Source organism: Catharus ustulatus, chromosome 28 (assembly GCF_009819885.2).
Source record: "Catharus ustulatus isolate bCatUst1 chromosome 28, bCatUst1.pri.v2, whole genome shotgun sequence".
NCBI classification, from domain to species: Eukaryota; Metazoa; Chordata; class Aves; order Passeriformes; family Turdidae; genus Catharus; species Catharus ustulatus.
In genome coordinates, this window is record NC_046248.1 from 4,746,199 (window position 1) to 4,817,752 (window position 71,554).

Genomic DNA, 71,554 nt, shown 5'->3' on the forward strand with positions numbered 1-71,554 from the left:
CACCAATTCAGCTCATCCCTGGGGGAAATACACAGTGGATAGAGATTAAAAAATAGGTTTAAAAGAGGAAAAAAAGCAAGCTTAAATGAAGGTTTCTCTCTAATCCTCATTTTCTTCTATCCTGGGCACTTTCCTGCTCTCTCAGGACCTTCTTCTCTCATTTATCTTCCTCACCTCCTGGGGTTTGCTCTTCTTGGCAGCAATTAGTGCTGTCTGCTCTGACACCTCCCTGCCTGGACCCTGCAAAGCCGTGCCCAGCACCTGGGCTGGCTCCGAGTGTCCTGGGCCAGGAGAGCTGCAGGGCAGGGCAGGGCAGGGCTGGTGTCACAGGGCAGGGCAGGGCTGCTGTCACAGGGCAGGGCAGGGCTGCTGTCACAGGGCTGTGTCGTGGTTTGGAGCCCTGGGATGGGCTCTGACACCGGGATGTTCATACAGAGAGCCTGGGAAGGAGGAGGGACTCTCATAAACACCCCAAATATCTGCAATTCTCATAAACACCCCAAATATCTGCAATTCTCCCTGTGCTCCTTCATTCTGTCACTCCCCTCATCCCTCACTCACTGCCCTGTCTTCACCTCTCCCTCTCCTGCCAAATCTAAATTTTCTCAGCCCCTTCCTGCTATTACCCAGCCTCACCTGAGCTCCTGGAGATCCATTTTATTTATTTATTTCCTTTCCCTCTTTCTCCTGATTTACAGCGGCAGCAGGAGGATGATGTTGTCTGCTCTGTCCCTGCCATCCCCAGAGCCATCAGGGGCCAATCCATCACAGAAATGCCCCAGCCAAAGTGACTGGGACATTCTTTACAGCCACAATCCCCAATGCTGGGCTGGGGGGTGGGTTTGGATGGCAGAGATGTCAGCTGGGAGAGAGCTGTCTGGAGGCACAAATATTATTTACAAGGTGCTGTGGCTTATGGAGGAGGGAAGAGGAAGAAAAGTGGCTGCCACTGTGAGTTCTGATGATTCCAGCATCCTGCCACCACACACAGAGCTCAGAGCTCTTCATCAGGGAGCAGGGGAAGGCTGGGTGTGACCAGAGTGTCAAAGTTTGGCAGCAGAAAAGCAGGATTTTGTCAGAAAGAGAAAGGGCCATGGGTGTCAGAGCAATTGCCAGGGTGAATTCCTCAGCGTGGGGCTGGCAGCTCGAGTGCTTTGTGCAATTTGGGATCTGCCAGAGCGGGGAGGGGCTCCCAGGGAGATGTTTGCACACCTCAGTTCACTCCTGGATGACAGCAGCAAATCTGAGAGCTGGGGAAGGCTGCCTGGGAGGGGAGATTTGGGATTTCTCTCCTGGAAATGATCCAGCACAGCCCGTTTGTGACTGCACCTGGCACGTGGGGCTGCAGCAAAAGCAAGTGCAGCATCCATGGAGGTGAAGTGGGAGTAAAAAGCAGGTTTTTCACCCTGAAAAGTCCTGGATTCGTCGTCCTGTGTGGTTTGGGAATGTGTGCAGATGTTTTATAGGCACATCCATTTCGTTTTATTGCTTCGCACATGGAAATTGGGCCTAATTGTGAGGCCTTGGGGATGGGTAGTTTAGGGGAGATACTGGTACCCAGAGCCAAAATGGTGCAGAATGAGATCCATTAGCTCAGTCTGGTCTCCAAGAGCAGCCAGTAGCCAGGAAAACACTGTGCTATTTAGAAAAGTACAAAAATTGGATGTGACAGACAAATTCTACAAAGCCCCTTGTTCCTCCATCCCTGTCTTGCTCCCCTCCCCTGAATATCTTTTCTTCCTCCTCCTCCTCCTCCTTCTTCCTCCATCCCAATTATCTCCTCCTTTCATCACTGCCAGAGTTGTAAGTACAAAGTACCAATTAGCTAGTTTTCAAGTTTAATTAGGTTGGAAGGTAGAGCAAATTAAATCCTTTTATCACAGGTTTCAAAGCACTTTCCCATCGGGATGGGTTTCCTTTGGCTCAGGCCCGTGTTTGTCACCAAGGAGCTGGCCCAGGTCACAGAGCAGGGGATGAAATGCAAGACTGGGTCTGTGTCCCTCCTAAATCCTGCCCCTAAATCCTGCACTCAGCACTTTTGGGTTTTTGGGATGGTTTTTTGGGATGGTTTGGGGTGCACAAACCTCTGCTCCACCTCCACTGCTCCTCAGCTCGTTGTAAGAACATTCCAGCAGCAGGAATTTGGTGACAAATTTTGTGACAAAGCCCAGCAGAAGCTTTCAAAACACTTCAACAGTATCAAGCAGCTGGTCCACATGAATGCTTGGAAGCACCTTTATTCCCTAAACCCTTCTTCCTTTGAGGCCTGAACAAAGGCAGCAAAGCGGATCCAGGAATAAACACCTGGAGATGAAATTGCAGAGAGGAGTGAGGGAGTGTTTAACTCTTGGAGACACACTTGTAGCCACAATTTCTGTTCCTCTTGAGCTCTGAGTGGCGCATTTCAATGGGATCTGGCTCCTTCCACGGAGCTGCTGGGCAGGGAAAGCTTCAGAATTCACCCTCACCCTTTTCTCCTGGTGGTACCAGCGCCTCCCCAGCTGCATTTTTGCTGTTCTAACCCTCTCCCCTGTGCCTCCCTGTGTGTTGCAGACAAGCCACTACCTCAGAGTGCCCCGGGAGGGATCATTGGGATCGTGGGAGGCGTCATCGCCGCCGTGTTCATCATCGGCGTGGCCGTCACCGTCATCGTCGTCTACCGGCGGCAGCAGAAGAGCCGCTCCGACACCACCAGCGACCTGTGAGTGACAAAACCACTGCCCAGCCAGGGGACAGCGGCTGTGCCCATGGGGACAGCACCTCTGGCCCTCCCTGCACCTGCACAATGGGGAGATTTGGCAGTGAAATGTTTTCCTGCTGTTTCTGTCGCGTTTCTCTGACCGGTGCTTCCCATCCTGCTCTCTCCTGATTCTGAGCTCTCAGCACGAGGCTGCAGTGGAAGATGGAGCTCAGGATGCTCCCCCAGGTGCTGGGTTTGCTGGGGCATGTCCCCGGGGCAGAGGCTCAGTGCCACTGTCCCCATCTGTGGGTAGAGGAGGATCCTATTCCTCTTTTCTCAATCGTTTCAGGCTCCTGAGTGATTCTGAATCACATCCTGCCATCAGAGAGGGGGTTCTGATAGACCCTGAGCACATCCCAAAGAGTCTGGAATGGGTTCATTTCCACCAGCATTGCAGTTTTGGACCTATGGGTGACATAAATCCAGCAGGGACAGGGGCTCCTCTTGGGCAGGACTCGCTTTGCTCTGCCCAGCACAGGGCAGCAGAGATCCCAGGCAGGGAACTGAGTGGTGTGGAGATCACTTTATCCAGCAGGAACCTCTTGAGGAGCATTTAGCCTGGGCTGTGCTGAGCAGCTCTGTCTTGAACAGCTCTTCATCCCCATCCCTCCCTCCCTCCCCAGCTCACAGAGGAGGCACGAAAAGCCCAGCACCCAGAGGTTGCTTTTCTATTCACCCACCCCCACCTCATTGTTGTTACACCTTGGGCACATTTTGTGCTCCATTTAATCCCATTTGAGAGAGGGCACTGGAGGATAGCGGGAGAGGCAGGGGAGAGGAGCGGGGGGAGCAGCAGGAGAGGCAGAAAGGCACACAAACAACAACAACAACAACAAAAAAACCCAGCACCACAAGGTGAAATTGCATCAACAGCAGCGGGCCTGTGATGGAGATGCATTCTGACAATCCACTTCCCACAATGGCCCTCCACCAGGCTCGGGGAAGAGCCACTTTAGCTGAGAATAGAAACACAACCGTGCCCAGCTCTGCAGAGGTGCTGCCTCTATTGTGGAGGCTGATCCCCGAGGTAATAGCGTTTCTTTTCCACAGAGCCATGAAGTCAATGTTTTACAGAGCCCCGGGGACCTGCTCTGCCCTCCCTGCCACCAGCACATTCCAGTCCCACGCTGGAATCCAAGGGAAGGCGCCCATCTCCATCAGATCTGCTGGAGTCTGCACGCAGAGGAGGGAGGGGGCAGCCAGCTAATTAGTGGATCAGAGTTTTAATAAGTTTTGTAAAAGGATTAGACACATCTGTGCATGTGAACAGAATGTGCAGAGACAGTCTCTAGGCTGGGATTATCGTGGCTGCCAGTCCCTGTGCTCTGGGGGAAAAGCTGATCCTTGGGGAGGGTCAGGGATAAATGGCCCTGCCTGGCAGAGCAGGTCCATGGGGAGGATTCAGATTCCTCCTGGGAAGTTGTGGCAGGGCTGCAATCCCAGAGGAGCTGCCAGGCTGGGGATAACCTGGTTATCACTTTGTGGAACCTCAGAGCCAAGGCACAGAGCTCCTCCCAAGGGATGATTTGCAGGTATCCCTCGGGATCTGCAGGCTGACACGGGGATCAGGGCAGAATGCTAGCAGGGAGTTTATTTCCATTAACAATTCTAATTGGGGTGAGACAAAGGGCACCGGGGAGTTCCTGAGGATAATCTATGTGATTGTATTGGCAGTCTGGTGACAAACACAATCAAATCCTCGGGCACATCAAAGCAGCAGAATATTCTCTCCTGCTTTCCACTCAGCAGCCTCTTCTTTCCCTGCAGGATTGACCTCCCTCCATCCCACAAACCTGCCCCTCCACCAAAGAGGAAACAGGACATGAAAAGCCACCTGACTCCAGAAGACATCCAGGTAAAAACCTGCAAATTCTCTGGCATGGAAAACTGATTCCAAGCAGTGCCCACAGTGCCTGGATTTTGGGAAACGGGGGTTGCAAGAGCAAAGGAGTCCCTGGTATTGAGTTTAAGGAGCAGAATGTAAGGATTTTTCAAGGCCAGGTTGGATGTGGCTCTGAGCAATTTGGTCTAGTGGGAGGTTCAAAGCAAATTATCTTTAAGGTTCCTTCCAACCCCAACTGTTCTATGACTCTGTGATTCTATGGCTCTGTGACTTGTCCCCTCAGAATTCCCAGAGTCTGGCACTAATTAAAAGCTGTAATTTGGATTCTGCACTATGCCTTTGGTGGATATTGAAAGGAAGGAGCTGGCTTTGGTTGTGGTGTCACCTGAAGCAGAGGATAACCCTTGCTCTTCTCACCCCTCTTCTCTCCCCTCTGCTCCAGGTTGTTCACTTGGACAACATGAAACACGAGGAGGAGATCCAGAAATTCCCTCTGCAGACTCCCTACTATGACCTGGCAGCCCCTGAGCCCTCTCCCTACAGTGACAAACTGGTAAGGAGCACAGTGGCAGTGGCACTGCCTGGCACCTCAGCCCAGCCTCACCTGCCTCACAGGACTGAACAAAGCGAGATCCCACCATCCACAGCCCGGGATTATCCCATCCTGGAGGACAGCAGCCCCCACACTCTGATCTCAGCTCGCTGTCACAGGTCCCAGAGCTGTGCCTTTATGGGTAGAATGCCCTGCCCACCCCAAATTCTGTACCTGCAGTCCCCCTAGCCCACCCTGGCCACTCCTCACCTCCTGCAAGAGCCCCTGTTAGAGTTTTCAGCTGAGGGAAGCAGCAGTGAGAGCTTCACAAAGCAATTATCTGCAGGGCAGAGCATGCCAGCGTTTGACTCTCACTTGACAACAACAAGTTCTTTAAACCCTTCTTTTTTTCTTTTTTTTTTTTCTGGTGTGTGGATTTGTTCAGCCTCAGATGGGGAGATGTTAATGTGAGGCAGCAGCAGCAGGGAGAGATTAAGGGTCAGGAGAGATGCTGGCAGTCACATGGGAAAGGCTGGTTTGCAAGGAGTGAGGAATGTTAGATGTGAAGGTGTAGGGAACAGAAAACAGGTGAGATTAGAGTGGGGTTTTGATGAGAAAACAGAAAACCAGCCTTGGACAGCATCCTTTCCCTCCCTCACCCCATGGCATGGGGATGCTGTGGTTTTTTACCCATAGGAGACAAAATATCCCAAAATAAATCATTCAGATCTCTCCAAACTCCTCCTCACGTGGAGTTCAGAGCACTGCACACCCAGCCCGGTGCTCAGCAGGGTGAACTCCCTGGCTGCAGAAAGGTGCATAAATACCAGCCCAGACTGCAGTAATTTTTTATGAACACCACTAATTATAACCCAGTCCATCCCAGTGTGACCCTGCCACGTGTGCTCCTGTGCAGATAATGGAGGGACAGGGCCCAGTGACCTTTGGCTGGCACAAGTCTGAAGCGAGGCACACGCCAAGGGCGCTGGAAATCAAAAGCCACAGTTCTGTGCTGAGCTGGATGGATGTGATCCTATTTACTCCATCCCTAAAGGAAAACTTCCCCTTGGAGCCCTCCCTCAGCCCTGGGGCTGGTCCCCAGCTCTTTCTAATCCTTGCTGAGTTTTAAATGAAACACAGGATGTTGGAGCGAGACCACTGCTTGAAAAGCATCTGAAAGCTGAATTTCAGGCAAGCGGGAGGATGGAGGAGCTCATTTTGGGAAATAACGAGCAGTCAGTTAATTAAGTGGCAGAGTTAGTGATGTGAGATGGGGCCTGATGGGTTGCTGCTCTGTAACCATGGGAACAGAGTTTGCTGCTCTCAATCCTGGCCGGAGGAGAGAAGATGCATTTCCATGTCCCACGCCTGGCACCGCCTGTGCCAGGAGCTGACGGACTGTGCAGCTCTCCTTTCACCTGGCCCACCAAGAGCTGCCTCTGCAGCAAGGACGAGGTGTCTGGGGGACTCCAGCTGCTGCCACAGCTCTTGGCACGGGTCTGGCACAGCCCAGTGCCTGGCCAGCCTGCCTGGCAGCCCCAGAGCAGCGCCAGGCTCACCCAGCACGTACCTGCGCCGTGCTCTGGCTCCCTGCCCCAGCAGCAGGATGCAGCCTGCTCCCATTCCCTGCTAAATCGCTGCATCCTTCGGGCAGGCAGCTGGCTGCTCGAGTTTGGGACTGGCAAGGACAAGGAGTGCTGATTTTGCTGGATTCTGCCCAAATCACACAGGCAGGACGTGCTGCCACAGCCAGGCCAGGGCTGGGTTGTGCTGTCCGGCCACGCTTTGCAAAGGAACAAGCTTTGCCTTCCTCCCTGCAGGGAAAAAAAAAAAGTGGCTTGCATCACTTTTTTTTTCCACCCTGAAAGCACTGCAGATTCCTCCTTTTCATGTCCCAGTGGGATTCTGAGGAGTGGGAACCCCCAGGGAACAGCAGTTACCAAAACCACTGTGGGATGGAGCAAGACCTGCCCAGTCCTTCAGCTGAGGGAGGATGAGGAGGGAAACACATCCCTGGTCCCTGAGAGCCGCCTTTGGTACAGCCCTGCTCCCACCGTGCTCAAAATGCAGATGCAGGCGGCTGCTCCGGGGTATCCATGCTTCTGGGATCCTGGAGAGGGAAAGGCACAGCAGAAAGGCACAGCAGAAAGGCTGGATATTCCTGTTCTGCCTGTGCTTCATCTGCAGATTGGGCTTGGGAGGGGAGTGAAGGAGATGAGAGTGCAAGGGAACGGATTGTGCAGGAAAACGGGGCGGGTGCGCTCGGCTTTAAATGAATTGTGCAAAACCTCGTAATTTGGGATAAACCAGATTTATCACAAGGCAGCATGAAAGCCACTGCCTGGGGTTGGCAATTTCACAGCACTAGAATGGGGAGTCAGGGAGTGATTAGAGATGGCAAAGAGTGAGGGAGGGGGGAAATAAAATAAAAGAGAAAATAGAAGAGGCAGGTGGAGGAGGATCCTCCAAGAGGACGTGTGTGTGGACGTGTGCTGGCAGGGGACCAGGACAAGGGGAGAGGCTGGGGCATGTCTGCAGGGTCAGGATACCTGCAACAGGATGAATGAATATGTATTTTTAGGTGTTGAAGGCTGTGGGAAAACCAACAGAGAGCTGACAGCCCCGAAATGCCCAAGCACAGCGGTGTGGACACTTGAGGCTGCAGGGGTGGGCGTGGGGGCTGCCTGCAGTGACCTCCTCTGAGCAATTCTGGGGTGACAGTGAGGATATCAAAGCAGGAAGGGGATGCAGAGTGTGTCTCAGGTGTGTGGGTGAAGGCAGGCGTGCTCTGGCACTGCTTTTGTGCCAGGTGGATGCTCCGTGCGTGTGCGAGAGGCTGCAGGAGCCCGAGAGAGGAGGAGGCAGGGTGCAGGAGCAGAGCTGTGATTAGTGCCCCTGTCAGCAGGGCCCATTTGCACAGGTAGAAGGGGAAGTTTCATTGCTGCAGACAGCAAAATAATTTCTCTGGGTTTGCAGGGCAATTACCGGGGTGCCGATGGTGATGATTTACACCGAGCGCTTGCGTGAGGCAGTGCTGGGCCTTGTATACAAGGCACATTATTGATATTGTAATAAATTCTGCTCCAAACAGGCAGCAAGGAGCAGGAGCCAGCCCAGGAGTGGGAGAAAGCAAAGGAAATCCATGGAGAAAACACCTCCTGTGGGAAGGAAGCAGGAGAGGAGTGAGGTGAAGCAGACAGGACAGGAATGAGGAGGTGAAACTTTGTCCGGCTTCCTCCTGGAGCAGGGGAGGCACTGAACACAAAATTCAGGGGGAAAGAGCTCTGCAAGGCCTAGATTTAGGTCTGAGCCTGGAGTTGGCATGGCTAATTTTCCTAAATGTCCAAACTCTGGGTATAGACACGAAGCAGGGGCTCCATAGGATGTGCAGCTTTCGTGCCAGCAACTCGCCGCTGCCATCTGGCCACCAAGGGCAGGACAGAGGTGACCTCCAGCCTCTGCTCCTCCAGCCCCAGCTTTGCTGAGCACTGGAAATGCTTCTGCAGCCCCGTTCCCCATCATTCCCCTCATCCCTGTGGCTGAGGGGCAGCACCAGGGAGCCAAGCCCTGGCACAGGCAGAGATAATCACTGAGTGAACAGCCCCTTCCAGCAACAGGCACTCGACCAGCTCGTTCCAGGGCTATAAACTCCTAAAAACGGCTCAGCCACAGCTGGTAGGTGGCTGAGGACACTTCCAAACAGAGAGGAGAGGAACACTTTCAAATTAAACACCTTTTGCATCATTGCCATGCAGTGCAGCCATTTTGGAAAGGGGAGAGAGAGACTGGGAAGCTGTTTTGTTTGGAAGAGACAACTCTCTCCTCTAATGCTGGCACTGAAACCAGCCCCAAAAGTGAGGATTAAAGAAACTCCACGGGGCAAGAAGCCAGGATCCCACTCACAGGGTGCTGGCTGGCACCAAGGCTCCTCCTGGTGATCCATATTCCCCACAAGCTCTCATCCTGCCTCCCAGGCTTCTCCCATTGTTATCTGCATGAAAGATGTCTGGGTAGGAATGATCAGACAAATTGGATGATACTCCATTCATGCAGTCCTTGCAGATAAGCCTGCTTAGTGAAGGAATACCCATAAATATTTCCATGCCAAAGGAGGGGGCTTTTAGCATCTCTCAGACAGTGTTACAATGACAGAAGTTAATCTGCAGAGCCAAGCTGTGCAGCCAAGCCTTGAGTTAAACGAGGCACTCAGAACTGCACAGTCCCCACTGGGGCAGAACAGCAGCCTGGCCAAGCACTGTCATCCCTCTGGAGTTTTGGCTTTAAAGCCATTCCCTCTGGGGATCTCCTTCCCAAAACCCACATTTCAAACCGATGATTTTCACTCATGCTCCCCAAACCCGAGTTTGCAATGAATCCCAAATTCTTGGGTTAAAACAGACAGCTCAGGTGCACGATAAGGTTTGGATTCAGTGATGCAGCCCCAGCTGAGGAAAAGGCAGATCCCAGAGGGCTGAGTGGAGGATCAGAGCAGTGAGATGCTGCTGGGAGCAGCCCCAGTGGAAGGGGCAGTGCTGCCAGCCAGGCTCCCCCAGCATTTGGGGGAGCAGCACCTTTGGAATTTTGCTTTGATTTGGGATTTTACCTGACTGATTATTCATCACCTCCCTACCTCCCTCTTTTTAACTGTTTTTTCTTCCTCCTCCCCTCCCTCCTCACCCTTTTCTTCTTTCACCCCCTTCACCCCCCGTGTCCTGTCTCACCCCTCACCATCCGCACGCCCCCTCTGTCCTCACCCCCCACTCCTCCCCACTCCTCCCTCGTGTCCCTTCACCGCCTTGCTGCTCTCTTCTCTCCAGAACCCTGGCAACAAGGACTGTGATGTCCAGTATGCAGAGCTGGACACGTCGGCTCTGGCCGCGTCACCCAGCCCTCGGAGCTCCATCCATGCTGGCGGAGACCTAGTCGAGTATGCAACCATCCAGCCCAACTTACGCTAGCGCATGTCACTCTAGGCCCTTTCCCCTCAGATTCTGGCCTCAAGGTACACATGGCACTCTGATCCCCTCCCTGATCCTCCCTCCCTGCGTCTGTCTGTCCCTCCCAGCCTGCTCTCTGTCTGTCTTTCCGCTGCCCTGCTTTTTGGGGATGCTTTGCCTTGCCTCTCTGCATGCTCTTCTTGCTGGTTTTTTCCCTTTGCTTCCTGCAGCCAGGCATGTGGGAGATGGGGAGAGGGGTCTTCGTGGCACAGCAGGGGTTTGGCTCCTGCTCCAGGTGGGTTTGAAGTTCCTGCTCTGGTTCAGGGGATTTCTGCAGCGCTTTCAGAGATGTTAAAGGGCTTTTCCAGGCCAGGATGAGGAGTGGGGGGAAAGGAAAAGGGAATGATTGAAAGGAAAATTAAAAAAAGAAGGGCTTGTGTGCATGTGGAAGTAACTCTAGAGAGGATGGAGCATATGTGCATGTGTGAAAGAACAAGGTGGGAGAGGCTGTGAGAGAATATGGGAACACCTAAAGGTTCCTGCAGCTGAAAGGCTCCGTGGATAAGGGACAGGCAGAGAGGGACTGTGCATGTGACAATGACAGGGCTGGCGTGGCATGAGCTCGGTGCAGGTGGCAAGTTTGGATGAGAGAGGGAGAGATTATTTTCCTTGGTGTCCTTCTCAAAACCAGACACAGACTGAGCCCTGCTCTCCTGACCTTTTCAAGTGTCACCAAACCCTTTCTAGCTCGGGTCCTGTGGCAAGGAGTGATTTGGACTCGGTTGTTCTGGACCATCTCCAGTAACCCTTTGAATGATGATTTTTTTAGTAGAAAAACACTAAAACTGGGGTGATTTCAGCTCTTCCATAATCACAGTTTTCTCTGTTATTAAAGCCACCAGCTCTGAAAGGGAGAGATCTCTCCTTTCCCACCTTTGCTGGATTATTCCAAGAGTTTTTGGCCAAGGAAATGCCACTGGTGCCCCTCTCCTTGGCTGCAGCTCTCCCTCACTCCTGTGTATTCCTGATGTTTTGGTGACTCCAGGTTCTGCCTTGCTCCTTCCCCTTTATTTTGCTGCCTTTCCAGCAGCAGGGTTTAAAGGAAGGGAAGGGAGAGGAGAAAAGGCAGAGAGCAAATGGAGAGGGGCTTTGCAGGTCCTTGAATCCCTCCTGGTCACCCCAGGTAGATCAGAGCAGGGGAACTTGGGGATGGAAAGGGACAGCTTGGAGAGGATGAAGGACATTGGATCATGGGGAAGGAAGGGAAGATAAGCAGGAGGAAAATGGCATTATTCTAAAGCCCCCTGGACAAGGCTGCTCAGTGCCTCCCTGAACGAGGAGCTCTGTGCAGCACACACACCTGGGTGCAAGCTGTGCTCCAGTTTGCCTCTACCCTGTTCTCCCTGGTTTTCCCGTGCTGGAAGCAGCCCTGTAGCTCCCCTGCTGTAGTAAAAGCCCTCCTAGGTGAGTGTGTGCAGGGCTGGAGCAGAGCCATAACCTCTCTCTCTTGCGGTGTCTCACTGCTCCAGAATGAGGATCAAGGTCTTCGTAGACGTAACGAGCGAGAGTGGACAGTAAGTTTGGGATGGGTTTGGTTTTTCCTTTTCTCCGTTTGCTTGTTTGTCTCTGGACTCCCAGGCACTTGCAGCCTCCTGCATCCTCGCTGGGATGAGAATTCCAGCCCTGAGGAAGGGGTGCAGTCGCTCTCCCTCGTGTCTTCACCTCCCATTCCCAAGAGATTCTTGGGCTGCTCCCACTGTTCCAAACAAGGCAAGAGCTCCCTAATCCATCTTGGGAGGTCTCGCCTCGTCCTCCCCTGGGTGGGGAATTTTATTGTCAGCAAAAGGACAGTAATCCTCCAAATCCAAATTTGGAAATCCTCCCAGTCTCTCTGAAGTAAAAATAAAGCCAGTCATATGGTGCTTTGAAGGTGTAATCTCTCTGCTAAGACACACCACAGATCAGGGCAATTTAATTTTTTTTTTTATGCTTTTAAAATTATTTCCTCCCCCTTCACCTCCCCACACTCCAGCTCTTGGTTTTGCTTGGGAATTTCTTGTCCCTGTTGCAGCAAGAATAGCTGGAAACCATCAGACCTGGATGAAGAACACAACAAATCAGTGACCAGGGTTCAGATTCCCACTTCCAAATTGCAGGAGAAATACAGCAAAGAGGTGGCTTCCCATTTTTAAATGATGATATCAGCCCTGCCTTGACTCCAGAAGGGTGGAGAGCAGGATTTGGGAGAGAAGCAGCAAGGAGGGAAATGTTGGGATGATTGATGGTGTGAGGTGCTGTAGGAGCATGGAGCAGGTAGGTACCAGAGGCAGCAGGGGAAGAGAAAAGCATGCTGTGAGAAGGAATGCAACGTTCTCAGCAAGTCTTCTGCATAATTGATACTTGCATGTGTCTGAATGCATCCCTCACCACAGGTCCTTGCTCTGTATTTTGGGAATTTCAGCTCAATCTTTTTATTTCCTGAACCCAGGGGTCAGTCTCTGTCCCACTTGCCCTCAGCTAAGAATCAGGATCACTGGTTCTGCTCATCCCTGACACATCAGTGCTTGTTCTTTACTCAGGGCAGGGATAATCCAACAACTCCCTGGCAGATAAAGCATCAAGCAGAGCAGGAACTTGCCCAGGGATACTTGAAATCATCAAACATACTTGGAAGGGGAAAAACAGCTCAAATACCCTGAGCAGAGAGTTCAGAGAGGATGTGGGGTTCCCAACAGCATGAGGAATTATTTTTGTTTGTTCCCAACACCCTCTGCACTGGCTGGTCCCCAGTGACAGTAACTTTGTGATGCTGTCACTCAACAGAGATGCTTCATCCTGGCCATCAGCCTGCACTGCAGCACAAAATCCAAAACTGACAGATGAGCAGGGTTAGGGTAATAGCAGCCCAAAATTTCATGAGTTTTGAGCAGCAGGAGCTTTTCCCAGCCAGGAAAACACAGGTGAACATATTCCATAAGTGAAAAATGTGTTTGCCCTGAGCTTGGCCAAGCAGAGAAAACATTTCCTGTCCAACTCTCACCTGTAAAATCTTTAGATTTCCCAAAAACCATCACAGAGAAATCCTCAGGTCACCAAGAAGGAGTTTTTCACTTTCAGACCAGTAAGAACTCATTATTCCAAGATGATTAAAAGTACTGCACATGGTCAGCTGCCTCACACCTCCTGCTACCCAGAGAGATGTTCTGCAAATAGAAGAAAAGATGGAATTGGGTGTGGAGGGATGGAGAAGGGTTGAGTTGAAGTCATGGCAGAAATGAAAGCTGCCTAATTCAATCAAATAAAGCCTGTTTAAAGGTAATCTGCCAGGCTGTCTGAAATGGATAGATTGCTGACATCCCCTTTAATCAAGCTCTTGGAAGGGAAACTGAGAGGGGAGGATGTAACCCAGATAATGAAGAATTGCATGGAGTCATGCTGGAGACAAAGGCAAGTGGGAGAAGTCAGGTGGGGGAAGGTGGTAGAATGGTGTGCCAGTTCAATTTAATTAGTTCATTATCCCTAATTTAATTTCAAACTTCGTTAAAGATAAATTAGATTGGGGAAAAGTCACAGTGGGACTGGGGAAGGAAGTCAAAGGGCACTGGCTGCTAAATTTGTTAAAAAACACCAGGCTGGTTTTGTTCTCCTCCCTTTTGCCACTCTCTAAATGAGTTCAGGGAACAAAGCAGGAGCAAAGCAACTCCTGGCTCAGGTGCTGAGGAAAGGTAAAAGGAGACAGGGAATTCTCTTCCTTTGGCCCTGACATTCTCCAGCTGCCCTGCCCTGACCCCACCTTTGAGGAGTGAGCACAAAACAAGAAGAGAAGGATTTGTTTGCACTCACCTGTGCCAACAGAAGTGCTGACAGAACTGCACTTGGTGTCTGGCAATGCCCCATGGGTGCCTGGCTCGTGGCCACACACACTGGGAGATAAGCAGGAAGAAAAATGCTTTCCTGACCCTGTATATTGTCACAGCAGCCCATAAAAGTGTGTCTTACAGCCCCTTGTGCTGCCACCTGATCACACCCAGCTCAACTTCCACCAATGTTAACTGAGATCCCTCCTAGGAAACCTTTCTGCCCCTCAGACCTGGACACAGCACGAGCAAATCCCCAAAAAGCACAGAAACTTCAAATCCCCAAAAAGCACACAAACTTCAAATCCCCAAAAAGCACAGAAACTTCAAATCCCCAAAAAGCACAGAAACTTCAAATCCCCAAAAAGCACACAAACTTCAAATCCCCAAAAAGCACACAAACTTCCCCTCCCACTTCATGGATAACAAATACAAGAAACCCCCTTGCCTGCTTTGTCTCACTAAATTTCTGTAATTAAGACAACTTCCCTTTCAGGTTAGCTTAGCCCAGAGAATTAATGATCTCTATAATGCAGGAGGAGAGCATGGCTAAGCACAGTTTTTTTTGCAGGTGTGGAAAGGGGTTCTGTTGAGTGTGACAGTTCTTCAGAGCAGATTGTACAGGGAGAGGACTTTGCAATCCCATTTTTCCCTATCTGTGAGCCCCTTTTTGCCTCTTTTTATCAGCTGGGGCCATAGAAGAACAGCAAACATTTATTTAAGGTGCAGGTAGAGTTAGTGAGGCTTTGTCATGGCCCTGGTTTGGGTTCCTCTGATTAAAGAGCTCCAATGCTGCATTTGTCCACATTTTCACTTGGCAATTAAAAGGCTAAAGTGGACAAAACTGGGGGAATGGCCCACTCAAATTTAGGATCCCAGCACAGCAGCTCCACTACTGACTTTTAAAAGCTTAATCTGTAAGATAAACAGTTTTTCCAGAGGAAGGGAAATGGAAATGAGGTTGACCTCAGCACTGCTGCTGTTTTTCTGGGGCTCAGGCAAACCTTCCCTCACTGGGCTCAGCCAGGCTCTTCCAAAATTGCCTCTGTGTCTCTCCCAGCGGTCTGAGCCATCAATAAATTATTGTTGACACCTTGTTTTCTATAGGATTTTTTTTTTAAAAGCATCCTGGTGAAATATTCATCCAGGAGCTGGCAGCAGATGAGCCGAGTGGACTGTTCTGTTCCTTCAGGCATTTTCTCCTGAGGGTCAAACCCTTGTCCTTTCCACTAAACTGACTCTTCCTGGGATTTTGAAAGGGAACAAGGAAGGACTCAAGGACAAGTTGCTTGCTCCAAACCACAAATATCAAAGCATTTTCCAGAGCTCTTTGCTCCCTCTTGGAGCAGAAATCATCTCCTGGTTTGCTCCCCTGAGCACAGGTTGGATTTAAAACCATCCCGGCTGAATGTCCGTCCTGCTCGGGTCATCCTGCAGGGTTTCCAGAGCAGGAAAGGCTCTGGGAGCAGGGAGGAATCCTTCCCATCTGCTGCCACCCTCTGGGGAGCCACAGCCTGGCTGTGGCAGAGATGCTCCCTCAAGCCCAGGTCAGGAAAGCGTGCAGAGGAAAAACCACAGCACCGACAGCAGCCTCGGCTCTGAGAGCGGTGTTATGTTTTCTGTAGATGATTTGACTCACAAAACCAGCCCCGAGGAGCTGTTGGCACAGGCAGAGCCCAGCACTCCTGTCCCCAGTAAACATCAGGCACAGTGAGCTTATTTTGCATCCCAAGCCCTGGTAGGACCCAGATACCCTTTAAATGGAAGAGCACGGGCCAGGCTGAGATTAATGATGCCTCCAAGCCCTGCTTTTCCAAAACTCAGGTGTGGAAAGAGTTAGAGAGCATGAAAACAAACTGCCCTTCCTCTGGCTGCCTGCTTGTTCTGTGCAGAGAGCAGGGTATTTACAGACAAGGGACAAACCGTGCCCAAGCCATGCATATTCATCCACGAGCTGCTATTTCAGGGAGTCAGACAAAACCTTTGCAGTGAGGATTTATCACCTGGGGTTCCGTTTTCCTGAAGTGAGCTGGTTAATATTCCACCCTGCTTGCTGTCTGTGTGTCTCAGCGAGGAGCTGAAGAGCTGTGTGTGTGTTTTCTGGCCGGCAGATCCCGGAGTTTTCACCCGTTGACTTTTGTCTCTACTTGCAGAACTTTGGAAAGTGTCACTCAGAGATATCGAATGCGAGTGATTACCTGACGCGCTGTTACTCACATGAAGATCGATATCTGGAGAAGATCCCTCATGTCTATGCCCCCTTGTCAGACCTCCCACAAGATCTTTATCCTCACCACCCCGACATCTCCTTCTGCTGCCCACCTCCCGGCTCCCGGGCTCCTTACATCTGTCCTAAGGAACAGTATGTTTAAAGTGTCAACACGGCAAAAAAACAAAAAAAAAAAAAACAAAAAAAAAGGAAGAAACTCATGGTTTTCACCTCTCCTGTCGCTCAACAAGGCCTTCCAGCCCTCCCTCCCTCTGCCATCGCTCATTTTATTGATTGGATTTTAAATCCGGGCGCAATTGCCATGATTAGTTCCAAGTGTCTGCCTGGCTTTGCTAACGCTCAAGGGAACACTCTGCCTTCTCCCACATCTCCTGCATCTTTCTTTTCTCCTCCTGGCTCTGTGTGTGCATGTGTCTGTGGGTGACAGCTGCCCTGTGGTGGATGGGATGTGCCCAGCCCAGTCCAGTGTCCGTAGCTCTCCCCTGTGTCAATCCCTTTGCACCGGGTGTGGATTGTTCACAGCCCTCGCTGCAGCTTGTGTGAGGTTTTACAGCACAGATCTGAGGCTGTGCTTTTGGTTTTTTTTTTTTTTCCCCCTGCTCCTTTTCCCCATTGGAAGTGGGGATAGCAAATCCCCCTTTGTGAAGAGCTGAACAGCCAAGATTGCTGAACCAAATCATAAGATGCTTATAACGAAAGATGCTCCAAACCAACCCAAAAATAGAGATCAGGACATGGTTTAGGCGGTTTGTTTTTGTCCTTTTCCCTTCCTGCTCCCACTCCCAATCTCTTGGGATTGACTCTTTTAAAAGGGACATATTTTGGAGAAAGCATCCTTTAAATAACAGGTCTGATAACCTGAAACCCAAAGGAGAAAATTAGAAAGGAAAACATTTTCTCTAATTTTCCTTTCAAAGCCTAACCTGGCCCCCCACGAGCTTTTCCCCCCTCTCTTCCTCACATCTGTTGATTGGAATTTTAAAATTAACTCAGGCAGAATATGAAGAATAAATTAGGATTTCAGGTAATCTCCTTGCTCTTAATGAAGGATAAAAGCCAATAGAGGAATCTGGCCTTTTAACTTTTATAAAAGCATCTTAGTTTTGGGACTACACCTTTTTTTGATATTGGAATGTGTGTGGGTGTGTAAATCCAAACGTGTACATTCCTGTGACCACAAAGTGTTTTAGAGAAGGGAATTTATCTCCACATTACATTTGTGTTCACTTGTATTAGAGCAAAAAAAAAATCGATATACACTTCAATGTATATAAAAGCAAAGAAGAGGAAGAGGAGGACAAGGAATGAACATCCTGCCTAAGAGCTTGGTTTCAGGGATAACTTCCTTCTGTTTCACCCATGGCTGGAATGGTTCTGAACACGGGGATAAAGCTTTGTGGCCAGAGGGCATTTCCTTTGCTTGGGCTCAGCTTGGGAATTCGGCATTTTGCAGACACTAAAATCCCTCTGGAAAAAAAGTGAGGACGCTTGAGCTGAGGGCTGTGGGAGGGAGAGGTGAGCACCACACCTTCACCCTGCTGCCCAGGCACCCAAAACCTCCAGGTGAGAACTGGAACTCGCAGCAGTGACAGCTCCTGCCAGGGCAGGTGTGACCACCCTGATGTCCCAGCCCGGTGCCACCTGCACTGACACACTCATTGTTCATTTTTGTCCACCTGGATCTCAGCAGCTCTGCTCGTTCTGTGTCCTGTCACCTCATCCTGGGTCACTGCCTGGTGGATTCCCTGCAGGCTGGCAAACACATCTGGATGGGGGAGAGGAGTTTATGCCCTGCTCAGTCGTGCATGGATCCCCCTGAATGGCAAAAAAAAACCCCAGCCCTTCCCCAGTGCACGTTGTGTGCTCATGGCTGGTCACCAGGACAAGGCTTGTGGGGGGAATTCTGCACCTGCAGAGGTGTTTTCCTCACACTGAATGCCAGGTGAGTGCAGCAGCTGAGAGACCTGGGGGTGCCTGGCTGAATGAGCAGTGGATGAAGAGCAATTTTTGATGCATTTTTTGGCCAAGCTGGAACAGGCAGCAGCAGCTCTGCCATGTGCTGGTGCATGGAGCACCCTCATTCCCAAAGGATCAGGGGAGCACCACCAGGACTCAGCTTAGAGCACTCCACACAACTTTTCAACCCCATCCTGACTGATGCAAACCTTTCTGGAATCATTTGTATTCACATTTCCTCAGAGGATTGAGCTGGTCGTTGCCTCACACCAAAGGACTCCAGTGCTCCATGTCTCCATTCAGAAAATGCATTTTTCTCTCTGGTTTTCTCCCCAACACACCTTGGGTATCTCTGATTACCACAGAGCTGGAAACTGGGTGTGCTCTGAACTGAAGGCACAGCCACCACATTCACTCACACTGAATCTGCCAAATCTGCCTTTGCTCCCTCTCTTTGGAAAGGTGAGGAGGTGCTGGAAGCCCCAGGGGTCTCTGGAATCAACCCAGCACCACTGACCATGAGGAAAAAGCAAGAAAAATCCATTGCAAACTTCCCTACCTGCATGCCTGGAACAGCAGAGCGCTGCCTGTTCTGTGGTTTGATTTGGAGCCTTCACCTGATGTGGTTTCAGACAGATCCAGGAATTTAAATGAGAAGTGGAATATGTTCAGGTCTTCAGATACAAGAGGAAAGAAGCCAGACAAAATGATTGCTTGCCAGAGGAGGCAGAGAACACGTTGCAGGTGCTTTTCTCTGCTGCCCATGTCTGGGATGAAGATCCTTTGATGAGGAAGGGGAAGGCAGGGATACAAACTGCAGCATTACAGAAAAACTCTGCTTGCCTTGTGCACCTTTGAATCTGAGCTGCCCACAGAAGTCTGCCACAAAGGGTTTTACAGGGCTTGCAGCAAAGCAAAAGGATTTCAATCCTCCTGGAAAAGGTAAAAGGCAGGAGAAGCCTCAGTTCAAAGCAGTAGTTTGACTTATGCCAGCACAGGTATTTAGCCCAGGAATGTCTTGGCTCTCTTTGCCTCTCCTGAAGAGCTGGGCTGAGCTCAAAAAAATGGCAAGAGGGACTCACAGGCCACCAAATTCCTTTGCACCCTGAGAAAAGGGGGAAAACCCTGCAGGAAAACCCTGAAGTAAGAAACAGTGAGTCCACTGTTTTGGTTTTACAAATCTGTTGTTGGAAATGGTTCTGATTCAGGGCTCTCACTCCCTTTCCCTGCTGTGACACAGACTTTGCCCAATGGCTCTTTCCAAACCTCCCTGCACCTGCTGCCACGGGTTTAATCCTCACTTTGCTCCAGGATAAGGCTGCCCATGCTGGGGGGAGCTTGCAGGTGCTGAAATCAGGGCCAAGGGGAGGTGTTCTCCTGCTGACACGGTGCCAATTGACTTCCAAAGATCCCTGCTCTGCAGACTGAGCCACCCAGCAGCGTGGCTGGGCGTGGATTGCTGAACCAGTCCAACTGGAAACTGGTGGAGTGGGATCCAGTGGGCTGGCAGTGCATGGGAGGAGCTGGTGTTGTAGGGCAGAGAGTCCTTTAGGTTGAAAAGACCTCGAAGATGGAGCTGCTCTTCCTGTCAGCAGGGTGAAATGTCACGGGTTCTGTTCCTTGTGTTGGTGGCACTGACACCAGAGCTCTTGCAGATGGAAAAGACTGACCACAGAACTTCAATAAAAGTGAGCTGAAGAGTTACAGCAACTTCTGTCCTGCCTGTGGGACCTGTGTGGGGTGTTTGATGTCTGCTCCCAGGGCTGCCTTCTTGCTGAGATGTTCCCCACACCCCTCATTCCTTACACTGCACCCCACACACACTCCTGCCCTCTCCCAGCAGTTCCAGAAGCTCCCCAGGAATGGAATCCCCCCCTTTTACTGTTGCATCCCTCCCTGCCTGCAGCTCAGGGGATGCAGGACTCCCAGGTAAGCAGAGCTCAGTCCCCCCAAGGCCAGGTCTGCTCACTGCCCTGCCCTGGCTCTGCCCCCAGGGCAGTGATGATGCTCAGAGATGCCAGACCCACTTCACTTTGTTTGGGAATCCTCCTCCCAGCCTCCCCCTGCACGTGGGTGGGACAGAATCAGGCACAAACAGCCAGTCCTGGGGCCAGCAGCTATTTAGGGAAAGAAAAGGGGGGTTCCTCCTCCTCTCCAGCCCACTTCTCCTGCCAGTGGCCTGATTTCCTTGTGCAGTCCTGGCTCCAGAGGCAGGGAAACGCTGGATCTGCACTGCTGGGGGAGCAGGGTGTGAGCCCAGTCCAGCTGAACACTCTCAACTTCCTCAGGAGATTCCCTATCAGACACAATTGATCAATAAACCATTTATTGATGGCATTTTTTAGCACTAACTCTGGGAATGGAACAGCCCCAGGATATTTCTTAACAGCAAAGCTGCACTGCACAAGGATGGAGCCTCTGCCCCAGGATAAAGGACTTTTGGAATAATTCAGCCATAAATTTGGGGCAGAGGGATGGGGCAGGAGGTTCATGGAGGGAGGGTGGAGGCTCTGAATGCAGCTGCACCAGCTGCTCATTTCTGGGAAGGGTTTATTGGGCTGTGGGACACAAGCTGACACAATTCTGCTGAGAGCTCCAGCGTTTCTCTGGGCTGTTTCTCACAAATATCAAGGAGAGACACAATTCTCCCCAGGATATCACACAGAGGGTGGGAGCAGAGCTGGCAATGCCCTCCTCATTCTGCACAGACAGGTTTATCCTGCATTTCTGGATCCTGCCATCTCCCCCCAGGATGGGGTTTACTTCCCAGAAAGGGGAAAAGAACCTGGATTTACCTCCTGCATGGCAGTTTTTAAAACATTTACCCACAAACTGCTGCCAATGCCCACCTAAACATGGTCCATGTGAGCTGAAATTTCCACAAACACCCAGTGTGGCATCAGAAACACCTGCACAGGTGAGAGCTGCCACTCCAACAGAGGTGCAGGGAAACACATCCATTCCAGCTCCTTTTTTATCTCCTCCTCCTGTCAGGGTCAGCACTGAGTTTTGTGGTCCCTTTCTCCAGTGCTGAAAGTCTGATCAGTGCCACAGTCAGAACAGAAAACTTCCTGCTGGGTGGTTTTATGGTTGTGTAGAAATTTATGCATCCATTCATATGTATAAAACTAAAATACAGCTCTTGGACTGCATTAAATATATCAAACCTATCAAAACACTTACATGGGATAAGTAAATTGATACTTAGGCAGTGCAAGGTGAAAAGCTGTTGTTTTACCATCTAATTAACTTTATAAAGATATTTTCTCCTAGAACTGAAAAAAATGGGCCCCATGGAGGGTGGAGGATGATCAGAGTGGGGTGGGGAGCTGCAAATCCAAGCCCAGCACAGGAAAGGGCTGCACTGAACATTTCACATCCTGCAAACAGGGCAGGCTGAGCTTCTTTTTTTATTTTTTTTTCCCTCTACTGTCATGCTCTATTTTCTTCCCCTTTATGGCAGATGGGAGGTGAGGTTTTAAAGGCTGCCAAGAATGCATCCAGCCCTGCTCCTCTGGCGGAACAGCACCATAGAGGGAATGAACTTTCTCCAGCTCCCACCCCCAGCCTCCCCTCCCCCTCGCAATCCAGGCTCGAGTGCCATCATTTTCATATCACTACTAATTACATTAATTATTCTCCTCAGCATAAAACTCATTAAGCTGGAATTTACGGTTCATTAAGTCAGAGGCAGGGTTCTTCCTCGGTGCAGTGTTGTGGGGTCAGGATTATTTCTGTCCTGGCTGGGGGCAGGTTCTAATCCTTGCCTCCCTTTAGCGCCTGCTAAAGTGTGACCAAAGTGGTGTGTGCCACCACAGGGCTGTGACAGCAGGCTCTGAACAGGGGGAGGACTGGAAAGGTCAGCACTGCTGGTGGAAATGTGGTTTGTTCCAGCTCAGGGGAGATGAGGTGTGAGGAGCAGAGCAGCAGTGCTCCAGGCACAGTGATACAGGGATGTGCTGGTGCTGTGGGGAAAGGTTTGTTCACCAGGAAATGCAGCTCCACACCTGGTGCAGAGCTGCCCTGAGCCTCTGGAAGCTGCTCCCAGCACAGGACACCGAGGATTTTCTGTCTGAGCTCAGGCAATGTGCTCAGGGGGCTGGAATAGCAGGGAGATGTTCCCAGAGAGGCTTTGAGGGTGTGCAGGTATTCCCTGGGTGCCAGGGGCTGGAAAAGCCATCCTGGCCATGCCTTTGGGGTGCCAGCTCTCTCCTTGCCAGGCTGGAGGGTTTATCCAGCTGAGGAACCTGGAGGTGATGAACATTTCCACTCTGCTGGGGTGATGGTGTCACCAAATCCCCTCCCAGGGACACCTCTGGATTGACCAGCACCTTCCCTGCTCCTGAAGAGCAGCCTGGAGAAATCTTTGATTTTGGAGAGTAAAACCTGAGCTGGGAGTGAAAAGAGGAGCAGCAGAAGCTGCCCATGTCCTGCTTAGAGAAACCTTTCACTGATTTTGGAGAGTAAAACCTGAGCTGAGAGTGGGAGAAGGAGCAGGTTAAGCTGCTCATGCCCTGCCTGGAGAAATCTGTGATTTTGGACAGTAAAACCTGAGCTGGGAGTGGAAAGAGGAACAGGATAAGCTGCCCATGCCCTGCCTGGGGCTCCTCAGCAGCTCCCCAGCCCTGACCCAGGAGCTGGAAGGGATGGCAGCATCAATTCCCAGTGGAGCTGACCCACAGGGAATGAATTTCCTGAGTGCTCCCATCCCTCCTGCTCGCACTGCACAGGTTCCTACCACGCTCCCTAATTACTGTAATTAAGCAGTCACGCTGAGTGATGTTAGACACAGGGTTCAGAGTCGTTGCAGCCCTGCAGAAGATTAAACCAGCCCCATCTCCAGGCTCTGAGCTCCTCTCCATCGCGCTGAGGATGGCTCAGAGCAGCAGTGACACGGGGCTGTGTCATTTGTCACCGCTCTGGGGTCACAGCATCCTGTCACTGCCCGTGACCTCCACATCCCCGCAGCTCCCAGAGCTGCAGCACTGCCTGCAGCAGTAGATTTGAAGCTCTGGAAGGGTAAGCTCCTTGTGAGTGGCACGGAGATGATGCCTGCATGTCTATTTTGTCATCTGTCAAGCACAGGGATATAAATATGCAGCTGGATTTGTGCAAAGTCCTGTGGAGCAGAGAGCCCATTTTCACTTTATTCACTCAGTACCCACATTTCCTCTCCCTTCTGGTCCCCTTTAGGAAGGAATTCTGAGATGAGGCCATGGAGTTTAAACCCATTTCCTCATGGTTTAACATCAGCCTGCTGAGCTGGGAAATGCCCTTTGCTAAGGCTGACAATAGCAGGGGACTAAACTGGAGACAACCTTTTTAATCCCACACCTGCCCTCCCTCCCTCCCTCCTTCCCTGCCCAGCCTTTCCTTCCCTCGGGGGCACCCAATGTTTTGCAGTTCTGTTCTCGCAGGGGCTCAGTTCATACACAATTGGCACCTAATTCATTTCTCGGCGAATGTGAAAATCAATAGTGTTTACAGAGCCCACAAAGGCCCTCCCATCGCTCACTGTCCTCGTTAGGTTCCTTTCTGGCTGCCAAAAGATCCTTTCAGGAGGTGACTCCACGAGCTGAAGAAGGAAAATAATGATCCCCATGTCTTTAATGAAGCCTCAGAAGTCTCCAGGCTTCTGCTCTTGCCCAGAGCAGAGGCAAAGAGTTTCTTTGTGATTTTATGGGATGGACTGGCTTTTCTCAGAATTTTGCCTGGATAGTCAAATTCTGGTGCTTGGTTTAGCTCCAATTAAGCTCAAAGTGCCTTCTTCCACATGCAAGGACATGATTTCTTCAGCAGATGTTCACTGATCTCAGCTCTACTTGTGCTTGCAGATTTTGTGGGCACAACACTGAAAGCCAAGTTCGGGCTGTCCCACAGCACCAGAGCTCCACATCTTTCTTTTATTCCAATTATTAATTTATATTTCAAATTGTTTTTTTTTCTTCTGTTTCCTGTGCCTCTAATTTTATCTCTAGGAAGTATCCTCAAGCCAGTGTTGGATGTCTGTGTCCTGCCTGTGCTAGGAACAATTCCAGCCCCGTGGTCAGCTGCTCCATCTGGGGATGTTCCAGGGGTTTGTACAGATGTTGACTGCTCCCCTTGCCCATCTGTTTCTCTCCTCCCTGACTCATCTGTCCACTCCACCATTCCCAGCCTGGCAGCACCACCTGGAGCTCTTGGAGGAGGGAATTTAGCAGAGCAGGGAAACCAGGCTGAGCTCTCCAGTTTGCAACTGTTCTTTTTTTATTTTTCCCCCATTTTTTTTTTTCAGTGTTTGCCTTACGAATCCCACGGAATAGTTACTAATATTCCATCCCTGCTTATTGATGGGAAACCAGCTGGAGTGTGATTGCTTGTTATATCTCAGGGCCTGCTGATAAATGGTGCTGCTGAGCTGGCCATTTCCCAGCTGCCCGGGCCTCACATCCAGAAAATTTCATTTTTCTTTTCCCTAAAACACCGAAATGGATGGACAGCACATTCCTCTGGATTTACACCTATCCCAAACTGGCTCCTGTTCTGGAAAAAAGGGCTCAGCTGCACTTGCTGGCTGCTCCAGGGCTTTTTTTTCTGGGTATTTTCAGCTCTTCCACAGCTCCATCCCTCTCCTGGAGGGGCAGGTTGGGATAACCCTGGGGCAAGGAGCCCAAAAATGGAATCACATTCCCTGGAAAAGGGGAGCTGATCCTCCCCTGGGCTGGTTTAAAGATCTAACTTGGTTTTTCAGCAGCAGCCTCAGAGCCCCAGGACCATCGGGTTCCCCACCTGCAGATCCTCAGGGACCAGCACAAGATGTGAGCAATGCTCCAAGGGTAGGAAAAATCCCCCAGGAATCAGGCTCTGTGCCATTCTCCCTCATGGGGAAGAATTTATAAAGACAGCAAAAAAACCTTCAGAGTTCAAATTCATTCCTTTTCTTTCCTTTTTTTTTTTTTTTTTTTGCTTCCCTTTTTGGATTTTTTTCCCAACATGATACAAATACAGTCACAGAGCTCCTCTGAATATTTAGGTTTTTTTTGTTTGAGCACCGGATTCCTCTGTTCCCATTCGCTCAGCTAATTACCCTTTTAGCTTGCTTTTGCTTTATTTTCACAGATCTCCTGGTTTATTTATATCTACCTATCTATAATGATTTCAGAGCCATTGCTCACAGCAGCACCAGGAAACATTACATTTCCCAATTTACAATTGCAATTATGATATCCGTCAGAAACAAATGCAGCTGCCTTTAATTTTAAGCAATATTTTGATCATTGTAATTAAAAAAAGAACTTATGGCACTGCACACATTAGAGAAATTAATGTAATTTCCTGGCTGCCTTAAAAGGCATGCAAATAGTGGTGGCTGGATGAGAGATTTAGGGGAGAATTAACCCTTTTTGGTTGCTTTTCCCACTCTTCAAGGCACGTTGAAAGCCTTAATGATACGCTTTTCAAGACTTAACTTCAATGTAGGATTTAATATGTGAGTTCTTTGTCCTTCAACTTCTTCTTTCTCCTACTATTCTCTTACTGAAATTGCTGGTTATTAAAGGATTTATGTGCAAACAAGACCATTTTCCTGTCACTGCTCATTTCAGCTCGCCTGTTTCAATGTGTGGGGACAGATGAAATCCAGTTGCTGATATTATAATCATCACCACAATTGCACATTACAAACTCAATAACAAACTCTGGGGCTGTCTCGCTGTGCTTTGCAACAAGGAGAATTTACAGCCCCAAATTTGGATTCATGACACCAAAAAAAATTTTTTTAAAAGGCATCTCTGAGGGAAGCAAAGATTCAGATGAACAGAACATCCTTTTCATGGATGTTGAGGATCATTTAATTAATTTTAACGTGCTGCTTTAGCCATGGAAGGTGGGAGTTTGACTTGTTGTTGTCTTAGCAGCAGGAGGTTCATCAGTGCATGGTTTTTTTCCTTGTGTTGTTTGCTGGTTTCTCTCATCCTTTGGCCACTGGATGCCTTTCCCAGCTTGGGGCTTGTTCTGCAGCAGTGAAATGTTGATAAAAGGCACATGGAAATTGCCAGATGTGGGCAAATCTGGGGTCCCCCCAACTTTCTGTCCTTTCTGAGAACCTAAAATAAACAAGGAGGAGAGGTGGCCACAGCTCTTGTAGTGGACAGAATTTCATTGTTGCTCTTATCACTGTTTGTGTTGTGATTTTCCCTGCAGATCCTGTCTGGCTGGTGGGAAATGTCCCTGTTTTGAAGCTCCTAATGACAAAAATGTTGGGAAAAGGGACATTCTGTGGGATCAGAAACACACACACACAGCCTGGCAAAGTGTGGGTGCTCCAGGATCACGTTGGATGAGCTGGGGGAGAGCAAAATGACTCCAAACTAAATGATCTCATCACAATTCCCTCCGTTCTGCTGCCTATTTCTGCAATCTGGTAACTGGTCTGACCACACATTTCTATCAGGCTCAAGATGATCTTGAGATAATTTGATGTCTGTCAGTAACAGGTCAGGAAGACAAAAAGCCATTTTTTCCTCTCTTTAAGCACCCAGAGCTACAGGAAACAGACAATCCCATTGCAAACAGAAAATTTAAGCGAGACAGAGGAAGGACTGGCTCCTTTTAGGAATTTTCCTTCAGGTCAACACCTCATCAGCTTGATCACATTCTTAATTTCAGCCTGGAAAGATCAATCCAGCTGAAGGAAATCAAGCTGCAGTCAGTTGTCTGCACATCAGTGCTGGGAGCATGGAGCAATAATCACTCCCTGATCAGAACTGGCTTTGCCATTATCTGCCTGGTGCTGGGCTGTGATATATGAAGCAATTTTGGCTGAGACAGTTTCTGTTCTGTGTGCAAGCAGATCCTGACTGGTAAAAACTATACAGAATTGTTTTGTTGGGTTTTTTTTTTCACCCCTTTGTGCTTTCTTTTTTTCCTTACAAAGGAGTAATATTTTAAACTAAAAGGAGTTTTCAAGGCACAGTCACCATCATTCATCTTTACAGTCCTGGGGTAGGAACAATCTCTTCATTAGACACTGAATTTTTCTCCATTACAGCACTATCTGAATGCATTTATTTGGTCATTTATTAGAAGTTACTTGATGGGGTGCAGGGAAGGAGAGGACTAAATTAAAGCAAAAGGGCTGTGTGTGTAAACACGCCTGTATATTCTAAGTGGAGAAGTCTATAAAAATATTCCAACTTAATAACAGCCATAACTCTGGGACTCACAGTGAAAACACCTCACTTGCTGCAGAGATAAGGAGGGGGTGAAGGGAAAAAAGGGGGTTGGCCCAAGCCCCATCCACCAGTGGATTTTTACCCAGCTGGGGCTGAGGAAAAGTGATTTCTCTTTAAATGTTGCATCAGCATCCAAGTCTTTGTTCAGGGACAGCCTCGTGTGTCTCAGGCCATGATTGCCTTGCTGGCTGCACTTTGTTTTGGGAGATGTGCAGGCAGCCAGGATTGAAGTGGAACAGGGTTTGATCAAGCCAGGCTTTTGCTGTTGGGATTCCCCAGGCCTGGCCTGTGCTTTGTGTTCCAGCAGTGCCTCAGGGCTGGCGGATCTGAGGCTGGATGTGCAAATTCAAGGGGCACCACCGCATCAGCACTGCCCCTCCTGAACCCCAGGCAGCACAGGGGGCTCACTAATGGAAGAGAATAAACCACAGGAGATCCTGAATGGAAATGTGAGGCACCAACAAATTAATGCTGGGAAATGCAGGCTCTGTGGACAGCTCTTGGTGTTCAGAAAAGCTCAGAATGCAAACCAGAATGTGCTGGAGATGGAGAACCTTGTTCTCCCACAACAAAACCTCATTTCTGCACCCTGCTCATCTCCTCCAAGCCTGCTTTTCACCCACACTCCCCCTCCTGCTCCTTGGATTTCTTCTCTTCTTGGCTGAAGCTCTGTGCCAGCAGTGCCCATTTCCCCAGGCTGCAGGAGCTCCTCCAGGGAGGGGTGCAGGTTGTACTCCAAGGAGATCACACCTTTGACTCCAGTCAGAACATTGCTTTCCCACCCAGCATCGTGCCTGGAGCTTGGCTGAGGAGATCAAAAAGCCTCTCCCCCATTTCTGTGCATGTCACACCATCATTCCCAAGTTAGTTCTCCTAGGATGCCTGTGAGGCTGCTAATTTTAGAGGATCTATCACTGTTTCTGGGTTTATTTTGATTCCCCTTCTCACTTTTATTAAAACAGACAAGTCTTCCCTGCTTATTCCAGAAGGCTGCTATGGTTTCTCAGAGGAGATTTGTAAAAACCAAACCAAAAAGAGGGACCATTTCCATCCAAATACTCTTAAAAATTTAACAAAGCAACGCAACAGCTCACAGCTCAACAGGAGCATTTAGTCTTTTATGCTTAATTTCCACTGTGAATCTCTCCCTCAGAAGTGTGCTCATGTAGCCAATTGCACAGTGAAAATGCCAGACTGAAAAACAAATGCAGAGCAGGCATTTGGCCTCTCCAAAAGATAGCAGGACATAAAGCAGGATGATGATCCCAGGACGCAATAAAAAGAGATAAAAAATTCAGAAGAGATCAAAGTAATTTCGGAAGCAAATGAAACATTTACATGGGAATCAGACCTTATAAATGGGAAGAGAGCAAATGGCATCAGGCTGGATTAGTGTCAAGGGGGTCTCAGGAACTTATTTAGGTGTTAGGTGCATCCTCAGAAAAAAATCTGGGCCAGGAGGAGGAGGAGGAAAACTGAGATGTGGAGTTCAACTGAGCTCCCAGGGAATGGGAATGGGGATGGGGATGGGAATGGGAATGGGAAATGGAGAATGGGAATGGGAAGGGGAAGGGGAATGGGAATGGGAATGGGAATGGGCTGGGAATGGTTGAATTGTTGGGGAAGGTCAGGTCGGTGGGAATAGCAGGTATTGATCTGCAGTCACTTGTTTGTAGATAAACAGCCATGAGATTGCCTTTTGCAGCCTGAAACTTGACAGACACCCAGAGCAGGGAGATTTTGAGCTCTTCTTGGCTGGAAATCCTTTGTAACCCCACCCCAGCCAGGGAATCAAAAACTTCCCTGCTCCAACTCACACTGGAGAGGGGACCCCCAGCCTGGACTGGGAGAAAACAACAGGATTTCATGGTGTAAATTAAGGAAACAGCTGTTCAAGTGACACTGGTGAGCAAAGCAGAGCAGTTGGAGATGAAAATATTATTATAATCATCTTTCAGCCTTTGCTTTAGGAGCCCCAAGCAGATGGAAGGGTCAGAATTCCCTGTTTTAGAGGAGAGGGAAGGGAAGGGAAGGGAAGGGAAGGGAAGGGAAGGGAAGGGAAGGGAAGGGAAGGGAAGGGAAGGGAAGGGAAGGGAAGGGAAGGGAAGGGAAGGGAAGGGAAGGAAAGGAAAGGAAAGGAAAGGAAAGGAAAGGAAAGGAAAGGAAAGGAAAGGAAAGGAAAGGAAAGGAAAGGAAAGGAAAGGAAAGGAAAGGAAAGGAAAGGAAAGGAAAGGAAAGGAATTCTGTGTGGAGAGAGGAAATGAACACAAAGGAGAGAAAGCAGGCACCAAAGTGAGAAGAAATCCAAGTGTTTGGAGGAAGAGCAGCTCTGTCTGAGGGGGTGGTGGTCCAGCAGCAGGGCTGGGGTCCAGCAGCAGGGCTGGGGTCCAGCAGCTCCTCAGCACTGCTCACTATCTGTGCATAGATAGCATTGATGGATGGGGGTGCTGGCAGAGGCAGCTGAGCCTCTGAAACAAAGCCCTTTGACAAAGTTGTTAATTAGATCCAGCTCCTTATCACCAGCATGGACTCTCCATCTATTTCCCTGCATGAATTGGGATCATTCCCAGAAGAGACACAAAGGGAAGAGGAGAATCTCGCCCCCAAACCTGGCTGTGATCAATTCTAATTTGCCTGGGACATGTCACATTTTTTTGTCTCACCTGACAGGGGCTCGGAGAAGCAATTTTTAAATGTCACAGCTCATGACCTCCATCTCCTGCCTTCTCTGAGGATTCATCCCTGCTCAGGGGAATGAGGAAGGTGCAGCAGCCCTTGGGAGAAGGTTTCAGTTTAATGCCCAGCATGTTCAGCTTTGGATCTTCTATTGAAATCAGGGAATTTGTTAAGCTGATGAGGGAAGGCTGCAGTAGAGAAACACAATAGCAGAGTGGGATTAGGCCTGGAGTAAGTGTCTGTACTTTGGAGGATTAATGAGAAAACTGCAATGGATTTTACATGGTGAAAAGGATTCTCTGAATGCTTTAGGTGAAATGAAATTAGTCCCACTCAAGCTCTCTGAGCCTCCAAGCAGGAGAGGAGACTGGCACCCTCCCATCACGTGTCACAACCAGATCCCCTCCAGCTGCTCCTCTTTATGGAAAATTCCAGTGCAACACTGCTGGCCATTCATTTCCATTCAGGATGGCAACCCAGGCTCCATCTCTGGGCACAGAGAAATCCCAACGAAGCCAACTCTGTGTCCAGGGACCCTGAGGCTCCCTGAGGTTGAAAGTGAGGAGAAACACTTGCCTCAGACATTCCAGATGCTCAAAATCCTTGCCAGGAGATCAGGCTCAGAAGGACAAGCCCTGATATGGAGAGGAGAAGGAACATGGGTTCTTCAACACATGGATATCTCAGGGGAAAAGCAGATGGACTAAACAAACATGTGGATGGATGAAATGGTCCCAGGGTCATGCTGGCACATGAGAGGTACCAGGGAGGGGCTTCCCAGATCCCTGATGGAGGGGACAGATGGGAAAAAGGGACTTGCTGATGCTGGGGCACTTACACTGCCCAGAGCTGTGCAGAAGGAAACAGAGGAGGCCACCGAGAGCAGCCTGGGCTGGCTCGTGCCTCCTGTGTGTTGCCTTCCAGTCCATCATTCTTTCTAATTAGGCACCTCTGACACACAATTAATCCTATTTGCCTGCTGGCTTTTTTATCTTTCCTTCTGCTTTTATCAGGCAGAGAATTAGACTCTGCTCGCATGCAAAGTGCACTGCACAGACCTGGCTTTTCAGGGGGATTTGGAGACTGTTCAGAAGCCAGAACCCATGATCTTAAAAGTTTGTTAGGAGTAATTAATTTCTTTCTCTTCTCTTCTTTTTCTAATCATGAGTGTTGATTTCAGCTATGCTCAGACAGGCAGAAAAGCAAAGATGTGAGGGTGGGTCAGAACTCAATTCAATGCTGCAAATTCCAGTAAATCCCAGTTTCCAGCCTGCTCTTCTCAACTTGCCCACTGTCCCCATCCCAGGCTTCACCTGGAAAAGCTGCACTTTCAGGCCACAATTCCTCTTACCAGGAGAGGTGGTGGGGACTGAGACTTCCAGGTCCCTTTTTCACCCCCTGAAAGGATTGGTCTCACCAACCTCCAAGAAAGAGGAGGAAGAAAGAAGTTAAAACTCTTGAACTCACAGCATGATCACTTTGGCAATGAGACAGCTTAAATCTGGAGTTTTCCCCAGGAAGTGCCTTCCCCTGAAGTGGGAAAGAAGGAAAATGTCTGCACTCAGGCAAGGTGAAGAGGGACTGCAGACAAGGTTTAGTCACCACTGAATCCAATTCTGGTTCTCAGGTGAGAGGCAGAACAAAGCTTCCAGGGAATAGGGATACATTCCATTTTCACAGATATTAAACTCCCTCCCAAATCCATCCTTCCAGGCCCCTCTCTCTCCCAGCTCCATACATCTCCAAACATATTTACAGCTCCACCCTCAGCCATGTTTTTGTTCTTGCTGGGAACAAGCATGAGAGGATTGTTATAATAAGAGTTCTACACTTGTTTAGGAAATGAAGAGGCAGGAAAAGGTCACACTGCTCCCCCTCTCTGTTACCTGTTCAGCAGGAGCTGTCTTCCCCAATCAGCCCTAATTCCAGCCCTAATTCCAGCCCTCCTCACAGCCACCCTGGGGATCAGCCCTGTTAGTCCCTCTTTGTTCCAGCTGCTTTTGTGATTCCTGTAAAACAATGATTAACAAGACACTTCTGACTGAGCAGGTACTGCAGAGAGCTGCACCTTCCCCACCAGCTTCCTCTGCTGCCTTTTATATATTACACTGAAATGTAATTATCTCCACGGTGCAGGGTGTAAATCAGGGGTGTGTGTCAGAACGATTTCCCTCAGGGTTTTATTTTATTGCGTAATAATATTTGACACAGGGCTTAGAGGTGCTGTTACCTGCCTAATCGTGTGAAACAATTTCATGTGCAAACAGCTGGTAAGTGTGAAAACTACCATAAACCAGCTCCAGGAAATGCTCTGCTTCCCTTATCTATTCTTGGAAAATACCCCCTGGCAGTGGTGTTTCCCCATCAGGCTGGGAGGAGCTGCTGTGCCCTCACACAGGGAGAATCCAGCTCCATCCTCCCTCCCAGCCCCTTGGAGTCCAGAGGGGAGCAGGGAATCAGGGTCTCCATCTGTGTCAAACCCCTCAGGCCAGAAGGGATGAAGTTAATTTGGAATAATTAATTGGTTTGGTGTGTTATCTAAGAGAGGAAATCCTCTCTCTCAGGGATGATGTGCCAGCCTAATCTCTCACAAATAACCTGCGAGGGAGAGGTTTGGCTGTCACCCTGCTCAGGTACAGAGTTTTACATTCAGTTTCTCTCAACATTCACCATTTGGGGTTGGTGTTTCACTGCACTTTGCCCTAAAAGGGGACAGGAATGTCCTGAGGGCTGCAGGGACGAATCAGGCACAGGGAGGCACCTGGAAAACCTCTGGGAGTCCAGAGTGGAGCTGAGGCTCTCAGTCCTTATTTACAAACCCTGCTCAGGAACGTGTTTTCCTGAATGGTAAAATCCCCCTTCACTCGGGAGTGTTCAGGAACAGAGAGATGAACCCAGCCCAGGTGTGAAATCAGCATGGAAAAATTAATAAAGGTGACAATTCATGCAGGAGGGGAGATACCCAAATGTGAGCCCCCCTCTCTGTGCTGCAGAAAACCCCAGTGGGCAGGGAGAAAAGCTCAGAGCAGAGAGCAGAGCTCAGAGCAGCCCTGCCCTGCTCCTCCTCAGCCCAAATGGGAGCCTCCAACTCTGCCTGAGGAGAGGGCGACAAAGGAGAGGCAGAGATGGCAATCTCGGGACAATGGTGGTTATTTATAAGGCTTTTTTTGTGCATTGGAGATCTTAGCCACAAGGCATCTGCCTGAGGTCTGAATTAGTCAGAGTGGGGCTGGGAGGGGAGGTGGGCAGCTGCTTGAAATCACCAGCCTCCAAGTCACTGTTTTTTTTTTTTTCTCCTCAGGGTAGCTGGCATTGTCAATGAAGGTTTAACCTACTTAGGATAATAATCCCTGTAATAAAGGCATTTTTAAAAAACCCCTCAGCCCGAATGGCTGTGTGCAGGGGAATGGGAGCTGCTGTGCAGGGAGGTTCTGTGTGTGGCTTGCCACAGCAGAGTGGTGAGCCAGCTATGTTCTGTCATTTTTTAATACACTCCCAGACCACCACCCCCTGCCAGGCAAGAGAATTCCTTTCCAGGAAGGCATTTGGCAGGGGCTGTCACTTCCCCCCCAAAATAAAGACCTCCTCCCTGTGGATTAAGGCATCTCACATCTGGAGCAATATTAGATCATCGAGGTTTCTGGAGCATCCTGAAAAACCCCTAATCCTGGCCACCATCTGGTCCAAACCCCTCACCAGCTGCTGGGTCCCCTTGTGCACAGAATGTGTGACCTGGTGGCAGCAGCAGCAGGCTGGGCTGTGTCCCAGGTGCCAGGACAGCCAGGTGTGTGCCAGGTGTGTGCCAGGACAGCCAGGTGTGTGCCAGGGCTGCTGCAATGGGCACGGACAGCCCTGGGGCCAGTTCATCCCAGGCTCAGCTGCCTGATCCCCAGGCGGGCAGAGTTCCTGGATAAACCATTGTGACACTGGGAGCAGCCCCCTGGGATGGCTCCATGGCTTTGTGACCAAGCTCTCCCAGCTGTCTCAATTTCACAGAGATCTTTGGAGCCCAAGCACAGAGCCAGCCTTGCTCTTGGTCTGGGTTTTGTTGCTGCTCCTCCACACAAAGCCCTTCTCTCTCTGCTCCTGACTTTTCCTCCTGCAGCCCACAGCTGTCCAGCAGCACCATCACATCTCCCAAATCCATTCAGACCTCGCTGTTTCCCTGACTCCAGCCTGGATAAAGCCCTGGATAAACCCTTCCCTGCTCACCCACTGCAGAATGCTGAGGAAACCTGAATTACTGAAGCGAGGAATGGACTGGAACCTGCTCTCTGCCAGAGCTTTTCCCCCAGGCTCAGGGTAACACGGGGAGAGACAAGAGGGTGTTTTTTGTGTATTTACCAGATATCTTGGTAGTGAGTCACTGGGAACAGCACGAGCTGTGCTGGACGTGTTGGGAACAGCAGGAGAGGAACAGGGCTGGCAGAGAAATCTCTCAGGGCTGTGGGCAGGCAGAGAAGCTAAGGACTGGGGGCTGTGTTATCCCCTCCCTCTGCACCCTGGACCCTTGCCACAGCTGCTGCCCTTCATCCCTGTGGGCTGGGTGAAGCTTTTCCATCCAGGAATCCCTGGTGAGGGTGGCAGGGACAGCAGGGGATGAGGTGGCTCAGGAGACACCAGTGACACCCCCTGCCCAGGCAGATCATTTCCATACCGAGTGCTGTTATTCATGAGGGTGCTCAGGGCCCCGGGGGTGCTCACAGATTTTTATGGAGCTGCAGATCCCAGCTGCTCCAAGCAGGAATGAAACAGCTGTGAGCCAGGCAGAGATTTCCCAGTGCAGGGATTAATGCAGGCAAGGTGACAGCAGCTGCATGGATGAGTCCTGGGAGGGAAGGAGAGCCTGCCTTTAACACCCTGGGGCTTGTCCTGGTTATTTATCCCTCCATCAGAAAGGAGGGCTGGGAAATCCTGGCAGGGATAAGTGATGATTTAGAGCTCATGCCCTCGCTGGAGGGACTGTGCAGCACCTGGCACAGGGGACAGGGGTGTGACACCCACCCAGACAGCAGCAGCCTTCATCTCCATCTCTGGAGCAGCAAATCAATTTTCTCACTTTGGAGGGGCCCTGAGGAAGATGATGGGGGTGGGAACCAGCAGCCCTGGGCCAGTGCTGGTGATGGTGTCACTCCTGCCAGCAGGGGACAGGAGGCAGGGCACGGGGTGTGTGACAAGCAGTGGCTTTGAGAGCATTCTGGAGCCTGCTCAGGCTAATGCAGGGTTTTATTTTAAGCCATCCATGAAACACAGCTCGAAAATTGCACTTGCTATTGCTACCTCAGCCACTACAATCAAAGCTGAGGAAATGTGAGGATCAGAGAGCTCTGAGAAACACCCTGGGAAAAAAAAAAAAAAAAAAAAAAAAGAAGAAAAAAAAGAGAGGTCAAAGGGGAACTGGAGGGAGAGCAGAGCTCAGCAGCAGTGACTGCTGTGATTGTCCTGATGCCAGGGAGGGGGACAGGGGCTCCCCAGGTCTGGGGGGCTGCAGAGGGCTGGTCCCTTCTCTGTTACAACATCTCAGGCTCAAAAAAAAAAAAAGAGGTACAATCTACAATCAAGTAAGATTTGCAAGAGCAAATCTGCCTTTATTTGCATGGTGAGGGAGCGATTTTGGGGGTTCTGCTAACCCTGTGTAGATCACATTAACACCAACAAAATACTTGGTACTGCCTGTGAAAATGGCAGCATTTATGAAGTGCTGCAGCACAAGCAGCTGGATCTCATCCTGGTCCTTTTGCTGGGATTTCAGAGGGGAAAGGAGCAGTTAAATGGTCAGAAATGAACACTGGAACATTATTTCACAAGGATATGATTGTGTCAAAGGAAAGGTGGGATGTGGTGACCCTGGAAGTGTCTGGAGCAGTAACAGGGTCTCCCCCACTGTTGTCACCTGAATTCCTTGGAGCCTGGAGGTTTCACAGCCAGGCTGTGCTCTCAGCTTTGCCATGTGCTCAAACCTTTGGCTCCCAGATCCAGGGCTGTGGGAAGGGCCAGGGGAAAGGAGCAGCCTGAGGGGACAAATTCCATGTCCCTGCAGGAGCAGGGAGAGCTGTCAGGCTCAGATCTGAAGCCAGCTGCTGGAGACAGGATGGATTGCTCCCAGCTCTCCCCCAGTCTGGAGGCAGAGATAACAGACTGGTTTGATGTCACAGACCACAAGCCCTGCCTTCTCCATCCCCTGCATCCCCACATTCCTCCCATTTGTACTGCCAGGCAGATCTGAGGTATTAAAAAGAGGATCCTAAAGAAATCTGGCAAAGATTTTGCTATCTCAGCCTCACAGCAGAACAAGATATGGAGCTGAGGGAGCATCTATCAGAGCACACAGCACCCCAAGCATCCCCCAAAGAGCAGCAGCACCCTCTCCCAGACCTGAGAGAAGTAAAACATCTGTGGCAAAGCAAAAATGTTGTGTCTTTCACTCACTTGGGATGGCCCAAGTGACAGCACAGAGCCACGAGGACTTGTGAAAAATCCATCTGAGCAGCTGTGGTGGCCATTTAGCCCAGCACTGATGGGGAATGGGTGTGATGGATGCTGCTGATCATCCTCTGCAACACTGAATTGCCTTTTTAGATGGGAGTTATCAATTTTGCTGCCATAGCAACCCCAAAAGTCACCTAGAGGGCTGCTTGTCTGGAGAGCAGGGATGGGTTTTGTATGAGATCAGGGAGAAGTCAAGATTTCTGGGGTTCTGGGAGGGTGTGAGAGCCCAGGGACCAAAGCAGGACAGTGGGGACAGAAGAGAGGAACCAGCTCTGGAAATGGTGTTGGTGTTTCCTGGCACAGCCCAGCAGCTTCCCCAGCACCCTTCCTTCTGAGTCCCTCTTCTGTAGGGTTTAATGACACTGAGAGCCCCTGTCCCTTTGTCACAGCTGAATAAAATCTCTCAGAGGGTTCAGGAGTTGTAGGAGGGGGCAGAAAATCCTTCTCTCAGTGATGCCATACGTGGTGTCATCCCATACCTCCATTTCCTTGGAAAATCAGGCAAGAACTGGCACACTCCAACCACTTCAGTGCTTTTCTGTGAATGTTTTCAAACCCACAAGTTTAGCAAAACTGCCCTTTTCAATGCAAATAGCTACAATTTAGCTAAATAGTGCTTTTCCAACCAAAGATTTCACAGAAGAATTCCCAGACAGCTGTACAGAACAGCTCAGAGAAACCAGGGTTTCTTTCCTTCATTCTGACATTTATATATTGCACATTTTAAACCTGTTCCTGTCTGTCTGTGAGCTGATGTCAGCTTCTCATTCCTACCTTGAAGTGTATTAATTTTATTGAAAGACCTTGTCAAAGCTGCCTCTGTGTCCCCATCTAGGATCCTGGCTCTGCAAAGCCATTTTATTTTCAGTCTGACCCACTGAGCACTGATTGCAAACAACGATTTCTTCTGCTTTCACATCCTCTGCGTGCTGCCCTCCTTTCTGTTTGGAGTTTATGGTCACTGGCTCTGGGTTCTGTCATTATTTGTCTTTGTTCTGTGTTTTAACCTTTGTTAGAAACTCCACCATTGTGCAATCCCTGTTCAGTGACCTATAATATCCTAATTTAGTTGGCATTTTGATCTGGGTGAACAACCCACTGTATGTGATGCTTCTTTCCTTTTCTGTTTCCCATTCCTTTCAAAAGGTCTCCTGTGTATTTCCTCACCCTCTTCACACCCCACTTTGTGTTTCCTTGGCTTGGCTTTCACCCTTTCTCTCTTTTTTTTTGTTCCAGATCAGCCTCAGCTCTCACCCCTGCTCCTCTCCCAGTGCCTGCTCCGTGCCTTGGCACCAGGGGATCCTGCAATCCAGGCGTGTCCTCATCCTCCCAGGGTCAGCCTGACAAGGAAACCGCTCCTCTGCTGAGCCTGGAAATGTGGCTGATGAAATAATGACCCTAAAAACCTCTGGGGAGTAAAGCCCACCCACGTCTGAGGACCAGCAGCGAGTGCCTGTGGTGTTCACCATCACCAGAGGGAGTTGACATTGCTTGGATTTGTTAAAATAAAGGAGAGGGAGTCCCAGGGCTCTGGACAGCTCCTGGCACTGCAGCCCTGCCCTGGATTGCCACAGGACAGCAGAGCCACATCTGTGCAACCACGATTCAGGATCCTCTGCCAGCTGTGCTCGGCTTTGTCACAGAGGGTCCCTAAGGACAAGGAGCTGGAGCTCTCTGTCCCTCTCCTGCCTTTCCTGGGATCCCAGGGGCTGAGATGCACTGAGCTGCTCCACAGGGGCTGAGATGCACTGGGCTGCTCCACAGCCTCACCAGGGCAGGGCTGGGTTGGAGCCTGAGTGCTCAGAGCAGAATTTCTCCCACTTCTCCTCCCCCTGTCCCCACTGTCTCTGAGTTTCCCTCTGGTGGATTCCTCTGCCAGGAGAGCCCAGCTGGGAGCTGCTCCCAGGGGAAGGTGCTCACATTTCCCCTGGCCATGGGGACAGGAATATTGCAGGGCCTGGGAGCCAGCAGTGAACCAGGGTGGGGCTGTCCCTGCTAATTCCCCTCTAACACAACCTCCAGCACCAGCATCACCAGGGAATGGTCGTGGAGGAGACATCTCAACCACAGGGCACCAACAGGGCAGGGTGGGGAGAGGGGTGCAAACTCAGGGCCTGGTTCTTGCCAGATCTTGTTCATCTCCTCAACATGGATGAGATCTGCCTGGGATAATCACTTTAGGGAAGAGGTAAAATGGGTGAATAATTTAGAAATGGGTGGAGTGCTCTGATTGTGACAGTGGTTGTATTTTTCAGGGATCCTAAAGGAGCAGCATCCCTGCTCCTGGCAGGTGTCTGGCTGGGAGCCCTGTCTCAGTTCAGTCCTCTCTTTCCTCCCCTCTATTTTAGCATCTGCTAAAATAACAACCCTGGGCAGCCCCACTCAGGTCTGGTGCAAGGCTGGGGATGCACCCAGGAGAAGGACACACACACACACACAGGAAAACCTTCTGGCAGCTCCTAAATCTCTGCTGCCCCATGGCTGCTGTGGCATGGTGATGAGGACATGAAAGAGGGAGATAACACTGAAAGGGAGGAAAACAAGAGCTGCTGTTCTCTGCCTCTGCTGTTTGGTGGCACGCAGGACTATCAGATCTGTCAGCACAAGTGGCGAGGGGAGGGAAGGGAAATGCTATTGTACACCCCATCCTGGGGCTGGCTGGGGAAGGAGAGGGAAAACAGAGGGAAAACAAGACGTGGGTGTTCGACAGGGAGCCAGCACGTTTGTTATCAAAATGGAAATGCAGCCCTTTGTTGATGGAGGTGTATCTGCTTGCCATTGTCTCCCGTGCCAGCCCAGTGAAAGGCTCCTTTGATGGCTCCGTGTTTGTGCACCCGCTATGAAATTGCTTCGCAAGACAAAGGGAGTTGTGCTGCGGGTAATGAAAGGAGGTGAGGGCTCCGCTCCTCTCGCCCCGGCAATTTCCCCTGGAGCAGCTGTCAAAGGCTCGCTGAGAAAATTGGAAGGCTGAGACTGGATGGGGGGCCGGTGATGAGCAGGGAGAGCGAGAGGCTGCTCTTCTGCAGGGCTAATGTGGCCATCTGCTCTGATTTCACTGGGCACAAGCCTTCCCAAACCCTGCGGCCGCTCATCCCCTGCTCTGCTCCCATTAGCAGCGAGGACAGGGCCAGGAGCTGTCAGAGCCACGTTAGACCCTGCCAGGAGCTGCCATGGGACATTCCCTGGCTGGGAAAGGATTGGAATCCAGAGCTGGAAGAGCCTGAGGGCTGCACATCTCTGTGCTTTCCTCGCCCTGCTGATCACCAGTGAGTGCACCGGGGTAGAGCTGCATGTAAAGCAGCACCAAACTGAGAGAGAGCAGCTTAGATGAGATACTGGGGACAAAAATCCTTTATTGTGAGCGTGGGCAGGCATTGCCCCATCCCTGGAAGCATCCATGGCCAGGATGGGGCAGTGGGAACTGTCCCAGGGGTGGAAGAGATGGGTGGAAGAGATGGGCTTTAAAGCCCAATCCAATCCAACCCATCCAATCCAATCCAACCCATCCAACCCAATCCAATCCAACCCATCCAACCCAATCCAATCCAACCCATCCAATCCAATCCAACCCATCCAATCCAATCCAATCCAATCCAATCCAACCCATCCAATCCAACCCATCCAATCCAATCCAATCCAATCCAACCCATCCAACCCAATCCAATCCCAATCTCTGCCCCAATTCTACAATTCTGTGATCAGAACTGCAGGGGTAATGCATGCATGAAGCACACCAGGCATTGGGAAAACAGCCAGCAAAGCTGAAAAGGTTTTCAGCACAGTCCCCCTGCTCCTCACAGACCCACCTGGAATGTGATTTCCACCTGGATTTCTCCCTGTTTAGCTGCTCCTCACCCTCAGTTCATTGCACACCTCTCCGAGGGGTCACACAGTGTCCCCCACCCCCCTTTGTGCCTTTCCCCTCCAACCTGGGGCCAGGTGTGTGTGTGAAAACCCTCTGTGATCACACACAGACAAATTCTCATTAACTAATGGTGTCCCTAATAGGAATGGGTGCCTTTCTTCACCCCTCCTGCTCAGCTGCAGAGTTTAATGGCTCAGTCATGCTCAGCCGGCCTCGCTGCTTTATCTGCTCAATAAAGAAATGGTTTATGGCACATCCACGCCTCGGCCCGAGCTGGCAATTTCACAGAGGCCTTATCAGCACTCACACACGCTGTAAGGCCGCTGCAAATTAGACGTGGGATTCGCATGTCTAACAACCGGGGTTAAACGCTTTTTTTCCCTTTTTTTCCCTGCTTTTCCTCTCTGCTGCTCCTTCCTCTCCCCTCCCTCCCTTGTCTCACCGGTTACAACTCTGACAATGGCTTTAAAAGGATAGTCTTGCCTGGCTCCTGGTAAAAGATGTTAATTTATTGTAGTGGCTTCTTTATTTGATTATTGGTTTATTAAAACTGCCAGGGGTGAGAGCGTTTCTCCTCGCACAAATCCTTGAATGTGTTCCCAGCTCTGCAGGCAAGGCAGGCACAAGTGGCTGTGGATTTTTGGGGGGATCATGCCTCCTTTGATGACAGGGATGTGTCCTGTGCTGTGGAGCTCAGAGGAGCTGCCTGCCAGGCAGGGCTGTCCCCAAGAGCAGCTGTAGCTGTCACACTCTCCTCAGCCCTGGACACACTCAATTTCCATTTGTTCAGCTCACCTGCATCCTGAAGAGCTCTTTGCTAGCGTGTAGTGACTCCTTCAAACTCTCTGTTTCAGCCTGCCTGGCAGGGACTCTCTGCTTTCTGCACCCCAAAGGGTCCCCACACCTCATGTTGTCACCCCCAGCCCCACTGCCCTGCTCCTGTCCCACACCTCCCCTAAATCAGGGGGCCCTGTGGCACCATTCCTGCAGCCCCCAAACCCAAGAATTCCCCTCCTGCTTTTACCCTCCTGCCCAAAATTCAGCTGGATGTCACCACAAGTGCCTGTGGTGCCTGCTGGGGGCTGAGGTGACTTTTGCAGGTCAAGGTGGGACGGGTTTTTTCTCAGGCTGCCCACACAGCCACGAAGCCCATCTGTATTCAGAGCCAGCCCTGCCGTGTTTGCACTCAGGGATGGAGTTATTGCAGCAAATGCAGCTCTGGAAGCACTGCCTGGTGCATCCCAAGCATTCATCCAGCCTTGACTCTCCCCTTCCCTCTGCCAAGCATCCTCCCTTCATCCCTCAGCTGATTTTCCTTCTCTCTGCCTTCCAGCTCAGCCCCAACAGGGATTTTTTTCCCTGTACAGGGATGTTTTTCCAGTGGCAGCAGCTTGTTCCAGGCTGCAGTTCCTGCCACATAAAAGTCAGCAGCAGCACAGCAGAGCGATTAATGACAGTGGTTAAGGTTTTATACAGAGCCTCCCAGTCTAAGTGTTGCAGGGCACTTCGAGGGCTGCATCAAAACAGCCTCTGAGTCCCTTCAGAGACAGCCAAAGAGTCCCCTGGGCAGCATGAGCTGCACTGGTGGCATGTGGGGAACATTGTCCAGGACCTAGGAGGGCAAGCAGAGGGAGAGATTGACTCCCTTCCCTCTGAGCTGGAACAGGGCACTTCAACAGCTTTAAAAATCCTCACTTGAAGGTCTAAAAGTGACACAAATTCAGTGCTTTGGTTTGGGATTTTTTTTTAAGACATCACTGTTGTAATTCCTGGGGGTTTTGGGGAGGACTTGGGGCAGAGTTAATTTGGCTGAGGGGAGAGGCAGCCCTTAAAGCAATTGCTGGACCTGCAACTTGAACTCCAAGGACAGGAGAAAAAGCCTCCCAAGATCTGCTCAACTCCCTCCTCTTCTCTCCCTGCTGCTTTTCACCACAAAGTCACCTTCAGCCCTGATGGCTGGGGCAGGACAAGGTGCCTGTGGCTGGAATTAAATCAGCTTTTATCCATCCTGGGGAATCTGCACATTGCCAAGGCTCCCACGCTCAGTGATGCTTCTGAAATGTCTTCATCACAACTGTCTCAGCTGACCTGTAATTGAATTTTCTTCCTTTCTGTCTCAGACCCGTGCTGTTGCATCCCTCTGCCTTTCACTGTGGCAGGATCACAGATATCCAACTCCTCCTGCAAGCCTCTGAGGGAGGGGATTCAATGACTCTCCTGGAAAACTTGTTCCTCACTCCTCTCATTAAAAACCTTTCCTTTAGACTCCACCTGGATTGTCTTGCTGCATTTTTCCTCTCTCATTCATTAGAAATAAATAAGTGATGAACCAAGCAGTTTTCCTGCCTCCCTTGCTCCATGGTCCACAGAAAATGAACCTTCCCTAGAACTTAATTTTTTGTTCCCAAACAGGAGACACTGGAGATTAAGGCCTGAGACCTAGAAAAAATTGCTTTGCACATGTAAATAAGGGTGTTTTATGCAGTATGTTGATTATAAACCTGGATCTGTCCTCCCACAATGAAATGGTGCCTCAGGGCATTGAGCTCCGGCTCACATGTCAGTGTTACGGGCAGAGAGGGCTGAATAATTCATCAATAATCCTCCAAATTTGGCTTCCCTGCATGTCTGGGAGCTCTGTCTCTCCCAGAATCTGTTCATTAGGTGAGCTAACTCATAAAAATGGCAGAAGGACCCCGGGTGTGAAGCCCTGCTCCGAGTGGAAGTTTAGAATTTGCTTTGCTTTGCATCAGGAATTAGCTGGGAAAATTCCAGCAGGGAAATGAGAGCTGTTTGGTGTTGGTTATGCTGCTCACATGGCTCTGGCTGTCTCCTGAGCAGCTGAACTCAACCCCTGCAATGAGTTTCCTGGGTGAATATCACACTGGATTTCCATAAATGTGCTAAAACATTGCTTAAAATTCGCTTCTCTCAGTCAGGCTGCTCTATCTCTGTGTCCATCTGTATCATTTTATTTCCACAGCACCCATCACTACTCCATCTAATTATTAATTCCTCCACTGGAATGCTTGCTGCAAGCTCCCATCAAAAACTTGGAGATACAACTGGAGTAAATCAGTTGAAAAATAAAAAAAAACAAAAAAACCAAAAAAAATCCCAGATATAGTCTGAATTTCCCTGCACTTAATCCCAGTTTTCCAAGCCATTTTAAACTTTTGAACAACATTCACACATCCAGGAAGGGGTGGGAGACAGGGGAATGAAAAGAAATGGACATTTAAGTTCCTTGAGATAAAATTCCACTAGAAATGGAAAGATCTGATGGAAAGGAGAAGAGCTTGGTGATTATTTTTATTGTAGAAGAGTTTGTGAGCCCCCAGAACAATGTCAGGACACCAAGCCTGGAAGCAGCCAGGGAAAAGAGTGGAAAAACTCAACTCAGGAGGCAGGAGGTTTGATAATACCTGGGGACAAGGCCCAGGGAAAAGTGACAGATCACCTTGAGAAGGATGCAAGGGAAAGGATTTCTGGGATCATTCAGGGAATGACAAAATTACAAGACAATGAACTGGTATTTTTGTTAAGTGGAGGCTGAAAGGGCATCAGAACAGCAGAGGAAAAAAGAGGAGGAAAAAGGAGAGGAAAAAAGGAATGAATTGTCTCCTTTTCCCCACCAGCCAGAGATTATGAGAAGTGGGAGAGTCCAACATCATTCTCCATGGAGTTTAAGCCTTGCCCAGCTGGAAGGGAGGGAAAAGCAAAGCCCTTTTCTGCTGGAGACATCACAGGAATGAATCACTGTCCCCTCACCCTGCAGCGCCGCCGTCTCCTCCAGGTGACAGCTCACGTGGGAGGATAAATATAAATAAAGAGAGGGAAGCTGCAGCATTTTGATGACTCATGTAATATTCATTTTGAATTAGTTTTTACATGATTCTATTAAAAAAAAAAAAAAGACATTCCATAAGATTTTTTTTTTTTTTTGTGAGCTCCAATTTGCTGCTGGCAAGGAGCAGCGTTCGGGTCTTTTATGGGTATTAGTTCCATAGCGTATAGCAGGAGGCAGAGGAAGTTTAATTATGATTCACTGAGCCACATTGTGGGTATGTTTTAAAGCCACTTAATTAGTGTAGAAATATACAGCTGTAATTATCCTGAAATATGGCCTAATTAACCTATCGAGAACCCATGCACGTGGCTCAGGAAACTTGGAAGCATTAACAGTCTATTAATACACTGGGGCTGACAGCCCATCATGCTCACATTTGGGAACAGGAACCTCCTCCCGTGACCTCCCATGGAGCAGAGGTTCCTGTGGCAGGTAAATCCCTGTGCTGGGACAATCTTTGTGGGTAAATCAGAACAAAGCTGCTGCGGTCCAGCTCTTCTGCTGATCATCCAAACCTTTGTTCTGTCCTCTTCCCCAATCCTGAAATTCATCTCCCACTCCCTCCAGCCCTCACCAGGCTCAGAGTGTCCTGGGCCACTTCAGCCCTGCTGTGTCCCTGTCCCCTCTGTGGAACCAGAACTGCAGTGGGTCCTTCCCTCCTGGCTGGAATCCCAGCCCTGGAGCAGAAAGGAGATAATCAGGGAGATAGCAAAAGCACAGCCCAAGCAAAAAGGTGATGGCAAAGGTCTTGTGTTCAGTGCTGGCTGTTAAAGCTGATAAAAGCTGGAAAAAACAATTATCACTTCAAAGGCACCTCGATATCCAAGGCCAGGAAGTGTCCAAGGATGGGTAGTGCAGGTGTCCCTGCCCATGGCTGGATGAGTTTTACAGCTCCTTCCCACCCAAACCATCCTGTGATTCTATCTCAGATCATCCCAAACCATCTTAGAGACCCAAGGAATCAGGGATTTGCCCTTGGAATGCTGCTTACAGGAGCTTTTACAAAGCAAAACAGCAAATTAATGCCCTGTCCCTTATTCCATCATTTTATAGATGAGGAAACCGAGGCACAGGCCTGGAAATTCAATTCCCTGACTCTGCTCCCAACAATCAAGCCACGCTGCTTCTTCACTGGGAAAACTGATTTTAGCAGGGCTTCATCTTCCAGGAAGGGGCATTTACTTCTTCCACTTGAGCTGAAAAGCCAATCCCTGGATTGGCAGGGAGGGGTGGTGGGGGCTGACAGCTGGCACAGGGTTCTCCAGGCAGAGCACCCCAGCAGTGCCTTCATCCTCCTGGTGATCAAAGCGACCGCGATTGAATCCGGCTCCTAATCATCCACAGGGTGGTTTGCTTCAAATTCCCCTAATTATGGAAGTGCAGCAAATTACTGCTCCATGATGAACTGAAGAGGAAATTGAAGCTCCCACAACCCAACTGCTGCCACGGTGGATTAAGGACAAAGCACGAGGGAGGTTTGGAGGGAAGGAGAGACAAATGCAGGTGGGAATGGGCAGGGAAAGCAGGGCAGGGAGGGAATTGTCTCTCCTGCATCTCTCTGGGATGCCACCACTTCTGGAGAGCTGGGAGATGAAGAGAGCACTGAAATGCAGCCTTGCTGAGCTGGCCCTGCCACTTCCCCAGCAGTTCTGACACTTAACACTGTGCCACAGGTGGGATTTTGACCAGAGCTTCTGGCTGAAACCCAGAGAACTCATCTGAGCACCGTTCTGCCCGATATGTGAGAGTGGGGCATCTCTCTGCATAAATAATCTGTATTATTTTCTCCCTGAGTGCTCTTGCAGTGGCAATTCCTCATGAGAGGTGACAGCAGGTACCACAGAGGGCTCAGCTGAGTCACTTAGGGGCTGAAGAGGCAGTTTTGTGTTTACAAGAGGTGTTCTCTTCAGAATTTACTTACATTTCAGGGCAGTTCTCAGAGCTTGTCCTCTTCAGACAGGCTGGGACCAGGATCCTGATGGAGTTATCTCTCTCTGGCTGTTCTTGCTGAGTGTGAGCAGGAATTCTGCTGGCTCCATCTCTCTCAGGAGCACACACAGGCTGTGATTAAGCAGAGCACTTTGCTTACTTAATATCAGTGTGACTCCCAGAGCCCCGTGCTGGAATGAATGAGCTCAGCAGTGCAGAGCAGAGCAGAGCCCGAGCTTCCCTCAGCCACAGGCTGGGGCTCCATCCTCCTCCTCCTCCTCCTCCTCCTCCTCCTCCTCCTCCTCCTCCTTCCAGCACAGCACATCAAAAGCTGCCTACAGGAGTCAAATCATCCTCCTGGGAATGCCACCCCCATCAGAAACCAGTGCTGGGGTGGGAAAACACCACAGACAAGTGTAATTCATCCCACCCGTGTGTTTCTACTCAAATAAACCCTCCGGTTCTTCTGAGATAAACAACAACAGAAAATAAACACTGAGCCAAAAATGAGTATTTTTACAGCATCCTTGGTGTGGCTCTTTTCAGGCAGTACCTGTGTTGATAGGAGTTCAAGTGGGAAGGGACCCCAGGGCTGCTCCACACAACCTTCTCAAAGCTTTGTGGGTCAGAGGAGGTCACCAGGAGGAGGAATTTAGGTTGGATATCCAGAATAAATCCTGCCCTGTGAGGGTGGTGAGGCTGCCCAGAGAAGCTGGGGCTGTTCCTGAGTCCCTGGGAGTGTCCAGGGCCAGGTTGGAGCAGGGAGGGAGTGGGATGGGGGGAATTGAAGGTCCCTCCCAACCCAAACCATCCTGGTCTGGTCCAGTTTGGTGCTGAAAACTTCCAAGGGTGGCAGGAATTTATGGGCTCAGGAGGCATCAGTGGGAGAGGATGAAACTGAGATTTGGTGAATGAGCAGCAGAGCAGCAAGGGGGGTTTTGCAGGAGAGGGTTTTGTTCTCTCTCATCATAAACACTGGCCCAGAGCCACCAAGCCCAGCAATAACCTGAGCCCTGAGCCTTGCCCAGGCACCCCCAGAGCTTTCCTTGCCAAATCCTGGTTTGAGCACAGGGAAATGGTGGAATGGTGCAGGGAAAGGATCCAGAGGGAGTTATCTGTCCTGCTGTAAAGGGGCTGTGTTCTGCACAGCACCATCAGACTTCACTTTCCAGACACAGAAATTCTTCCATCCTCTCCACAGCTCCCCTTCAGAGCTCTGTTGAAGTCCTGTGTCATTCCTGTCACCTTAAAAGATTTTCCTTCCCATCCCCCTTTTCCTAATCCAAGGAAAAAAAATGTAGTTTTCCACCAAAAATTGGTTTTAATCCCTACAACATCATTTTAATGTCACCAAACACTTCTAAAAAGCGAGTTAAGCACTGACCATGAGAGAATTTCTCTTTCTCAAGGAGGAGCAGTGGCTGGCCAGGATTTAAAGCTCTGCAGTAGAGCAGTCTGAGTGTCCAAATTAGCTCCTTCTTCCACTTCAGGTGTAACATTTCTCTTTTCTATCATATCTCATTGTAAATCCAGGTGAATACAGGGGTTTAAATATTTTCATCAGTGCAGTGGCACAGGACTATCCTTCTTTTTCCTTAATTCAGGTGTTTTTTTCCCTCCCAGAATTGTTTATCTCATATTCAACTTCCAATATAATTTGTACCTTGTTTTGCACCACTCTAAATCATTTCATTAATGAAAGGAAAAAAAAAGTCATTATAAAGCAAATACACAAAATACACTGAGCTAATCCTTCCCTTATATTGCAAGGATTAAATAAACAAGAATATCAGCAGAAAGTATTCCAGACACGTTGGGCTGCCATAAAATTTAGTAGGTGAACTGTTCATTTACATATTCCCCAAATGCAATGGGATGACACTTTTGAAATTAAAAACTGATGATACAAATGGCATTTAAAGTTCATTTAATATTATTTGTTAAAATTTCGCTGACAAATCTGTCATATGTGAGGCAGATCCTATTACTAGAAGAAAAAAAAAAAGCAATTGAAATCCAAACCCACCCCAACACTGAAGGGTCTATTAAGACAGTAGATGAGAATTTGCATTATCAAATAATCCTAACAGGAGAATTTATAAATGGAAATGTAAACTGTGCAGGGTTTTAAATGTTAATTCATCCCCATAACTAGTTTCATAAACAGACTGAGTGTGTTTCTCCTGGAGACAAGGCAGAGATGTTTCCCTGGGGGATTGGGAGTGCCCAAACAGCAGCAGTTTGTGAGGAGCAGAGCTGGGATTTGGGCTGGAGCAGCGCAGGTGAAGGAGCAGCGCAGGGTCTGTCTGTGCAATGCCCCAGCCCTGCTTTTGGCATTTCTGTGCCCCTTTCCCACCCATCCCTGAGCATCCCACACACCTGCACAGCACCAGATCCTAACCCCCAGCCAAATCCTGAATTCCTACAGAGCAGAGACCCCCATCCCTTGTCCTGAAACTTGGAATGACAGGTGGTTCACACACTGGACGATCCCTCTCACCCCGTGCGGCCGGCGGGGGCTGGGACCAGGGGCCGGGGCTGGCCGCTCCTGCCCCACTCGCGGCTGGGCTCACGGCTCGCACTGTTTTTTTTGCAGCGAGGAGGTGAGCGGCGTGCGAAAGGTAATGAATTACAGGCAGTTTGCAAACATTTTTCACAGACTGGTGTAGCCTTTAAATGCAGCCCCAGGTGCCCTCCCTGTGCCACGGACCCAGGCGCTCCCGCCCGGCGCTGGCTGGCGCAGCTCCTCCTCTGCACCGCCCGCGCCGCCGCTCTGCCTCATTCTCCGCACCGCCCGCACCGCGCTGGCAGCGGTGATTTTCCCACGCGTGTTTATTCCACGCGTGTTTTTCCACGCGTGTTTTTTCCACGCGTGTTTTTTCCACGCGAGATTTTTCCACGCGAGTTTTTTCACGCGTGTTTTTTCCACGCGTGTTTTTTCCACGCGTGTTTTTTCCACGCGTGTTTTTTCCACGCGAGTTTTTTCCACGCGAGTTTTTTCCACGCGTGTTTTTTCCACGCGTGTTTTTTCCACGCGAGTTTTTTTCCACGCGAGTTTTTTTCCACGCGAGTTTTTTTCCACGCGAGTTTTTTTCCACGCGAGTTTTTTCCACGCGAGTTTTTTTCCACGCGAGTTTTTCCACGCGTGTTTTTTCCACGCGAGATTTTTCCACGCCTGTTTTTTTACGCGCGATTTTTCCACACGTGTTTTTCCACGCAAGATTTTTCCACGCACTTTTTTTTCCATGCGAGTTTTTTCCACGCTTGTTTTTTCCACGCCTGTTTTTTCCACGCCTGTTTTTCTACGCGTGTTTTTCCATGCGTGTTTTTTCAGGCGTGTTTTTTCCACGCCTGTTTTTTCCATACGTGTTTTTTTCACACGTGTTTTTTCACGCATGTTTTCTCCACGCGAGATTATTCCATGCGTGTTTTTTTCCACGCGTGTTTTTTCCACGCGTGTTTTTTCCACACGTGTTTTTCCACGCGTGTTTTTCCACGCGTGTTTTTTCAGGCGTGTTTTTTCCACGCCTGTTTTTTCCATACGTGTTTTTTTCACACGTGTTTTTTCACGCATGTTTTCTCCACGTGAGATTATTCCACGTGTGTTTTTTTCCACGCGTGTTTTTCCCCGCGAGTTTTTTCCACGCATGTTTTTTCCCCGCGAGAATTTTCCACGCATGTTTTTTCCACGCGAGTTTTTCCACCCGTGGTTTTTTCACACGAGTTTTTTCCACATGAGATTATTCCACACGTGTTTTTTCCACGCGTGTTTTTTCCACGTGTTTTTTTCCTCGCGTTTTTTCCACACGTGTTTTTTCCACACATGTTTTTTTCACGCGTTTTTTTTACATGTTTTTTCCACGCAAGTTTTTTCCACACGTGTTTTTTCACGCGTGTTTTCTCCACGCGAGATTATTCCACGCGTGTTTTTTTCCACGCGTGTTTTTTCCACGCGTGTTTTTTTCACGTGTTTTTTCCACGCCTTTTTTCCACGTGTTTTCCACGCGTGTTTTTTTCACGTGTTTTTTCCACACGAGTTTTTTTACGCGAGTTTTTTCCACGCGTGTTTATTCCACGCGTGTTTTTTTCCACGCATGTTTTTTCCCCGCGAGATTTTTCCACCCGAGATTTTTCCACGCGTGTCTTTCCACGCGTGTTTTTTCCACACATATTTTTTCCACGCGTGTTTTTTCCACGTGTTTTTTGCCACGTGAGATTTTTCCACGCGTGTTTCCCTTCCTTTCCTTTCTTCCCTTCCTTTCTCTCTCCCTCCCTTTTCAAACACAGTTTTTCTCTTCTCTCCCAACAATCCCACCACACCAACAGCCAGGTGGAGAGTGAACAGACACTTTCATTTGCACTGTAATAAAATGTGTATGGAGGAAAAGTTTCATCCACAGATTAAAGCAACAAGTCTGCAACAGGCACAGTGCCTCTCCAAGCTCCCTGCTCCAACCTCTTCTGCAAAAAAATTGCAGGAATTCTCAGAGTTTCATTTCACACCCATCTCCTGGGTCAGTGGTGAGCAGGGAGGGGGATCCTCAGCACCCAGAGACAGCACAAGAGCCTGGGGATGCTCACAAGCAGGATGGGATTACAAAAAGATCTGAAGCTGCAGCTTGGGTTGTGTCAACTCTTCCCAGTCCCTGTGGGGCTGAGCCAAACTCTGAGCTGGAAGAGAGTGAGAAGCAGAGAGACACGAGGCACACACACAATTTAGGAAAGGACTGTTTCTCCAGTAATTAACATTTTGTGTCCTGCCGTTTTTATTTCCTGTGTCTGTGTTTTTCCATCCAGCAGCGCAAATGATGTGAGCTTCAAAGCAATCATGCCATTTTCTGTTAGCTGATCTTTTAATGCCTAGGATTTATGAAAGATGGCACCCTATATTTTTGTGTTTACATGGATCATTGCTGAATTGGAACTCATCCTGCTTTCATGAAAGGATTCCTCCCTTTTTGGCAGAGCAAACGAGTTTGTTTTCAAATCTAGCCTATGTGAAAGATCATGTGGCCATGAAGGGAATCTTGACTCTGTTCCAAGTGGTGAGTCTCATGAAGGCAGATTTGTACCAAAACCTCTAACACTTGCAGTTTCAGATATTTTCAGCAGGGAAAACCCTCAGCTTGGTGACATTTCACAGAGGAGAGATATTTCACTGACAGGAGCCTTCCAGAAAGACAAAACTGTGGATCATGTACAAAGGAAGGAAGGGAGGGGGGAAAAAATCAGCTGAAACTTTGTACAACATTTCCATTGATCAGCTGCCCTGAAAAGCAGCCACTGCTGGGGAGAGCAGAGAGCCAAAACTGCAGAGATGCATCAGGTGAGGATGCAGATGGGGACTGGGAGAGGCATCCAAAATCAGAGGAGAAAGGGAAAATGGTGCTGGTTTGGCTCTGGCTTTTAGCAGGAGATTGGGGAGAACACCTGCACTCCTCTCCTCAGTGGGGATGGACTGCACACACCCTGCTGTGTGACACACTCTGGATTGAGTTCCCTTAATCCCTCCATTCCCTGGGGGCTCTCAGGAGTGTGCAGCTCGGGCAGTAATTGTCCTGTCAGGGCTGACACCTCAGACACCGAAAATCCAGAGGCAAAGCTGGCAAGCCATTAATGTTTAACACCCAGGGAAGCTGCTGCCTGTCAGGAGCCCCCATCAGCCCCAACCTGGCAGGCAGAACGTGTCAAAAACATCTCAGGGTGCTGGAGGCTCCACCAGCCTGACAGCACCCATTTTTTTGGCCCAAATTTTTCATTTTAGGTCAAAATCCTCTTTTTTAGCTTCTCGATTTCCATTTTTAGTCCCAAATCTCTGCTTTTTAGACCCAAATTCTCCTTTTTTGGTCCCAAATTTCCCTTTTTCAGTCCCAAATTCCCAATTAGGCTCTCCCTGCTCCTCTCCTGTTCTGCTCACACCCAGCACCGTGCAGAACCCTGTGGAAAGGACACAACCAAGCCCCAGCAGCCTCAGGAGGGTTTGGGGTTGGGAAAATTGAGATCTTTTGGCCAGACTCAGCTGGGGAAGCACAGCAAATGCTGCTGGCTGATCCCAGGGGTTTGAGACAGGCTGGGACCAATCCTGAACAGAGGGAATGATTTATGGCTCAACTAAACCAGCAGAGGAAGGGTTCCCAAAGCAAATTAATTGATTTTGCTTTGTTAGTGCGGGCTGAAGTGCGGCTTTGAGCCTGGGGTGAGCTGCTCCTGCTTCTGGAATAGCCATGGGACAACTGGAGGAGCCTGAGGGACATGTGTCCCTCTCCCAGGGCACAGCCAGGACAGCAGGAATGCTCTCCCAGCTCTTTCCAGGAGCAGCTCAGAGTGTGGCCAAGCTCAGAAGGGTTTCTGACACAGGACACAAAACCTTTTGAGGAGAAACAAGCCTGGGAGAAATATAAAACCCTTTAAATGAAACAGCCCAAAAGGCCCTCCTGCCCTATCCTCATGTTGCAGTACTTAGCCCCAGTCACACACTGAGCTTTCAGCACCCCCTTTTTTTTTTTTTTTTTCATTTGTGATCCCTTTAAGTTTCTCGTGGAGGAATAATTTCCCTGACCTCTGCAGACCTTCCTTAAACCCGCTGACAACAACTTGGCTTTTCTGAGTTTCTCCTCACAGTTCCTTAATCTGTTAATCCCCAAAATTCTTCCAAGTGCAGGTAGAAAACCACTGACCTGCAGCATTTTGGGGTGTGTGTCACCCCAGCACCACCCTTAAAACTGCTTCCCCTGCACTAGGGGGTGGAAAATGTGCCATGGATGCACATTCCTGCAGGGAATTTCACACGTGAAAAAGGAAACAAGGAGGGACTCAGGGGTTGAGAAGAGGAATTGGTGGTGCTGATGGCTCTCTGATGGGTGTTTAAATAGCCCCGTTTAGCTTGGAGGTGTTGGCTGTGTCTGATTCCGAGGAAGATGATGCTGCTGTGCCTCAGTGAAGTGTTTTATGAGCTCTGCTGGAAGATCAGCTAATGCCAGGCTCGTGTGGAGTGATGCTGATTCGATAGCACCCTGTTCTCGATGGAAATCCCTGTGTTTGTTCCACGTAGGAGGAAATATTTCTCCAGCAGCCTGCAAAACAACATGTTCCTTCACCTCCTGGCTTTTAACACCCATCAGAAAAAGTTCACTGGCAGAGAAAGAATCACCAGCAGCTCCTGGAAGTGTTCATAAATTGCTTCAGGAAGGATCTTATAGGGGCTGGGAGTGCAGCAGAGCCATCCTGTCTCTGCCAACTTGTAAACATCCGAATTTCTGGCAAGAACAACAAGAAGAATAAGAAGAAAAGGGGCTGGGCAGGGGCTGTGGAGTGCAGAGACCTTCCCGTGGCTCCACAAGCACGGATTGCCATCCAGAAGGAGCCATTGATCCCTGTGACTAATGGGGGCTTTAAGGAGGAGAGCGTGCCAGATCAATATGCAATCCACAGTACATGAATCACTCCGGCTTTGCCAATTTATTCGCCTCCAAATCAAATGGATGAACAAAAGATAAATACACAGCCGTGGGGAGGCCGGGCTGGGGGGGCTGAGGGAGGCAGGTGGGGAGGCAGAATCTCATAAGGGATAATTAACTGGCTTTTATCATTCTAACAAAGCATTAAGCCAGTAAATCTATGGAAATGGGAATACTCCAGAGGGTCGTTACTGGCATAAAGGAGAAGCTCTGGAAAACTGCTTGTCTTCTCCAAGTTGAGGAGAGGAAAGGTCTGAGCCTGTCCCTATAACCAGCCAGGACAGCATCCCACATTCCCATGCTGGAGATTCCCCTTCCCACTGCCCTCCAGAGCTCCTCCAGGCTGGGGGAAAGATAGAGGTGCAAAACCAAAAATGGGTAAATTGAACTCAAAAGAGGAGAAACTGATATTCTCTGAGGATGAGATGAGAAAATGATAATTTCTTCTCTTTGGCTGCTGCCCAGCCTGGCACAGGGAGAGAACCCCTGAGAGGTTCTGGGTGCAGAAATCAGGGTCCCACACCCCCAGATCCTACAGAAATCCCTCAGTGCTCCCACTGCACCAAACAGAGAGAGGAAAAAGCATGGGGCAGAAAACTATTTTTTCTGACTGACAGAAATCTGTCTCAAATTGAAGCAAAAAGTCGATGTGTTGCCAATTTTCCCCAGATGACCAGTAGAAATACACTTTAGATTGGGTTATTCCTTTCCTCCAATAACTTTAGATTGTTCCATTTTGATTTTAAGCTTTAGGGTATTTTAAAGCATTCAAGTTTAAATTTCAAGTGAAAGGGTAAATTTTGACTCAGACTTTCCCAGACTTTGTGTCCTGATTGCATGAGACTGGGGTGCCTTGATAATTTCAAATTGTGTTTTTCCAACCCAGAAAATTCCTCGTGAACGCTTCCAAATCTTGTACAGTTCTGCTACAACAAATGAGCACTTTTCAGTGGAGGACAAAAATGCATCTCAGGGCAAAAAAATTGCCACTGTGTCTGCCTGTCAGAGGCAATCTCATGCTCACCATTCTCCTTCCAGTTCTCTCCTGCTTCTTAATCTCCCCTCGTTCCCAAATGCAGCACGGCAGAGATGTGGGACAGATTTAGGACAGATTCCCACTCTCTGCCATAGAAACAACCTTTCCCTGTGTCCCAGCTGAGGGCAGTGTATTTTGGCACGGGAAGGGCATTAAAACCATCATTTATTTCAAAGGCCCAGCCTAAATTTAGAGGGATAACCTCAGGTGTGACCCCGTGAGCGACGCGGAGTTTCCAGCGTTTGCTCCCATCCCCTGCAGAAGCATTTCCTCCCTTCTCCACAGCCTCAGCATGGCACATCCCTCTCACCTGCCCTCCCCTTTGCAATTCCAGCTGGGAATCGCTGCAGGAAGAGGGGTTTTGCTGAGGCAGGAAGAGGGGCTGTGCTGCCACGTGGCGGGTTCTCATTTCCCCGTGCGCGGCGATGCTATCGCGGCTCTCCCCGTGTGCTGGGCACGTGCCTTATCAGCCTGTCCCTGCAAAAGCAATATCAATTTGGTGGTGTTGAGGGCTGCAGCGAGAACAATGAGCTGTGCATTGTTAAACAAGGCACCAGCCCTGTGCTGTACAAGTGGAACAAGTGTAATCGCTGACACAGGCTCTGAGCATAATTACAGCTCACCAGCGAGCACAGAAACCTTCCCTGCCTCCCTCCCTCGCCTGGGCTGTCCTGTATTTTCTACATCCTGTGTCCTCAGAGAGAGGGAACAGCCCCAAGCTGTGCCAGGTTGGATATCAGAAGGAATTTCTTCATGGAAAGGCTGCCCAAAGGGGTTTGGAGTGCCAGTCTCTGGAGGTGTTTAAGGAATTACAGGATGTGGCACTCAGTGAGGATCAGTCACAGCTTAGCTTCAGTGATGCTGGAGGTTTTTTCCAACCTCAGTGATTCTGTGATCTCTCAGAGCCTTTGAGAAAAGCCTCACTAATCCCACAGAGCAACTCTCTCACCTGCCTTCAGCTGATTGTAAAATGGGGAAGGGTCATGCTGGGACCCTGGATGACAGCACAAGGCACCCCTGAGTTCCTGCAGAGCAATCCCACAGAGAGGGAGCTGCCCCATCCTCCCACCTGAACACGCCTGAATTTTATTTTATTTTTTTTTAAAAAGCAAATCCTAAAGCTCTGAAGTCTAATTGCATCTCTTAGCAGCCAGATTCACATAATGACTCCAGTGTTTTGCCACGCTGAATAGCAGCTGTGTATCAGTAATATCTCTGGAGCAAGGTCAACTGCTCTGCAATAAAACTCCATCCTGCCTTTCATATCCCATCAGCACAATCAGCGAATTGGGCTCTTCCCTGAATGCCAAATGCAGCAGCAAACTCCAGAAGGAGCTTCCTGTGAGAGTGACAGCTCTGCTGGGTGAGCCAGCACTGGATGCACACTCCTGATGCTGCAGTGCTGCTGTTATCCCCGTCCTTGCTCAGGGCTGTGTCCACCCCACTCCAGCCAGGTGAGGCTGCAATCTCAATAGATCTCACAATGGATGAACATGGCCAGGCAGGCAGAGAGGTCACCCTGACCCCCAATGTGTGCAGGAATTGATGGTAAAACCCATTTCCCCACAGCTTTTCACCCAAATCTCCCCAAACCACTCTCCCCTTCCAAACCAATCCCTCCTCAACCTGTGCACTTTGATTTGTTCCTGCTTTCATCCCTCTTTGAAAAGCAAAGGAATAACAGAGCTAAAAAATCCATTTCAACAGGTTTTCCTCTCCTTTCCTCCTCCCCCTTAAACAGATATTCATAAATGCCTCTTTTCCCATGGCTAATTAGCAGTGCAGATAATAATGGTTTCATGGAGTTAGCATGCATCAGTGTCTCTGCTAACTGGGTTAATTACACAGTGGATGGGCATTTGTTGAAGGGAGGATGGTGGGGATGGGTTTCTTTTTCCCAGCAGGGCTTGGGAACCTGCATTTTCCTGCATTTTCCAGGCAGTGCCACCAGTTTTCGCAATAATTCTGATTTTTTTCAATAATTCTGATTTTCCCCCAGGCTCCAGTGCCACCAGCAGTGCTGCTCTGGTGTCAGCTGTGTCCCCAGCCCTCACCAACATGGGTGAGGTGTTTCACACCAGTGGCAATGTCTCTGTCCTAAATGCCCCTTTCTCCCAAGAACTGTTAAATTTTTGGTCAGTGAAGGGCTCTGAGCATTCAGCACCTTGAATTCTCCATATCTCAAGACAAATATACAAATTAATTGTAGGCAGGTAAGGACACTAGAACAAAAAATTCAAGGCCAGCCTTTAAGGGGTTAAGAGCATCTGGCAGAGGAGAGAAAGGAGAGATGAATTCTCAGGCTCAAGAGCAATTTCAGAATCCACTCAAGCTTCATGCCACTCTGTGAAATCTCAGTGCACCTCAACTCGATCAGAAATTGGTTTACATTCCCTTCTTTGTGTTTATGAGTTTGTAAAAGCTGATTTATTTCAGCCCATTGTTACTCTAGGATATTATAACAAAGGCACCTATTGGGAGGAGAGCTAGAGTTCATTAGAAAGTTGCTTAAACAAAGTCACTGCTATCAGGAAAGCTGGATCAGAGTATTTGATTTTTACTGCATTGCAAGGAGATACTTTGGCATCAGAGTTAACCAAGGCCTGGCAGCTGATGGGGGGAGCAGAGCTGTGGTCAGATGCAGTCAGTAGAAAAATTACTTTTCACTTCTCAGAGGACACAATTTCACCTGGAGGGTTTCATTTCTTACTCCGTTCCACACTGGCACAGTGGCTGTGATTCCTCTCCTGCTCTCACTGCTGGGGAAAAGACACCAGGGCTGGGTGTGCCCCCCTCCCAAAAAAAAAAATCTTATTTTAACCATAAATGTGAAAGGTTTTACCCTTCCTGTAGAGCTTCACATCCATGAAGGCCCTGCTTTCACTCTGGAAGGCCAAAGGATCCCCCCTTGGCTGTGACCCCTGAGCTTCTGCTGAAAATTGGATATTTCACCCCCCCTTCACCTCTTCATTCTCCCCAATCCCAACCCCTTGGCCTCCTCTCTGCTCGCTCCTTCCCTAATGTTTTTCCCATGTCTTACTCAACCAAGGAGATCACCAGCAAAACCCAACTGTGGAACAACTTGAAAGCAATTTTACACCTGCCTCGTGGTCAGAGGCAAAGCTCCTATCAGGGATGTTCACTTTGGAGCCACAGAAATAATCATCTTTGCTTGCAGGGAGAGAGAGATTGGGGGAAAAATGGAAAAATACCCCACACTCAGCACTGCCCAGATTGCTCCTGCCTGCATTTCTGAACAGTCTTGGCTGTGTTTTGCCCAGCATACCTGCAGGAAGTTTTCCCTGAAGAAATAGAGGCTGGAAACTCCCCCAGGCACGAGTGGAGTGCACTGGGTAAATCTCAACAACTCCTCTGACACCTCAGCAGCTTCCCTCAGCTGATCTCAGCGCTGGGTCTGCACCAGAAGGAAGAGAATTAGGAAATAATGGCATTCCACACATGCATTGCTGTGATTCATTGCTGACTGGTTAATATAAAAGAGATGGAGAGTGACTTTTCACCAGGCAGACAGTGACAGGACAAGGGGGAGCAGTTTTAATGCAAAAGAGGAAAGATTTACACCAGATGGGAAGAAATTCTTGCCTGGCACAGGTTACCCAGAGAAGCTGTGGCTTCCCCATCCCTGGGGGTGTCCAAGGACAGGTTTTCATCCTGGGATTCCTTGATTTCCTCAGTTATTCTGAATAATTTCTCAGAATCTCTGAGCCCTCTGGGCAGGCCTGTGTTTGCACAGCACTGTCCCTGCCCTCAGCTGGCTTTAGCTGGTGCCACAATGAACTGAAATCCTTAAAAGCTGCCCTGACACATTAAAAACTCCTCTGAAAGCAGAGTGAAAAATAACACTCTCCTCCACAGAGCTAAACCCAAATGCAGGCACTTTTAGAACTTCCTTTATAACTTTCTGATCCAGATCTGCAAATTGGCTGTCAGATCAAGCCAGCAAATCGCAGCTCTGCCCTTCCTGCCTTAATTCCATGCCAGGATCAGCCTTCCTGCTGGAACTGCAGGGGGAATGAATAAACAGCTCTTGCCTTCAAACCCTGCACCCTGCACCTTTTCCTCCAGAGATAATCACACACGCTTTGATTTAATAGCTGATTCCAGAGGAGATTAAAGCTGAAAGGAACAGGCCACATATGAGGAGTTTTTATCCATAGGTGGGAGAGATTTCCAAGGCAGCCACACAGGCTGGAGGAGTGGACAAAGTTTCTTCTGTCACCTGAAAAATGTGGATTCTTAAAGCAGGTCTGGCTCGGGGATTTGAAGCCTTGCTGGGGCAGTGTGGGACACCCTGCCAGCCTCAGAGCCCCTTCCAAGGGTTATCCTCAGACAGGGATGTTATTCAGATTCATTCTTCATTTCTTATTCAGGAAAAAAAATCCCGATTTAAGGATTCCTGCCCCTTGGCTGGTGAATGAGGTGTGAGTGAAAGCAGTGGCACTGTGGCTGGGTCCCCCTGACACCTCCCTGATCCTCTTGTTGGGTCAAACGAGTTCTGCAGCTCTTTGAGACTCCAAATCCCCAGAAATAAATCCTCCTAAAGAGACCAACTATGCCTAAGCTGGCTCTCCAAGTGCCAGCTCCAAGCTCGGGGATGTAATAGAGGGAAGACAAACTGTGCACCCATTAGCACCACATCAATATCATTTAAAGCCCCATTCTGAGGAGGGCCTGGCAGCCCTCTTAATGCATTTCATTTCCCTGTGTCTCTGAGTGGACATAAATAATTGTGCAGGGCTGGCCCTTCCCACCCCATCCTCCCCAGCCAGACGGATTATCTCTTGTTCTTTCCCCAGATTTTGGCTCTGGGATGCAAACACCATTTATGGCCACTGATTGTTGGAAAGGCCAAGTGTATAATGTACCATAAAATGAGATTTTTAATACTCAGTGGGAGACCTGAGCAGCTCTGTTTTGTCACAGCAGCCTCTGTTCCCACACTTGAATGATCCCCAGCTCTTGGAGCTTGGAGAATCCAGAGTGAGAACACTGATCCAGCATGGCCTCAATGATTCTGTTTTCTGCTGTTGTTTTCACCACTTTTCCCTCAGATTTCTGCCTTGCAAGGGCTGCCCTTGATCCTAATCCTAGCTCAGACTGGCAGGAACTCTCTGTGCAGAGGACAGGCCACAAGATGAAGGAATGTTCCACAAATAGGGATGCAGGCTCAGCTCTGGGTTGTTTCCCCCACAAAGCCAAGCTGAAGGATCAGTTTTATCCTCCCAAAGTTGGGAAACCAGCAAAGCTGAGCCTGGGGAGCAGACTGCAAGCTGAGGAGAGGAAAATCTATCATGAATTAATCACAATAGGGCATCTTTCCTCAGCCTCCTATAAAACTCCAGTGTGATAATTTAGTGGTGAGAATATCCTCTAATGAGCTTCGAGGAAACTGCAGTTGTCTTAATGGGCTTCTTAATGAAGAATCATTTAGGATTTTATTAACACTGAGCAAAAACACATGGTGTTTGGTAGCTGTTTGGAGCTGGGTGAACATGAATAATTGCTCCAAATGCTCAAACACAAGCGCTCTAATGGGCCCCACTTTGGTGCTTGAAGGATATCACACTTTGGGTCTTTGAGAAGAGTATCCAGCAAGAAGATTTTATGTTGGTTCCTGAAAGAGAATTTCCAGCACATCCAGCGCTGTGGCAAGTGCCACTGGTGCCACATGGATCCCAGATGTTCTCACAAGTGAGGGGAAAGCACCAGAGGGTCTCAGCTCTGAAGCTCATCCTGGGTTTGCTCCAGGTTCATCCAAAGAGCAGGGTTTGCCAAGTGATCACAGTTTTTCATTTTGCTCCTATGTGTTATCTCATATTTTGAGTCCTGGCACTGCTCAAACTTCAATCAAGGTGCTGATGCACCAGTTGAGGTGACCAGGAGAGCTGGGAGAGGAGAATTTGTCATTTCCCTGTGCAATTTACCCAATTAATGGGCAATTTGTTCTGTGGGCATCACATATCAGCAGTTAAAGTGAATAAAGCCAAGAGTTTCATGCTCTGCAGCCCTTCTGTGTGGGATTTGTTCACTGCAGAAGGGCTGAGCTTGCCTGTAGCCCCCAGTTCCAAATGCCAGCAGCTCAGGGGAGCTTTCTAATTTCTTTCTAGTTCTGAGAATGGCTTCAGATGAAGATAATTCCATCCAGGCTACTGTGAGCAGCAATTATGCAAACAGAGATCCTGCAAGAAGCAAAAGAGGTGCTAAGACAGGGAATGAAGAGGTAATTTTTCCTTTCTCTAGGCCTAGGTTTGCAGGGGAATTTTCTGCCAACTTTGTCTGATCATGTCCCTGCACCCTGTGGGAGCACCAGGCACCTTCCAGCCTCTGCACCTCCATCAGGAAAACTAGGATGGATCTCTCCTTGATCCAAAAAAAAAAGGTTTTCCCTAATTTTAAGGACATCTAAATCTGTCCCTAAGAGACCAGCAGTGAAGAAAGACAGAAATAGCCATGAAATTACTGCCTTAATCTACCTCTGCTGCTTACTGTGCAATCCCAAGGCCAGCAGCACCCACACAATTATGGAGTTAATTAAATGGGTATCTGTGCCCTTAAACATAAAACACAGCCAGGAGGTACCTGCAGCATTCATTGGATTTCAGTGAAATAAAAAAGGAAAAAAAAAAAAAAAAGGAAGAATGGAAACATTTTGGATTAAGATAAAGGAAGGAAGGGATGTTCATTTTCTTTCCTGATGCTCCACTTTGATAGATGCCAGGAGCTGAGCTCTAGTTTAAACAAGATCTTGTTTTTCCAAGATTTGTGCCTCAGTGCAGTGGAAGCAGCAAGGGAGGGGTTTTGCCAAATTCAATAGAATCAGTCAATAATGTTTCATTAACACAGAGGCTGTATCACAAGCTTTTAAGTGTGGACACAGTGCTCACAATTTATTTTCAAGCCAGATTTATTCTCCCACTACAGCTGGCAGTAAAATAAATGGCAATATTAACATTATAATTAATCTCTGACCTTGAAATTCTAGTAATGACTGAAAAAAAATATATAAAAGGAAGCTATCTTTGAGGGGGAATGTTCTGGGGAGGTATCATATGCAGGTGGATTTATTCCACATTCAATTAAAACATGAACACTTCTGTTATTCCATCAGCTTTGATTTGCCAACATCTTGCTCTGGTTTCACTGCAAGCAGAAATTAGGTTCTTGTGTTTCTAATGGAGTCAGCACCAGATTAAAAGAGTATTTACCCAAATAGTTCACGAGTGCTTTGGGCTGCATTTGAATGGCTCCTAATTCACAGCAATTTGAGGCCGGCGTTCCCCGCAGTTTGTCTGGATTATGGAATATATATAACACATAATGTATGCCTGAAACTCGCAGGTTCTGCCACAGAGGAGCAGAGAATTGTGGATGGCTGAGTGACCTCCCCTTTTTGTCTGCTTCCAGCACCCTCCTCCCCTCCTTTGGCTTCCCCTGGCCAAATTAACAATCACCCCTCAGCATCAGGAGGTTTTTGCAGCCACAGAAAATGCAGCTACTGCTCCCCAGTGCTGAGATTTGCATTGATTAAAGAAATAAAAGTAACAATCTGTTAAAATAGGGTGGGGTAAAAAAAAAAAAATCAGCTGTCCCAAGCACATGGTAAGATTTGAGTCATTCTCTGTGCAGGGAAAGAACTTGGAGCCTTGAGAGTGATAGAGAGAGTTTTGAAATGAGACATTATTTAAACTTCCACTCTGTCTGTTGGTAATTAATCTGGATTCACTGCTACACTGAGATTCACTGGAGATGTTCCTCTCTGGTTGCTCCTGTTTGGGCTTCCAAGGGATGTTCACCCATCCATTGGGGTGTGGGAGCTTGATTCATTTGTGGCTCAATTCCCTGCTGTCATGCCTAAGTGATGGACAATGCACCTGGACACCAGAGTAGAACAACAACACTAACTCTGGATCCAGGAAAAAAAAAAAAGAAAAGAAAAAAACAACTTCAGAAAATGCTGCCAAATAAACCCTGAGGAAGGGAAAGTGATGAAAATATAAATGATTAGAAAGAGATAAGAGACAAAGAGCCTAAACATGCCCAAGAGGAGAGGAAATGAAAGTTGGGAAGTGGTGTTCAGTGGGTTTAAATGACCTCCCTGATTATCCCAGATTGGCACTGCTGATGAGCATCCCTGGATGCTGCTGGAGGAGCTCAGCTCCAGCACTCCTCAGGCACAGTCCTGCCAGCTTTTCCCAGAGTTAAAATTGTTGAAACTGGGTTGTTTCCCCCATCAGCTTGTGCTGATCTCTTTCTACTCCATCTTCAGACACAGCAAAAGAGGCAGGGATAGAATTTGGAAAAAAACAGGTCATTTTTGGTCCAGCATGATGATTCCTTAGTTGCCATGAGGTTTGCAGACATCTCTGTGCTGTGCTGTTAGCTTTCCTTAGGAACATGTTCCTTAGACATGGACAGGTTCTCCCATCCTACAAGGGAGAATTTATGGAAGTGCAGAAAGTTGTTTTAAATTATTCAATATAAATGTAAATAGGAGAAAGGGTTCCTTTGAATAAATTGTGGTTTTTTATGCTCTGCCCTGGAAAAGTGGGCAGCAGGTTAGGATCTGCCTGCAAAATCGAAGGCAGTATTTTTCTTAGTGGTTGATGCAAATAACATAAATATGCTTTACATTTTAGAAGGAAGCTTATGAAATATTAAAGCCAAATTCCCAGGTCCCATCTCCTATTGAAATGGAGTGCTCTTGAGGGAGGCTGGAGGATGGCACAGAAAGGCTGAGGTGTGTGTGCAAGGCAGGGAAGAGTATGGAAAGGGAAGGCAGATGTTTACAGAGAGGGAGAGATGGCCAGGGGGGAGGATGGATGAAAGGAAAATGTGCAATGTTTGTGTGTCCCAGGAGAGGCTCCCCCTCTCCCAGGCCCCATGTGTGAGGCAGGGGGTGGATTCTCCCAAAGGACAACAACAAAAAAAGGAGCAGGGCATGGAAGTCCCTTGAATTATTCAGTGCTCATAAATTACCTCTCTTTGTCACTGCCTGCTTTATTTCAGGGGAGGGATGAGGAGATGGGATATGGCCAGGAGCCCTGATGGTGTGCAGGTCCATGCCTTGTTCTTGAACCAAGAATACAATTCTTCAGATTTCACCACTTTTCCATAGCATGGAACTCATTTCTTCACATCCAGGGAATTCAATTCATCACAAAAATAAAGGTAAAAAGCGAAGGGCAACTCTCTAGCAAGGGGTGAGAAAACCAGAGGCTCTCAGAGCTCACAGCCTGCTCCTCTCCTGCTTCACACCACAAAGTCCCACAGCCCCAGGGATCTCCCACAGCCCCAGGGATCTCCCACAGCATTCCAGACTCCTGATCCCATGGGAGGAAGGAGTTCAAGTAGCTGATTTCCTGCCCTAGAAGCAGGAGCAGCTCTCCTGGCACAGACACCACACCATGATCTGTGTCAGTTTGTGCTTGGAACTCAGCAGGGACTGGGAAAGGTGGGTTTGGGGGGAGTGGGAAAATGAGAAGTTCTTGGGCCCAGCTTTGCCTTGATCTAGGAAAACACACCAAGGAATAAACATCAGCCCTGCACTCCAAGGCACTGTCAGCCCTAAGTTTGTTTCATATTTCTGATTGCTCCACCTCGATCCGAGATCAGCAATAAAAAATCCAGGCTCTGGGGTGACCAGAGCAAGAGGAGGATGGACCACAAGGAGTGAGGTCTTTGGTTCACCCCAGCAAAGGCACATCCAGCTCAGAGACAGGCAGGGACACTCAGAGCCTGTGTGACCCCACAGACAGGGCAGGGTCCATGGAATCAGTGCCTGGGGACCCAGGGGTGGCAGCTGGCAGGGACAGGAGGGGAATTACCAGCTGGAGCAGGGAGCTGCAGCAATCTCTGCTGTTTGATTATCAGCCTGTGCTGCCCCCAGAGAGCAGCCCCATGAAAAATGCAGGAGAGTGCAGTGTGAGACTCCATAAACATCATTCCTGAAAGGCAGAGGGGAAAGGGCTGTCTGTGCAAGGGGCAGAGCAAAGGCACCAGGTGAGCAGGGAGGATGGAAATGGGAAGGGAAGGGAAGGGAAGGGAAGGGAAGGGAAGGGAAGGGAAGGGAAGGGAAGGGAAGGGAAGGGAAGGGAAGGGAAGGGAAGGGAAGGGAAGGGAAGGGAAGGGAAGGGAAGGGAAGGGAAGGGAAGGGAAGGGAAGGGAAGGGAAGGGAAGGGAAGGGAAGGGAAGGGAAGGGAAGGGAAGGGAAGGGAAGGGAAGGGAAGGGAAGGGAAGGGAAGGGAAGGGAAGGGAAGGGAAGGGAAGGGAAGGGAAGGGAAGGGAAGGGAAGGGAAGGGAAGGGAAGGGAAGGGAAGGGAAGGGAAGGGAAGGGAAGGGAAGGGAAGGGAAGGGGACAGGCACATGTGCATGGGGACAGACAGACCTACAGAGCATGCAGAGACTTCCACACCTAAGTGTGAGTGTAAGCATATATACACTTAAATATATATATATGTGTGTGTGTGTGTGTGCACAATGTATATATACATTTCTATTTTTACTTCAATCTCCATCCAGTGCATCTGTGAGTGAAATGCCTGTGACACAGGTCTCTTCAGTGACCCCAGACAGTGCAAGCTGGCTGTCCCCAAGGGCCATGTGGCACATGGGAGGCAGGAACAGAGATCAGCCGTGGCACTGCCCCACAGCTGAGGCAGAAGGCCACACACACGTTTCTAAATGTGCCTGGAGCAAACAACCCAGCTTCTATTTTGTCTGATTTATTTTCTTCCTTCCCTCTTGAGATAGGCAGCATGACCACTTCAGATATTTCTGGGGCTAAATATGGAATGCAGCAAGAGGCAAGCAAAATCAGGGTTTAAACATCTGCCTTCCTTGGCTGGGTGGGTCTGGGAAATCTGAAAAACTCAGACAGGAGATCCATTTCATCACTGCAGTCATGTCCCTCAGCAGGTCACTCTTCTCCAAGGAGATCAGATTCCCAAAGTTTATACATTTCTGAAACACTTTTTTTTTGACTGCACCCACCTGTATCACTGCCAACACAGCAGAAAGGAGAGAAAGCAAAAAGGATATTATTTAACTTCTCATTAGGGCATCTGACAGTAAATATGGACCTGCCATGAACATTTTCATGACATACAGCACTCCTGGAGCATTTTAAGCATCACCCCCCAAAAAAAGCCATCAGTTTGATCCCCTTGAATTGATGATGGCTGGCTCATTGCTGGAAGCTGTGTTTGTATTTACCTACAGGGCTGGGGATCCCAGCAATGCAATCATTTGCTTGAGTTCCCCAGGCAAGGGTGGGTAATACGTGGCTGTAAACAGTAATGGATAGAGAAATATTGGTGTGGAGAATAACTGGCAGAGAAAACACACAGGGATGGCTCCAGGCTGGGCAGTGAAGGGAGGGAGCAGGAAGGGAAGGGCTCACCTGGGTCCCTCAGCTACAACAGCACAGCTGGCCATGCACTGTTTTAGGAGTGGGCTCCCCAGCCAGGATTCTGGGAATCCTGGGGGGATTTGATTTAATTAAACCCCAGAAGGATTAAATTTCTCCCTTATTCCTGCAGAAAATCCCATGTTTCTTTTGCCATCCTCCACCCCTGCAGCACACCCTGAACTCTGGGTTCATCTCAATGAAAACCAAACACCTGATACAAGGAAATTGTGATGGTTTCCCTACACTGGGAGCAGGAAAACCTCTGTCCCCACCTGGGATGTGCTGGAACTGCCCCCTTGGCTGGGTGCAAGGAGTGGATCACGAGGCTCCTGCTGCCAGCTGGATGCTGGTGTTGCCACGGGCTCAGCACCAATTATTTATGAAAGGAAATAGAAACAAAACTGCTTGACATTTGAAAAGAAATCATTACCACACACTTGTGGCGAATCAGAGCTGGAGTGCTTTAAAGTTCCATGTCCCGGTGCTTAATTAGAGACGAGGCAGTTTATGTTTAGCTCTCATGAAAAATTTAACCCTGCGGATGCTCTGCCTGCTTGCAGCCAAACCCTGCTGCTGGCCCAGCCCCTGCCACTCCTGCAGGGCCCAGGGACATCAATCCCAGCCCAGCAATGCTCAGGGGAGGTGTGGCAGAAATTTCAGACCCTAAGGGATGGTGTGGTGTTGAATCCATCAGGGCAGGAGCTTGGTGCAGTGTGTGGGAATCTCAGTGAAGCTTTTGCCAGGAAAATCCTTGGTGCATCATTTCTGTAGTGTCACCATCCTCCCCAGGGCAGGAGCAGCTTTGGTTAAACCTGCTTTGTTTGGTTTTTATTCCCTTATTTTCACAAAACACACCTCCACAGATGGGGCTGAAAAGATTTTTTTTTCTTTATTTTCCTCTCTCCCAGACAGAGCTTGGCTCACAGAGCAGCAGTTAGAGCCTAGTCCTTATTTCAGGGGTCTGCTCTTAGCTGGAGATGCCACTGCTCACCTCCATCCCTCACCTCTAAAACAGATGTAGCAGGTGTAGCACGAAGATAAATTGACTGAGCAGCACAAACTGCTCAGATAATGGGATCTGTGAAAGCTTCCACAGCCAAGCATCATTGTAGCTACAGCTGAATTTCCCTAATCTAGACAAACCCTGCTTCCCTGTCCTTCAAACAGCAGTTTGATTTGCATTAAAAAAAAAAAAAATCCTTCCAAGATGATGTGGATTGCATTTTTTTTTTCCCCACCATCATGCTTTACAAGATATAAACATTGAGTCTTCTGTTTAAACGTGGCCTCTGGGTAGGGATTCCTGGGAAATTGAGAAGCAGGCCATTTTTCAGATAAATGATTTATACAGAAGATGCTATGGATGACCTGATGCTGACCTGTTTGAATTAATTCCAGCATTTGAGCTTCCATTTCTATTAAAACTCCATTTACCAGGAAAGTGAAAAGGTAATTATCGTCCCCAGTTTTAAATCACTCCACTGCTGAATTATTAAAGGGAAGAATTAAAAATAATCAGGCTTTTTCATTATACTTCATAGAGAGGAAATTAAAGGTGTAAGAATGTATTTTTTGCTCGAATTTAAGTATTCATTTCTGAGATTTATGTAGAAATAGAAATTATTCTCTCTGCGTGCCCAGCTCATTCTCTTTATGAAGACACACAGACACACACATGGGGAGAAGGCAAAAAAGTAAAAGCCCTCTTGTAAGATGAAAAAAAAATAAAATAAAAAGAATAGAAGGAAGAAGGGATTTAACATGAAGAAGTATAGGAGAGCGTTTTGCATTTTAATACCCTTTTTTTCTGCACAATTACACCTCTGAGTGATCCAGCAGAGGGAGATTAAGCTGCTACTAATTTCAGATATACAGTTGTAAAATGCTAGGTTAGTTCTTATCAGGAGATGTAAGAAAAGCCGACAGTGTCAGGCAGCAGGAGAGAGCTGATTGCTTCTGATGTCTGCAAACTCACGGAGAGGCTGCAGCAGGAAAAGGGACCCACAGCCCTGCACAAACCCTCCCTTCACAAACTGTGCACTTTGCAGGGTGAAAACAGGCTGGGAATGGTCCATGAGGAGAGCTCACACCTAACCCAGCTCCCAGAACAGCAAACCTGGGTTTCACAGCTGAACCAGGGAATCCAGGCCAGCCAACATCTGTCCCTGGCAAAGTAATCAGAAAAGCTGATATATGATTCAATTGATAAAGAATTAAAGGGCAGAAATATAATTAACATCAGTCAACATGGTTTTATGGAAAATAGGTCTTGTCAGTCAAATCTGATTTCATTCTTTGATGAGATTACAAGTTTGGTTGATAAGGGTAACTGCAAAGATATAATATATTTAGCTGTTGTAAGATGTTTGACTTTGTATCTCACAACCTTCTGATTAAGAAATTAGTGTTATATGATACCAGTGAGGCACGTGGTAAATGGATTAACAATCCTATTTCTGATGGAAGGGGCTGTCCATGGAGGAGAGAACACGGGAGGGAGAGAGAGGCACGAGTGGAGCTCTAACACATTTCCAGCTTGGACTCAATTCCCCTCAATAATCTTGATATGAAGAATTCAATTAATCCTAATGAAATTCGCAGGAAGCTCGAAGATCTAAGGAGATGAATATGGCAAAAATAAAGGGGGGAGTGAACAGGAATTGGCTGGTGTGTGGACAAGGCTTGCCCTGGAAAAAACCAAAGGCAAATGCAGAGCACTGATCCATCCTCCCCGGAGATGGCACAGAGAGCTCAATCCTCTCCGTTTATCACGGATTGAGAAGTGACTCGACTAGAGCAGATAAAAGCCTTTGTGGGGAGACAATAGCAGGTACTAAAGGCCTTGTTAATCTGGAGGAAAAAAAAAAAAGAGACAGCCCAATGACTTTTCAAGATGAAGCCAAAGAAATTCAAACGAGAAATTAGGCCCAAAAACCTGACTGAAATGTGATAAAATACCAAAAACTGCTCGAATTCTCCAGCTCCAGACACATTTAGCGCTTTATGAAAGGGCTGCTGAAACAACAAAAGTGATTTTAACCCAGAACCAAGAGAAGATTTAACTCGATAAGCCTGGTTTACTGTCCTGCTCAGTGCCCCAAAGTCTCCCAACATTTTCCCTTTTCACCACGTTCTGCACAGAACTTGGACTACCAGATCTCCGGGGCAATGGAATTATTATCCCTTTAACTGCCTGAAAAGAACTTACAGTCCTTTTAATAATACTTTACATCTCTCCAGGGTTTTCCCTTTTAGGATCTCAAAGAGCTCTGCAAATAACTATTATTCCTTATGTTCCCACACCTGGTCTTTTTTTTCCCATCACACAGATGTGGGAAGAGGCTGAGATGACACGATTTGCTCTGTGTTGTACACGGTATCAGCTGGTTTTTGATAACGTGGAGACATTTTCCATCTCTGCTCTGCTTCTTTCGCCTCCAACACCCATCCATCCATCAGCTGGGTGGAAATTTTGATTAAAAATTAGGCAGAGATGCCTTTGGATAAAGCAGAAACACAGTTTTGAAACAGTGTTAGAAAGGAACACATTCATTTTTCATTTTAAGTCAGAACATGACTTTTATACTATTATCTTCTCAAGGCAAAACTGGAAAGAAATATTGCAGTCGCCCCAAAACAATGTTTCTTCCAAAAAAATTGCATTTCACAGGAAAAAAGAGGACTGGATTTTAATTCAGAGCAAGGAAGCAGACATCCCCTGTTTGGATGGAAACTGCAGGCAGAGGAACAGACAGACAAGTCAACAAATAGGTCAATAGGTAAACAGGGGATGGATTATACTGTAAATGGATTAATAAATATGCAAGTAGAAAAAACAGAGGCACCTTTTCACTTCCCTTCCCTCCCTTCCCACCACCAGAGTCTGTCATGAATTAGGGGGAACGCTGCTGAGGTGTCAGAACAATTTCTATTAAAGGTAATTTTCTAATGAAAAGGTTATAAGAGACTGTGTCAGAGCTAATCAAAATTCAATCTCCCTGTCACCAAACAGCACAATCCTGCTCCAGCAAGTCTGCCTGGGAGGGATGTGAATTCCAGGGCTCCCATGATCCTCACCAGAGCACAGGAGAAGGAATATTTCACTCTTCAGCAAGCCATGCCCTATCAGAGATGAGTTTTTCTGTGCCTCCAGCATTTCCCTTAAATTATCCCTCTCATTCCTTACTGTCCCTCCTTCCCTCCCACCCTTCCTCTGCTCCCTGTCTTTCCCAAGCCACCAGAGAGGATTGGAGGCAGGATTATTTATTGATAGCAACAGCCACCCTCCTAAATCCAGGCAGGGCTGCTGGCTAATCCCTTTAATGAGTTGGTTTAGCCCTGGCAGCCCAGCTAACCTGCATGTTTAACTCCATGTCCAACTCCCCAGCTCTCCCTTCACTTCAGAAACTGCTCAGGAGATTGCCCTCAGCCCTAAAGCATTGTTTTATTCCTTTAGCACCATGGAAAACCTCAGAGAACCCCATATTTGTGTCTCTCCAGCACCAAGAGCTGGAACAAGAGAGGTGGGAAGATCCCTCTCCACCAAATACCATTAGAGAAAATGCTATTATGACATCCAAGAAGGCAATCTGGAAAGGTGCTGCTTGTTTCCCATCCAGTTTGTGTTTCCCTGCCATCCTTGCTGGCAGGAATAAAGGTTTTTTTCCTCCCTTTCCTTATTAAGATAAAACTGTCACCAGCTTCCCCATTCCACTGGTTTGTTGGGACTTTCAAAGCCTGGAACTGTATTAAATATTCAGTCTACTCCTTTTGGCTACATTTCAGAGCCTGTATCCCTCCCTTTAATTGCTCTGTCAAGAATAGATGAAAGTTTGATACCAAGGCTTTGACTGGGAAAAACTCAAACACTTTGGGCTCTGCTGTTTTATTTATTTAAAGAGGAAATATCAGGAATACTCTGCTTAAATTAGGCTCTATGCAATTGCTAAGGACTTCTTTTCTCATTTGTTCTTTTATGCATCCTTCCATTAACTCCTTTCTCTGCTATTTTCAGTTATGCTGAATTATATTCATGGGCTCTCCTTTATCTCCTTCTCCCTCTCTCTTCTGTCACCAAGTGCACAACTCCTCAAACACCTCTTCCACAGCAGTACCTGCCCTATAATCTCCCAGGAATGCAGATGGAGATTTCCATCCAAGGAGAAACCTCCCCGGGGCATTGCTCCACCAGCAAGGTGGCAGAAAGCAGAATTTGGAGACAACTTGGCTGCCAGAGATGAAACAACCACAACATCCTCTGCATGGCTTCAAAGGCAGCTCCTGATTCATATGCACCCAACAGAAGCTCCTTAATCTGCACCACATCAGTTCACTGCTAAACCCACCTCGCTGAACAGGCTGAGCCCTCAGCCGTGTCTCCAGGGCTCTCTCCCTCTTTTTGCCTCTCCTGAGCATCTTTGTTCTTGCTCTGAGCACTGCTCAATCCTCCAGCAGTTTTCAGCTCGCTCCTGTTGCAGGCTGCAGCTGGAAGGAGAGTTTTGTTTGTTTGGGTTTTTT